The sequence below is a fragment of the Zosterops lateralis genome, assembly GCF_965231275.1.
Source record: "Zosterops lateralis genome assembly, chromosome: 13".
Taxonomy (NCBI): domain Eukaryota; kingdom Metazoa; phylum Chordata; class Aves; order Passeriformes; family Zosteropidae; genus Zosterops; species Zosterops lateralis.
Genome location: NC_139773.1, coordinates 1272103 through 1344191, shown reverse-complemented (window position 1 = coordinate 1344191; position 72089 = coordinate 1272103). Strand labels below are relative to the sequence as shown.

The 72089-nt window shown below is 41.9% G+C and overlaps 1 protein-coding gene across 4 annotated transcripts; it reads right to left on the bottom strand.

Moving 5' to 3' along the window:
- Nucleotides 1-26272: 26272 nt before the first annotated feature.
- On the bottom strand, nt 26273-65583 carry HMG20A (high mobility group 20A). 4 transcript variants are annotated; one of them, XM_083870735.1, is made up of 11 exons: nt 65513-65583; nt 46408-46548; nt 44042-44134; nt 41801-41948; nt 40132-40347; nt 37961-38093; nt 37548-37579; nt 33312-33387; nt 32277-32492; nt 31520-31663; nt 26273-29236 (listed from the first exon to the last, which is right to left on the bottom strand). In XM_083870735.1, exons 3-10 carry the CDS (start codon nt 44128-44130, stop codon nt 31527-31529), a joined length of 1047 nt encoding a protein of 348 aa, XP_083726861.1. In that variant the 5' UTR covers nt 44131-44134; nt 46408-46548; nt 65513-65583; the 3' UTR covers nt 26273-29236; nt 31520-31526. The 4 variants fall into 4 exon arrangements, with proteins under 4 accessions (XP_083726861.1, XP_083726860.1, XP_083726859.1 ...); XM_083870734.1 differs by lacking the exon at nt 46408-46548 and having other exon boundaries at nt 65513-65579; XM_083870733.1 differs by lacking the exons at nt 46408-46548; nt 65513-65583 and adding an exon at nt 55115-55165.
- Between the last annotated feature and the right edge of the window lie 6506 nt (nt 65584-72089).

Here is a 72089-nt window from a genome sequence, read left to right as displayed (position 1 = left end):
AAATTTGGCTCTCTCAGCACCAACTCAGACCATTTGTGTCTGGGCAGGGACTGATGATAGAGCCTGGCACAAAGTCTTTGGCTCTAATATACTCATTGCTGTGTCTGGCCATCAGGATGCTTTGGGGAGCTGTGTCTGCCTTGCTGGGAAACATGAACATCTCTTCCAGAGCTCTGCTAGAAACTGCTTCCCTTTTGTGCTCACTACAGTCTAATGCAGAACAGAAAGCCATCATCTTCCCTCTAGTCTGAGGTCCTATTTTTTTCCCAGTCATAGAATTGTATAGGTTGAAAAAGACGCCTTCAATCATCACATCCATCCATTTGCCCAGCACAGCCAAGGCCACCACTAACCCGTGTCCCCAAGTGCCACACCCACACAGCTTTTAAATCCTTCCAGGGATGGTGACCTCACCCTGGGCAGCTTGTGCTGGGTCTGGACAACCCTTTTGATGAAAAGATTTCCCTAATATCCAATTTAAACCTCCCTCAGTGCATCCTGAAGCTGTTTCCTCTTGTCTTTTAGCTTGTCACCTGAGAGAAGAGACCGATCCCACCTGGCTATAACCTCCTCTCAGGTTCTATCTGATGCAGGGATACTTTTCCCTGCTTCCTGAAACTGAAGTTTTGCAAGGAAAGCATGATATTGTGGCCAGCAAACAGTACCTGTGCCTCATGGCACTTGTCTCAACTCTGTGTTATGCAAGCTGATGGTCTCTGGACAGTGTCTATAACAGCCTTTCCAAAGCTGAGACACCCAACCTTTTTCTGGAATCCAAACTGCAAGGAAATGAAAGCACAGGAGTTGACATGACTACAAACAGCAGCGGGCTTTAAAGGTTCTTCTACTTATTTTTGCACAAATATAAGAGCAGAGGAGCTGTCTGTGCTGCTGCTGGTGGTACATCCCTGATTATGTTCCTAAAACTGCCATTCTTTTGTCAGTTTGAGAGTCCCACAGTTTGCCAGGCACTCCTGAGCTGGGAAAGAGTGCTGGAGCACACAAGCCTGGCTGCAGCAGCTCCTTGGGGAGGCACTGGGGTCTCTGTCCCAGGGCAGGGAACAGAGCAGGCACCTCTGTGAGCCAGCCTGCAGCCCTCACACTGCTCTGCCATGGGGCACAAATCTATTAAGAGCAGCCAGGGCTACAGTTAAAGTGTCCTTTGTCCGGGGGGGGGAGGGGGGGCGTGTATGTACTGGCAGACCGAGAACATGGGAAAATTGGCTGTGAGTTGAAGCTAATGGGAGGAAACAGGATTGTTTTAACAGCGGCAGCCACTGGGTGGTAGAGTCTGCTACCGAGAGAGGTGGCCAAGGAGGTGCTGCTGCCAGGGGCCACGGTGGCCCATGTAGAGTAGGAACCACTAACTTAAGGATGCCCTAAAAGTCCTGGGGTCAGCTACAGCCTCAACGGTCCAGCCAGCCCCCCTCCCACAGGTCACATCAAATCAAAGCAGAAGGAGCGTGTCCTTGGTCAAAAGGAGGGCACAAAATTACACCGAACCCCCCCAACTAAACTGAGGCAAGATGGATAACACAAAAATCAGCTCCAAGATCAATATTTCTATTCATTTACAAGCATAACAAGGTTAGAGAGGTGAGCAGAGTAAATAATTAACTCATTTACAGGATTTTGCCTTTTTTTTTTTTCAAACACAGTCATTTTATTCTCCTGGGTGATTAGCTATGCAGTTGACATTAATCACAACTGCAGCAATTATTTGAAGTATTTGATTAATCAATCCAGAGGAAAAGGAGAGCTAGGCCAAACTACCCTTGCTGCACAGCCCTGCTGGTCAATCAGTCAATACACAGGTGCTGGCTTTCAGAAAGGTGACATGTTTCCTGCAGGCTATAACGAGTCCTCTGGCTGGCTGGATACAGCAGGAAGATGGATAGAACACTTCAGATAAGGAGGATGCAGACCATGATGTTTTCCAGCTGAATTAAAGAGTATTTATGAATGCTAGACTTGCTGAATTGGGAATCTCAACTTGTGGCCCTCCAGCTACTGAAACACAAATACAATCAAATGCTTGCCCAGCCCTGATGATACATGTGAAAAAATACCATTACAGAGCAGTGTGTGTCAGCCAACACTGTCAGGGTGCTGAGACTCCTACCTCTTTCCTTCTCATCTATATTCTGAGAAGTTATTTCAATTAAGGAAGAACAAGAAGCACAGAAGGTGGTCTGAGCATTATTATTATTATTATTAAAAGATCAGGTGTATACTTTCTTTTTCTTGCAATTTTTCCTTCTAATAATAATTCCTGAAATTTCTGTTTACAGCTCCTACTCCTGGTAGCAGTGATCTTCAAACTGAATTGGCAGAAACTCCAGACTTGGAAAACCACTGAAATCAAGTTTCAGCACCTTTTTGACAATTCTTGCACCTACCGACAGACAGCTGGTAATGTGCTATATTATAATACATTCTCATCTGGTTTTGCTCTGGATTAGGCTGCTGCTTTCAAAAATGCAAATGTTAACTCCCAGAACAAACTTTGCTTGATGATGTTAAGCTTATGTGTAAACTGAAATGCAGCAGACTTTCATTACAAGAGCTCAACCATTTAAAAAGATGAAAATTACAAGATGGGGCACAGTTTTAAAACAAATATTAGAACACTCAACCTGTATTTTATTGATTATGTTTCCCCATCTAACACTTCTACTGCTGCATATAAATGAAACTAGTGTTTCTTTAACACAAAAACTGTAAAAGATAATAATCTTTTGGACTGCTGCAACTCCTGCAGGGAATTTGCCTCATGATTGTGACAATGCAAAGTTCTGCTGCATGGCTGCTGATTGCACTCTCTTCTGGGCACAGCTCAGGGGGAAAATAAGCTCTCCCATGTGCAAACAGGACACCAGACTGCCACACTCCCAAAACTTCTGCACACAGATCCTTCATGCACAAAGCCAGGAGGTTCCCACTCCAGTAGAGGACATGCTACAGGAAGAGAGGCAGGGTCTAGGATAAGGCACTACATACACGCTTTTGGTAAGATCAACCACTCCAAGTTTTTTGTCTGCTCCTCAAGCAGCGTATTTCTTACATCTGGCATGCAAAATACTGTAATAGTGAAGAACATCCCATTTTGATTTAAATGAATGCATTTATTTCCAAAAGGGAGACCGTAACTTAAACAAACACATTTCTCTCTTTGCACATGAAAGCATTGTTTTGTCACAGATGTACAGTATAATACATTTATTTTCTCAATTGTTTTGTATTTGTAAGGCACTGCCAGTTATTTGGATGGGTTTGTAAGGATGAAGCAAATTGCTCTGTGGGGCTCTATTCAGGGAACATAATATTCCCACAAAAGCACCATAATTCTGCATGCAGCAACACAAACTGCCACAACACTGCAGCAGCTGGCAGGGTGGATAGAGTTAGCATTATCAAAACCAGCATGACAACTCCACTCCAAAAGCCCCTTCTATGCATCAATTAATGATGAATGTACATTGATTAGCCCCCACCCAGATTCCGAGGAACCCTGCCTTCCTGCAATGTAATTTGGAACCTCACCACAGTTGCTCTGTCCATTCATGAGGCCTGGGGAGCACTTCAGCTGGTCCTTGGATGGCACTGGCCTTGCCCAAAGCTCTGGAGCCGTGCTCACAGGTGTGCCCTGGGCAGATCAGGCACTGTGCTATAGCCCTGAGCCACGGGGAACAGCCACCAACACAGAACAGCATCAGCAGTGTGTCAGGAGGGGCATTTTGGGAGGTCTGGCACACAGAAAGCTGAGAGGAAGAACATCCTGCCAGGGATCACCTCTATGTTCTAGAACCTGGCTATAAATTCAGCTGCACCTATCCTTCTGACTGTCTCCCTTCTCCAGGCATCCAGAATGGCAAAACAAACTGTCACAGAAACATTTTATGAGACTGTTCTTCATCACAACAAGCTGGAAATGTGCACAGGTCCAGTGGACATTGCTGCCCCCAAACTATTTGCCATCTTCTTCGACAGCTTTAACCAGTTCCCACTTGGCATACTCTGCCTTCCTGAAATTTGACCACAGAGGCCTTCTTATGCATCTCTAAGTCCTTCTGGTTACACAAAAATGGGTTTTAAAAACCAAAAAAATATGTATTCTGAATACAAGCTGACTAACCCACATTACTTAACTCAGGTTAAGTCCTTGTCAGGACTAAGACAAGGCAGGTTGACCTGGAGGCTCAAGTAAAACGTAATGTGGGAATTCACATTTCAAGTCAACTGGTCTGGTTTGATATTGAATCTGAGTTCAAAGCTTTTAGCATGCCTAGGTAAACAGGTTTGTACTGAGTATATAAGACAATAGTAATGATATATAGGCAGAGTGAATACCTTGCTCCAGTAGGGAAGCCTCCTGTTCTACTGCTACCTCTCTAAAATATGAGAGGCAGCATATTCACCTGCTTTTTCCTATGTCAGGTGACTTGACCTTTAACTAAAGGCACTTCCTTCCTGACTGCTTTCTGTGGGTCATCTCTGGGGCTGCTGAAGCCAGGCTTCTCATTGCATACTAATGACTCCTCTCAGCCTAGGAATGTGCTTTTGGGTGCTGCCTCTGTTACCATACACAAGCTCAGCTTGAGAGAACCCAGCGCAGACTAGTTTATATGAGCAGGTGCACTGAAATTGAGCAAGAGAGGAAAATCTGTGTCAGCAGGAAAATTAAGAGAGGAGCAGCGCAGGGGGGCCTTAAAGAAACAAACACCCCTTGCTTTATATTTATTGTCTCCTACAGACATGAGAGCTGAAGTTTCATCAAGAGGTCCAGTGGTAATTGAGGCATTAATGTCAACGTCCAGTCTCTACTGGAATCCTTTATCCAGAAGTTGTCTGGGATCCCATGGTTCTTCTAAGCCAATCTTTCCACCAGCTCTTTGTATACAACATCATTAGCAGCTTGTAACAGCTCATGACTTCAGAAAATTTACTACTTAAAGCACTGACAGATAATAATAACAATGCAGAAGGAAATCTGGGCAGAAAAGAAACCTCAGCTTTCTAGATTTTTTGCAGGATAGTGTTAGTTTTGATCAGTCAGCTCTAATGTGGAAGCCGGGAAAAGAGCTGACTCAGCAAACACACTAAGTGGTGATTTCACACAGCAACCTAATGATGACAACGATGATGTTGTGGTAACTTGTGTACAGCTACTGAGCATCACTGAGAGAGAAGGAAGAGCCCTGCTGTGTTGCTGTGATTCCTAATAGACCAGTAGAATTCCTGTTGCCAGAGTCCTAAGGGGAGTCTTGAACCATTGCTGGAGCTGGGAGGTGGCAGAAAAAGGCAGTGTCAGTGAGTTCTCTGAGCTCTCTGCAAAGGTGAGTCAGACCATTATCTCTGTTTTGCACACCTCTGTGATTAGCCCCAAATGACTTAACCCAAATGAGCACCCCTCCAGATGTCCAGCCCAGCTTTTCCAATTCCCAGCCCATCACTCATCAAGCCACAACAGATCCCTGGAAGGCTACAGTCCCTGACCTCTGAAGTGGCAGTGACTAAACCCCATAAGGAGCATGAGAGCTGAGATGATTTTCCTGCTGCTGGTTGTTACCTAAGAAAATTCTAGGGAACACTGTTCTCACAAAAAGGACAGGAAGGCAGTGCTGCTGCAGAGCCAGGATGTATCCATTGCATGGGTGGGTTGGTCCCTCTGCCAGCCACAGCAAAGAGAACAATCACACAGAAATAACTCTAATGGGAGCAAGCAGATCATCTGTGCATTTTCTAGCAAGTTGGATAAGGGTATTGCAATATCACAGAAGGGTTTGGGTTGGAAGACACCTCAAACACCAACTTGTTGCAAGCCCCTGCCATGGGCAAAGACACCTTCCACTAGAGCAGGACAGTCCATGGCCTCGAACACACTCAGGAATGGGACATCCACAGCTTCACAGGGCCTGGAAGAGCCCAGTGCCAGAGTCTCACCACCCCCATAGGGAAGAATCACACCAATTAATGGCATTCACCCAATTCAACTACACTGGGCTGGTGGGGGGAAAGGGAGAAAAGCCAGCCACTGTGGCTGCATGGAAGCACAAGGACAGGTCAAACAGATTTACAAGGAGTTTGAAGTAGGAATTTCTCAGCATAAGGCAGCAGATGCAACAAAATATACTAATATCACACGGCAATCAATACAGATTGAAAATTGTGTCAGCTTTACAAAGCACCTCCCTATTTCCAAGAGGATCATTACGAGAAAAAAAAAAAAAAAAAAAAAAGTGCAACTATTCACTGCAGTTAACACAGCTGAAACAGTGTTTTATGTCTAGAGCTGAAGTCACCGCATGACTTCATGTCTGAAATGAGCAAACGGAAAAGAACACATGGAAAAGATGTCTCGGCTCGGGGCTGAGCGCGGCGCTCCCCCGGTGCCCAGCAGAGGTCCCCCGCGCTCAAGCCCGCCGCGGGGAGTTGTCCCTGCACGGTGCTTGTCACCCCAGCCACCCACCCCTGGCCCCGCCCGTGCTGCCCAACCATCCCACGGCTCCCTGGACACCACTGATACCTCACAGCTCCTCACCAGGCTGAAACCCATGGTTAATGACAGCTCTGAGGTTTTGCACACGTAACCCCACATCAACCATGCCTGGGCAGGCAGAACTAATGCAGCCACAGCAATGAATCCATGATTTGTCTGCATGGTCACAATATCTGTACATGCCTGAGACGTGTTCACATGAGCCAAACACACCTTGGCGAGGCAAACATATCCTTGCTTCTCAGAGGCTGCAAGCACTGGTGTGATATCAGATTTCCCGGGATGGATTTGAGCCTTACAAATCTACACAGGAGAATGCCAGTGGTTACAAAGCATGGACTGTAAGTAACTGGTGGGTAATTATGGAGGGATGTGTCTGTATGGCTCAGCTCCAACATCAACAGAGGGAAGAGCTCTGCCTATTGAGTCACCAGCAGCATTTCCTTCCAGCCCTTGGGTTTCCTGACAGGTCCCCTCTGAGTTACTGCCCAGACCCACAGTGGCTGAGCTCATAAAAGCTGCTGAGCTCACAGTCCGAGAACAGGGCTCCAGGCCCCCACAGCCAGGAGAGCTTTCCTGGCCACCACTGTGTTTCAAGGGCATGGTGCCTCACCAGCCTCTTTATTACAACTAAATACCAACAACATCCCAAGCCCAGCCACCAGAGAAGCTTCAGGGATCTGCCCTGCCATCACCAAACAAGGGCTGCAGGAATCACACACAAGTTTTAGTGCCCCATCCCTTTGGTTATCCATGAGTCCCAAACTGTCCACAGTCCAATCCCCCATGTAGGAATGAAGTCAGCATTTCCTCTGCAGGAAAGTAATATGGCTAAAGAGAGATTCTTAAATGAGAGGAAGATGTTTCTTAACCAGAGACCAGATCCCATCAAAGATGGCAGAGGTGTGCCAGACCTTCACATGATCACAAGGGCAATGAATACACAGCATTTTTATTTTGCCTTCGCAGTGTGCAAGGTTACCTGAATTCTTCTACACTTAGTTATTTTCTGCTATTTGACATAGACTTTTCATTCACTTTCTAGTTGGTCCTACTGCTTCCTTCTGGTTTTCTTCTTTTTCTATTCCTTTCCAAGTTCCACATTTTGGGTTCTGTTTCTTCTATTGTCTCCATCCCTTCCAACAGAGCTGAACAGAGAACATGTGCTGATCTGTATGCTCCATGTAATTCCCCACTATAATTTTCACTCAACAGATTTGTTAGCCCCATAAAATAGGCACTGAAAAGTTTCCAACAATAAGGACTTAGGACTCTAAAAATCTCATCTCACTGGATCAGGTGCCAGACCACATGCATAAGCTAAAGTGACTGGTTTGATGGAGACCAGAGAGTGTCTGCCTGGGTTCTGCAGTAAAGCATCTGCTCCACTGCCTGTGGACTTTCCTGTGCTACTGCAGCAGCACCTTCACATCTCTACCAGAGCAGAGTCATTCCCCAGGTCTGCAGGACATCTGAAGATATTTCTGAAGACCAGATAAGAGGAAGCTGAAAAATTCAGCTTCAGAACTGCATGTAGCTCTGAAACAATAAATGTTTTGAGTGATCAGCATTTCCAGGCAATGAAACAAATGAACGTTTCCATTCCCGGGGGAAGTGGGAAGCAAGCAAACTCCATTCCTCTGCTCTGTAGTGTACAGGAAATCTGAGTGATTGATGGCAGCAGTAGGGGAATGCACATTCAGCTTATATTTCTAATGTAAATAACTTGCCACCTCACCTTTCTGCTTCCTTTTCCTTCACATAGCCCCCCCACACTCCGGCTGGTAGTTGTAGTATGTGTGAATCAGGGAGGAAAAAGGAAACAGGACTTGTCAGACTGCTTCCCTTCACCCCAGTTTAAATGAGAAAGACAACATGCTAAATCAAAGGGCAAAACAGCTGTTCAGGCCTGAGCTCTTTTTTCCCACAAACCCAGGCTGGTGACATAGGGATGGATTAAGGAATCCTGCGGCATTGTTGCCAGACCCCGTCTTGTGCCAGGTGCAGAAGGCCCCTGTTCACAGAACAAGCGCTTGAATTACAAAGGTCTTTGCAGAAGGCAAAGAGGTTTTTTAGGATGGTGCACACGATGTGTGGGATCTGCCCAGTTCGCAGGGATGCTGAGATACAGCGAAGGCCGGGGCAGGAGAAGGAACGGGAGGAACGCGGGAGCATCCGCTGCGGGAGGCGTGGCCCGGCTCTTTCCCAGGCAGCTCACTAAGAGGTGCTTATTTTTACAAAGCAGGCTCGGGGATCTTAAAGAACCAATGTTGTCGTGGTGCCCTAAACCAATGAGTATGTGACCTGCTCGTTCCCACTCTGGCCCTTGACCTTTTCCCATAGCATTCTCCAAAAGCATCACATGAAAAATAGCCCTTCTCAGCTCTCTGGAGGCTTTGGAGACAGCATCAAAGCTCTGCATTTATAAACAATTCCAACTAAGCCAAAAAGCCATTCCAGCATCAGGGGTCCCAGGATTTCTAAGCCTGTCACAAGGAACTGAAGGGAATGGAGGCAGGGGAGAGGCAGCATGTGTTGCCAAGGGAAGGGAGAAGCAAGAGCCAGGCAGCTGGAGTGTGAGCTGAGCTCCAGGAAAGCCTCGTGGGCTGAGACAGGATTTGCACACACACCTGAGGCTGCACAGGATCGTTCTGCCTCCTTGCTTATTACAAATAGCTCTTAGCACAGGCTGAAGGATTATTTACCTCATTGATCCTTCAACCCAATCTTCTTTTCCCCCTTCTCTCACCTTGCTCATCCACAAACACTCCAGCATCCATTCTGGAGAGGAATTTACAGCCCAGGTGAAGACAAAGAACTCAACAGACTGCAGAGGGGCAGTCCTTGAGCATCAAGACTAATTATTAGTTAACTGCAGGTTTTGAATAGCAGCTGTCCTACAAATGCTTACAGGAATCCCTGTCAGCTCCCACCGGTCTCTCGCACCATCCTTGGCACATTCCTACCTTTTGCTGAGGAAACTTCAGCTGTTCTCAGTTTTTGTGTTTTCTGATAGCTCCAGATGTAATTTCCCTTGGCAATAGCTGCACACACTCCTTGAACACCTTCTAAAAGCAAATGCCACAGAAGATGCCCCATAATTGAGAGAGATTTTTTCTCAACCATCATCCTATTCCTGTGACTTCCATTTTGCCTGTATTTGTTCCTCCACAGAATTATTAGGAGCTGCAAAGGACCCACAAGGATCTTCAAATCAAACTCTTCAGCGAATGGCCCATACAGGGTGCAAACGCACAACCTTGGTGCTATTAGCACCATGTTCTAACCAACTGAGCTGATGATCCCAGAGATTTTGTCCTTCTGTTCCTGCCACAGACTATAGGCAAGGCCTTCAGCTGGGCAATCCCCAGCAAAAGTTGTTTGAGGACTAATTACATCTGATTGTCCCTTGTTTCAGTGCTTTTTGCTATGAAAAGGGATATTAAAAAGGAGCAAGTTTTTGTAAGCATCTACCAGCACATCAGCACATCACCTGACTGTGCTTGGAGCTTCACCAGCTGAGTCTGGGGCACACAGTCCTCTCCCCAGCAGCCAAAGAAAACCATTTCTGCGTCTGGATACGTGGACTGGCACTGGTGGCAGCCAAGCAGGTTTGCGTTTGGGCAGCTCTTACGTGGCAATAGGGCCACTGCCCTTTTGCAGGGCAATAATTTCAGTCCCAACAAGGAAACTGGATAATTACAGAGAAAAGCAGCAGGCGCTTCAATCATTCCTACTGTGTCAGGTCTTCTAAAATGTCATTGAAAATAAATGGTGGGATAATGAATACCTTGACTCATTTTCAAAGCACCTAGCAGGACAGACAGGAGGAAGTAACAAGGTTGGGAGGGCTCCATCATGCTTCCTGGTTCCTGGGGACTGACCCTAGAGAGTAAGAGATGTGGGACAGGATGGTGTGATCTTAGGATGGCATAAAAATAGCAATACAGTCATGTAAGTTCTATTGCTGTAGATGTCTCCCGTTTAAGAGCAAACTGCCTGACTTTATTCTGGTTGATCTTGTTCATTCTGTATTTTAGTTGTGGCCCTTCTTCACCATTTTGCCTTTTATACAGCATCAGAAAAGCATTAACTCATGACTTGGTTTCATTCCACCGACATAACTGCTTAAATATCCTTCCTGATGTTTTGGCATGTATCACTTGGACAGACATTTAGAAATTTAAACCAAGGAAGCTGTAGGACATTAAAAAAATTAGAAAATATGTGGACATTTTTGTTATTTTAACAATATGAACACTCAACACTTGTGTAAGTCTGCCAGCAAATGCAGGGAAATATGTGCTTACCTGGCACAAATATGAAACTGAGCACATAGATTTTTAGAGCCACACATTTACTACACACCCTGCACACATACTGTAACCCCCACATTCACAAAAGCACACTTACAGTGCGTAAGGCAGGCACAGATTATTTTCAGTGCAAAACACCTTTCTCTATAGGCAACAGGAGCATGTGTACCAAGGGAGCACACATACACTGAGCATGCAGACAAAACATCCATTCATTCCATGTAACAAAGATTTATGTCTACCAAATGAAGAATTGCACCTGTGTATCCATTTAGAATAAATTTGACATTAGCAAATGTACAGTTGCTGTGAAAGGAAATAATACATCTGATGCACTCAAAAAACCACCCTTAATTGTTCAGCCCAGAAAACAGGAAAACAGAACAATCAAATGAAATGCCACACACAGGCACTGTATGTGCACAGAATGTACACCGGAGAAAGCACAGCACCATAAACAAACACAGTATTCCCAGAAGACTTCTCTATAACTTATGTTGTGCTCAAATGCACACAGGCAGATGCTTAACCATACACTCACCTGCACAAATATGTATCAGAAGAACAAAAGCCCATTACACATAATAAGGAGTCAAAAAGGCTCACTTTAGAAATGAGAAACACACTACACAAATACCCAACTCATGCATATAAGTGTTAGATATGTGCTCCACAGAAAATAATTCCCAAGTCTCAAATGCAGGCTGCAGTTAACAAACTTAATGCACTGGGGGCTGCATTTCACCCCGCAGTTCAGAGCACAGCACACACAGCAGTGGGGCTGAGGTCACAGCTGGCCCCACACAGGTTCAATGGCTACAGTTCACGTGCAGAATTTAATCTTCTCCCAGAGTAAGCACCTGCACTGCTGCTGTAATTCCCCAGAGCCATCTTAGAACTATATAAACTACTGTGTTTGGACTGCCCTGTTGCAGCCAAAATCCATTCAGAGATTCGTTGCCAATTCTCCCATCTTCCCCCTGTCTAGGGGACCCAAGAATTCATTTTATGGAGGGTAAACTACTGCAACCCTCACATGGGCATCTCAGTTAGCCCTGTGCCCTCTTACCTTATTACTGCTACACCTGCAGTGGAGGGCAGCCACTGGTTCCACTGCAGTGCCAGCCACAACCTGGGCAACAAAGCAACTGCTGGAGCTGGAGGATAAAGGCATTTTACTCCATTTTATTGTCCAGATAAGACCTCTGATAATTTTACAGTCAGACTATCGAGTACCTAAAGAGAAACAAATGCACCTAATCAAACGCCTCAGTGGGCAATGCCAGAGCAGGCAGCCAGGCATGGCTCCAGCATAAATCAAAAGCAGGAGGCAGAACACTCTGCTGCTGTCTGAGGCCTGCAGACACTTCCCCTTCAGACAGGTTTGCATACAGACAAACACTCCTCTTCCAGTTTCTGTCCACTACAGGCTAAATGGGAAATCCCAGTGACCCACCGCAAGACAGATTCTGGCTTGCAGCTTCAAAACCAGACTCAGCTTCAGCTGCTCCACATTCCAAACCTACTCCAGCTATGGACACACAAAGAAATCCTGTGGCAGGTGACTCATTTAATCTATTGCATACCAGTTAAAAGTACCCGACCTAACCCCATTCATAAAGGCTTGGAAGCAGTAAGGCACACTCGCAGCATGTTTGCTTCTGCTTCCAGAAATGCACATTTCTCTCTGCTGTGATGAAATCTAGACTTGCTTAGATACAGCTGTCCATGTTAAGTGAAACAAAATGCCTTCCACATCTCTCCTTTGGTCCTTTGTCAGGGAAATGGGACTCAGCACTGCTCCCTTAGCTCAGCCAGAAGTTGCAGTCTCTCTAAATGCTATAAACTTGCAGAGTACCCCACATGGAGATGGATCTGGTCCTGCCATTGCAGCCTAGCCTGATGGCACAGCCACAGAGAATCAGACACATTCTGGGGTCTGCCTTGGCCCTCCCAAAGAACTCTGACCAAGCAAAGGTTGTGGAAACCCAGAAAAATGGGGAGTATCTTTTTCTCCAGGTGCTCTATGCAGTAAGCAGAACAAACCAAAAGAAAAACAAAACAAATCAGGAGAGACTAATGAATAAAAATAACAGACTCTCTGCTTTTCTCCTTGTAATTTCCCCACCCCAGACAGCTGTAATGTGGAAAGTATTGAAATTTAAATCACACCTCAGCCTAACCTCAGCTGACAGGCTGCCAATGCAATAATCTCAGCCTGGCTATCTTCTCTCAGGGAGAACGACAAACCAACTAAAGCAAAGTGATAAATTTTCAATTTTATTTTAAAATATACCAGATGGGAGATTTTATTGGAGTCATAAATATGTCAAAAGCAATGTTGGCATATGATTGGAGATTGCCCCCACCAAGGGAGCAGCTCTCCTTGTTTAGAAGTGCCATCAGATTCTTAATAAGAGGATCCAGTTACACTGCAGCAGAAGAGTCCCTATATTAAGGCAATTGGATATCTATTTGCCACCAGATGTCTTTTTTCTCTTCTATGCCAGCTCCAGCTTCTTGAACAGGAGAAATGAGGGTGCTGAGGTCAGACCTAAGCATCACCAGTTTGAGTTCTCATTTTGTTGTTGGAAATTGGCTTGAAAAGTATTTGATTTCTCACCAGTATTTGAAAACAGAATTTCATGTCAGTCAATGAAGCTTCCTTTGATTTCTTAGAATCCCAACCAGCAGGTGTCAACCAAGTTCAGCCTCAGATTTAAAGCAAATCGAATTCAAGCCCTTAATCCCAGCCACGGGTCAACCTCAAATTACGGAAATAGCACTTGGCCTCAGTCCCGAAATTTCATGTGAGCTAAAACCAGTTCTAAATCCCACCAGTCACTTCCAGAAATATGAGCTGCCTTTTGTAGCCTCTGCACCTCTCCTCTTTCTGCCACTGGTGCTGTGACAGATCACAGTAGTCTAACAGGAAGATGTGTGATATTTATGCCTTTTCATCATTTCAAAGGTTTTACAGACTGGCTCTACCAGCTATGTCTCTGAGCATGATTCCCACCTTGCAGCTTACTCAGGAAATCCTCATATTCTTATACCAATAAATTCAAATCAATCAACTCTACCACCACTGATTCCCATCACCACAGAATTTGGCTCACTGAAACTTTGACACTGAAAACTTAATGCAAAGTAAATGAAAAGTAACAATAGTCCGTTATTTTATGGGTTTTTTCATATAAATGCTTTGCAGATTTAATCTTTTAGCCACAAAACTGTAAAAAGGGGATAGAGAATCAGTAAGAGAGCCAATATATAAAATATTACAAAATAATATCCTGCAGTTATAGCCAACCTAACAGTAACAGCACCACAGAGGGCAAGGCGAGAAGGAAACATAAGCACGTAACTTTGCATAGGTTAGAGGTCTGTGGTCTTTTTAGACATTACTTATTCCTCACAGTGAAAGGAGTGCTAGATGGTCTCTCAGTATTCTCTCTAACAGATTGATCATTTGCTGTGGAAGGCTTTTTAAAAACTTTGTGAACATAAAACACCATTAGGTACATTTATCACAAAATATCATCCTCCTACCCACAGCCTCCACTCCTGGACATGCCATTCATTGGTCTTGAAGCAGCAGATGCATCAAGACAAGCTGAAGCTTTTAGCAGCTTTTTAATCTGAAGGAGCAGATTGAAATAGAAGAATCATACCCATCAGTCTTAGGCTTAAAATATTTTGACTTAATGTACTACACAGTGAGGCTAGCATTCCTTTGTCTTCTCTGCAGTGTTTTCAATGGGGACTTGTACAATTCATCATTGATTGGCACAAGGTCAGGGAAATCTGGTGAAGTACAAAACAGCTGGGAAACAATTCAGCTCATGTTGTAATGCTTTTGACAAACAGAAAACCATGTTGGGGACATGAAAGAGGATGGCCTGGGTCTACTCTTCCACCCTCAGGAGGACTCACTGAGAAAGCAGAATTGGCCAGTTCCAACCACATGTGAAACTATCATTTCCCAAAATTCTGTCTAACAAGCACTGATAATGATGGAAGAGCACGGACAAAGCTGAATTCAGGAACACTGCTGCCTTCACAGGTGAAAAGGTCTACGAGGCCATTTCTATTACAGAACCTATGGAACTATTTGGGGCACTAATGCCTCTCAGGGTGCTCTAATGGGCTGATGCACAATAGTACAGCCAAGCTGTAAGTCCTCCAGGACAGAGACTGCAGCTGGCTGTACGTCTGTGCAATATTTAGTACAATTGAGCTTCAGCTCTAATAGCAGCCTCCAAGTGCTACCCTGCTACAACAATGGGCAGTGATAACTTATATAATAAAAATAACATAATGCATCAGGAGTATCTGTGGCATAATTACAAGGTTTATTCAAAGCACCTAATCAAATTGTTCAGCAACTTAGCATAAACACGGACATAGAGGCAGATACTCCTAGATTAAGGAGCAAATTATGATTAGCACAGGTATAATTGCCTTGGAACTCCTCACACTTTCAGTCAGGCCAAGGACTGACGAACAGCATGTTCAGGCAAGCACATATTTCTCCTTGTGGAAGATAAGCCCCAAACACTTGTTTAAGAGCAGTCTGAAAATGCAGGGATCTGTGAGTACGGCACCTCTGAGCCCAGGAGGAACTGACCTCAGGCAGCTTGGTTAGCTTCAGACTTACTTAAGATGTCTTTAGGGCATTCTCTAGTTAAGATTGTGCACTAGTAAAGTCTACTTAATTATTTGAATAAACTTTACTATTTAATAAATCACTTCACAAAGGAGTGAACTCATGTATATATTGACTGGTTAACCTACCTGGCAAACAAGTAATATCCAGGCAAGTAGGAATGTTACTTCACCAAGTTTCTCAGTTCCCAGCCCTTCAGGTAATGGGCAAACCTGCTGTCTCACTAGAAAGCTGTCCTATTAAATCATTGCAGCACACAGCAACTACAAAGAAGATTTTACTGCGCTCTCACATTTGGCAGCCACACGACGTCAGTCCATAGAGAAGACTCTAATATAATCCCAAAAACATAACATGCTGACATCCAACATCCCAGGATCCCATCTGGCATAGGACACCCTCCTTTTCAACACACCACTGAACACCCCTCCAGTGCTGTCAGATGTCACACAAACTCACTTGTGCTCCTCCTATGTGTCTGTCCACCTTCAGGAAAAATCCAAGCATCAATTCACGTGTAGAGCTGGAGGCCTGAAAACACACAGCCACCTTTAAATGAAGCAGCAGCACCAGGAACGACCCACAGGGGTGGGGAATCAGCAAAAAAAAAAAAAACAACTGTCTGCAAGCAGGTCAGCTCCCATGGTCCTGCCAAGACTCCTCTTTTTGTTTCCCTGCTCCTCTTCTGATCCTAGCAGCACACCAGAACCGGACACATAAGCAGATACAGGCTTCCCTCTGATGCAGCAGCTACTGTATAAATTATATAACAAATTAAAATTACTTTATGACAGTGATAACACCATCATGTAGCGTTCATGGGTTAATAAATAGTGCCCATGAATGAATATGTGCTGACTCACTAACTAAGGTGCAAACGAGAGCTGTTCATTTCCTCTGTAGTACCCTGAAAACCAGTGTCCCTCCTCTGCGAGGGAATTCATTTTCCCTGCTTTGGAGAGGGGAGAAGGAAGGAATTACTTCCTCTTGCTGGCTTCCCGCATTAGTAAAGCCCTGGAGGTTATTTAAATGAGAACTTCAAAGGAGGTGTATGATCGGCTGTTTACTGCTGGAGGAGGCTCATTTTACACTCAGATTTAAAAGCCTCTCTGACTCAGAGGCAAACAGCATCACTTACAGGCTTCGAGCCTCTCAGACACAGCTAGCTCAGGTGCAGGGGGCCAGCAGGAATGGGACACAGAGAGAAAGGGTTTGATTTTTTAAAATGTTGGACAGGAAAGATTTTCAGGCTCAGTAGGGAGTGGCTAATCCCTAGATAGGGAATGGCTCTCCATGAATAGAGAGCCGAAATGCTCCAAATGGGGAGTAGGAGACTTTGGTCTTTAGGACAGTAACGGAAGGGAATTATGAAAAGCGGCTCTGAAGCACACAGACAGTTATAGAGAGAAGAAAATCAGAGAGATACTCTCATGTACTGAGTCTCCTGCACACTTACCCACCATGTCTTTTCATCTGATCTTAAGGCTACTGTGTATGAGCTGCAATTCCTTCTTTCTATCACTCTCTTCCTGGAGATAGCTGAGGATCAGGATGACTTACCTTAGGAAGCCTTATTAAGCAGATTCACTAATACAGAAGGAAGATAAAAAAAAAAAAAAAAAAAAAAAAAAAAAAAAAGCCCTGCTCCTGGCACTGGGAGTGGAAGCTGCATTTGTGATGTGTCTTTGTTCTCCTAAGCACTGATTTCTCGGTCTGACACTAGGGTGGATTTGGAAGGGAGATGATGTTTAGAGATAAGGTAATTCCCCCACCACCAGATTAGATCCAGGCAGCACAATGAGCAGTCCATGTCATATCAAGGCAGCTTTCACAGTTCCACTTAGCTTTGGCCACTGAGAACCTACCACACACGGGAAATTTAATTGGTTAATTTTAATCATGTTTGTAAGTGTGGAGTTTGGGGTTTTATTCTTGGAAGCAGAGAAAATCTCCTCACCTCCATTTGTTTAAGCAACCAAATACATGAAAGCAGTAGGCAAGATTAAAGAAACCATCTCCCTGGAGAACCTGTAAGTAGAATCTGTAAATACAGGAGCTTCTGCAGTTGGGCATATGGACTTGCCCCTAAAGCTCATGCTGGTCAAACCACAGAACTATGAATTTTCAACTAAATCTATGCGCTTTTTTTGCCTTTTTTTTTTCCTGTGGGCATAACTAAAATGCAATCTTCTGAGAAAAAGCCATTTAGACAAATTTTCTGACACATTCTCCCTAATACTGCCTACAGCAGGAAGCAGCAAGATTAGCATGGTAGAAATATCACCCTTTGGGAGAAATAAGCTCCAGGTAACGCCAGCACATACATATATACGTATTGTTGAGTATTACTGCTCCAAGTATATTTCAACTTCTGTCTCCATCAGGCTGGGAAATTATTGCATATACATTCATCTGATACAAAGAAAGTAGATCTTTGGAAGGATTTTTTTTCTCCTCTGAAGAATAAAAAAGGGTTGCTTTAATTAGAATCTACTAGCTAAAAGCCTGTTTTTGGAGCAATTGCATCAATTTTGTTCCATTAGCCACCATGTGAAGCCAGATCAGGAAATAACTTGATATGTAGTTGAAAAAAGAAAGTAAATGAGAACAGAACAACGAAACCCACAGCCTAGAATCAATCAAGCACCCAAGAGAATTGGAGGGGTTGAAGAATGCATCCCCTTATTTATATATTTCCCTCCTTTTCCCATGACTGCAATGCACAGGAGTGACAGCCATAGACAATGGGCTCAGAAGGTCACGAAACACAGGTGTATCTCTGCAAGCACTGGTGAAAGCCTTCCATCCCAGCTGATCCCTGCAGCTCCCAAGCAGCCTCTCCAAATGCCCCACAGGTATGTGACAGATGTGTTTGCTCTCTCCCAACTTCACTAAGAACTTTCTGTACAAAGAGCACTGCCGGGACTGCTTTAGTCTCTTGAGGCAAAACTGTATTATTGGTTCCACCTGCACCTCCACCAATTACAGTCAATGTATTCAAGGGTGCACAGATCAAACTTCTGCTCAAGTTTTAGATTATTCAGGCTTGCATGTGACAATGGCTGTGTCTTCAAAGTGTTCTGAAAAAAACTAGCTGGAGGGCACAGACATGTTAAACAAGGGATTGTTTTTTGCAAAAACTTTATGTCAGTTTATTCAGACAGATGGGAAGGCTGTCCTCTGTGAAAGGCCCTGTTCTAGCTCAGACATGAAAAACAAAATGTAAATTCAACAAGTGAATATTCATAAGATGAAGACTTCACAAGACTATTTTATATTTAGAAGCATTTGCTTGAGAACCTACCTCCCAACACTAGACATTTAAACTAATGAACCATCCAGACTGACACTACTCTGAACCTTCTCATCACACCAGCCCAGCAAATGATGTCTCTTGGGAGATCTGGAGCTGACAGGAACCTTTCCCTCTAGGGCAGCAACCTAGCCAGCTCTAGATCTACCAGTGAAGCCCAAATCCAATCTGTTCTCTTCTTCAAACGTCAGACTACATTAATAAAACAAGATTTCTTTAGCTGAAGCAGTGCTCAGTGTTTTTCCCTCCCCAGTCAAACCCCTTGGGTCAGCCTGTCATTTGTTCTAAACCTTAAAAAAACCCAGTAGAAACACATTTCACACTGACTCAAGTGAGGAACAAGACTAAAATTCAGGAGAAATTAAGTAGCCTATGAAGAGAAAATATAGCTTGTGGAGATGGTGAATTTAGGACCCTGAGAAACAAATTTTTTGCATTGGTTATTTTTTACTATGCACACTGTTGTGGGTAGACATCAAAGCCAGACAGGGCTCATTAGTATGCTGAATAAACAGCTTTTAAACTGATACAGTTAAATTATGTAAGACTATATGGCCACTGATTTTTATATTAGATCATTTTATTAATGTATTTGCACCAAAATTAAGAATTCTGTCCTGAATGTATGTCTAGGCAGACCACACCCTTATGATTAAAGATGGTGTAAAATCACATTTCCATTCTATTGATAATTTCTGGAGAGGTGAACAAGCCCAGGTAGGAGGTTATTTCTGGTTACTGCACTCAAGTCATGTCATTCACTTTCTCTTATCCACTGTTCTTTCCTGATACACTTTCTGACTACTCTGTCATGCAAACAGAACAGGACTGTTTTCAGAAGGCTACACAAGACCTTTGCTACCTCCTTGTATAGATACCAGTTCCACTTGTGCTCTTAAAGGTCAGAGCTCAAGAAAGAATAATGAAAATAAGATTCAGCTGCAAGATTTGCACTATTTCAGGCAGTAACAGCTCAAGCAGAAAAAAGATACTACATGTCTACTTTAAATAATAATTATAAACCCAACAAGAGATTACTATTTCCAAGCCCAAATCCTCTTAATCATATCCAAAACTATCAGTGACGGTAGATGAACAAAACCTATAGATTCCTATTCAGGTCACAGAGGTAGCTCCTGAACACACAGGCTAAGACACAGCCCCTTTTTTCAGGCAGCTCTGTCTAAATGGATGATGTTTACTCTTTTCATCTGCACAATGAAGAACTGAAGCAGACCAAAACCAGCCCACTGCCCAAGAACTCTTTCCCCATCAGTTCTCTTAACACCATCATCATTGCTGAACTGAGTATCTTTCATGTATCAAGTATCTAATTTCTTGACTGGACCATGAAGCAGAAATAGAATCTGTCACATAGAGAGAGCCTGGAAAACAAACCCAGATCCTCTCAGTCCTTCCACCCCACCCTGAGAACACCTTCACTGCTTTTGCCCATAGTAGTGAAATACTGGATTCAGAGAAACTGCTAGTGGAGAACTTGGGAATCCAACTGAAATTTCCCATCATAAAGAAAAAGTAGCAGCAGTGACAGAAAGTAACAGAAGTGTTTCTTTAAGTGACAGGACTGACATTTTGGTGATGTGAAGCCCTCTCACTGCTAGGATTTTGAAGTGCTGATATTTTATCATCAAATTGGAACCCAGCTAGTAAGTATCAATAACATGAGAAACTCAGCAGAGAAACAGTGACCCCATTATATGTGAAAGAGCACTGCTATTTTAGCTGAAGAAATATATGCTTTGTCAGCCTGGTAATACATTGCAGGAGTTCCTCTTGGATTTTCCTTAGTGAGAACCCCCACGCAGATTCCTCTGTGAAGCTGCGAGATTACAGACACTGGATGAGTCTAGGAAAAGCTGGAGACACAGTTTCAGCTTCCATATGGACTGGTAATCCATAACCACATATGTAACTGCTGAAGACTGCAGATAAAATCCTGGCTCCAGCAAAGCAAAAAATTAAATTTTCATTAATTTCATCAGGCCAAAAACTTTTCACTGAAGCTTTGGCTTTAGAAAACAGTTGATCTAATTGTGAAGTGTTTCCTACTAGATAAATATGTCAAAACCACATGACAACAAATTGAGACAAACCAACCTGATATTTCATATTAGTTTAAGCCCAAGTTGTGCTTCAGAAGACTCTGATGAAGTTACTGCAGTCTGTTCTCCAAAACACCAGGCACAAGTGAGATGGTGTTTCTATTCACACTAAAGACATACTGCCCAGTAATTTAACATCCCAAGGCTTTACAATGTTCACAAAACTGTTGTCTGTGCTTTTACCACATAGGAGTTGTAAGACCACCTGTGTAAGAGGACTGAACAATTGAGCTTTGTGTCCTAAGGCATCAGTGCTGATCTACACCATCCTCCCTAAAAGAACAGCCACATCTGACAGAAGTCTTTACAGAAGTCTGTCATGCTGCACATTTTGTCCACTTCAAGATGATTTTTTATCTTTGTCTTTGATTTTTTCCTCTTTTGTTCTGTTAGTGCTTCAGCATTAGAAGAACCTATTTCTTTAACATTATAAATGTCTTGGACCGTAATTCACTTTAGGTTCTGCTGCAGTATCACTGAACTCAACTACCAAACAGCCTCATTCGTAAAATCTGACTTCAGAATCCATTATTCTTATGCCTCCCTGTACTGCCAAGAACATTTGACACAGACTTGGGTACAGACCAAATGCAGTGCCTGTGGATCTATTTTCTCAAAGAAGGGAGGAAATAACCCTCCAGCTCAAAGCAGGACTACCAGGAAAATACATGCAAGAGATGTGATGAAGAAAACAGAAACACCAGAGTAAGGTAAGTGTGTCCAGGCATCATTGCCAAGCTCAGCAGGTATGGTACAGAGCATACCTTCACTTCATCTGGCTTCAAATTGCTCCTTTTGCAGGCAATAAAATTACTGCAGAAATCCCAGGGAATAAACTGAGTTAACACCCCATTAAATACAACAGACTTCCAACCCAAGGTAAGGACGTGCCCAGATTAAGCTACCCCTGTACAAACTGGCCGATGGGTAACATACATCACTTCCACTGACTTATGGTCTGAAAGAAGAAAGAAAAGAAAAAAGCTGAGATGAATTTCTACAAGGTAAGAAAGGATTTGTTCTTTGAAGCATGCTTAAACAGCACAATGTATTCTTCCATAAACATTCTTTCTACAGTTGAACACACAGCCCAAGGGAGAAAGCCTGGAATTTATTTTACATATTTTCTTTTATCAGTAATGTGATCTTGCCCCTCATCCCCTTCCCCCAGATTAAAAAGCCTTGATTTTATCCCTTCAGTTTGTTTTGTCAGTATCTGGCTTGGAAACTGGAAACCAGAGAGAAGAGCACTGTTGCTGGGTTGATTTGCTATCCTGTTTCTCAAAAGACAAGATAATTTAAAACACTTATTTCCATAATTTTGCCTTTTCTAAATACTTCAATTGCAGTATTGTGAGCCCCTTCTAAATCCACTGGATGGTGACATTCATAAAAAAGACTTTATAAGAAAAATCTTTCTCGGTGGAACCACCAAAGTCAATTTTAGCTGGTTTTAAGCTGAAACAGCTCAGCGCAAAGGAAGAGGGCAAGAGAGGGAAAGGCAGGACAGGAAAACATACAGATAAGGGCAACAGCATGAAGCCAGGAGTTATATTTTGATTGTCATGTATTTACTGACAGCCCTAGGTGCTGAAAAGGAGATAATTCTCTACAGTCTGTGCTCCCACATCAATTCAGTGTGCAGTTTATGAAACTGAGAGCCAAAATGCAAGCAGGATACCTCCAGAAAGGAGCTCCTGCTTCTCTTCCCCTCCTCTCTGATCCTCTTGCTCATTCACAAAAACCCTGGTGCTTGCCAGATTCTACAGGAGCTCAGCCAGTTCACAAACTACAGCAAACTTTCTACAACAACCAAAAGCTGTGTAGTTTTTTAGTATTTTGAAGCGAAGTGAAGCTCAGGGTTGGCCAGGGCTGCTCCTGGCTGGAGTAAGACCATAGAGAAGCAGCTCCCACCTTGCTGTACACCTGAGAGCTGGTGGGGCTGATGAAGTGTGAAGCTGCAGCAGGCTTCCAGAACAAAAACCAGGTCTGCAAAGACATGGTATTGTGTAAATACCAACAGCTGCAAAGCTTCCATTCCATGGATTTATGTATTCACAGCTTCTGCTAGCTCCAAGTCAGCCGTGATGATTTTGCCAACACACAGAGACAGCTTTAGCCAACCAGAAATCTTTATCACAGCCACTCCTTGCTGTCAGAATGATGACCTCAAAGACAAGCTAACTCAGGTCATGTTTTCTACGCTGCTCTCCTTGTAACGCAGGACACTTGCTGAACCACTTCCCCCCTGACCAGCTCTCAAAGAGTGGTAGGAAAAGAATAATCCAGCTGCATGAAACAAAGATATGAATCTATTTAAAAAATCAGATACCAAAACCCTAAGAAACTGCCATGTTCCTTGAACAAAACCAGGGAACTGACTTAAATTTTCACATGCAGAAGCTCTGGCTCTGGCCTTCACTGCCAGGCTTTCTCACTCTCTGAGATACCAAGATGGATCATCAGAGGGCACTACTCCCCCCAGGAAGAAATAGGTTAAGTGGATAGAGATTTCAGATATCTGGAAATGCACATTTACTACATAACTGAAGTCCTGAAACTAGGGTGCAGCTGGAATTTCATTTTCACATTGTGCTACTTTTCCTCCTCAAAAGCACTTCAAGAATGTATGAAATTTGCAGGTCTGAATTCAAACTTACTGAGGCTGAAAACTCAACCATTTCTGTACTGGCAGTAAGTGAACATTAACCTCAAGAATAAAGGCAAATTCTATTCTTGTATCATCTTCTTCTGTCCTTATCCTACAAAGTCCCTTCACAGATTTTTAATGGGGTGAAGACAGAAGGCAATTCTTCCCACCTTCATCACAAAGAAAAAAAAAAAAAAAAAAGGATTGTCAAGAGAATTTGTCTCTGTGCATTTACATATGCCTGAGCCACTCACCATTAACGCCAGTAAGCAAAAGGAAATGTAAACCCTTCCTCGTGCACCTTGTGTTCATACATGTGCCTGAAAGCCACACAGCACTCACTATATAGCAATTCCTCCTTTTATAGGAGCAGATGCTTTGCTTGGGTAAAGGCAATTCAAGAGAACTGAAATCTTTGGATGACAATGTCAACACTCTCCATATCCAGTTGTTAAACACAAGGAATGCAGCCTGTGTTCTGCTGCATGTACAACATTCATCTCAAAAGCACCACAGTCCCTTCTGGGAAATGCATTAGATTAATCTTCCAGAGGTTTTCACTTTCCTGGACTCAGCCATCCTGCTGGCCTACACTTTTGATAAACTTACTGCTAATCTGCCCCCAGCCCAAACAGTTTACTTCTCTTCCTCCAATATTCAAGACACAAAACCAGCATAGGCAGGAATTTGAAACATTACTGAGGAAAAGAAACTTCCTCTGAGAAGAATTAAAATACTGATACAGTTGTTAACACCCATTTTGAAGGGTGAGGGGTTGAAACAACACATTTATAGGCCTCAAATTTCAGCTGGAGATTTCTTTGCAAGTGTCTTGGGCTTAAGCAGTATTTCAAATAAATTAGATGAGGGAATTCTTTCTTGATTAACACTAGAACAGATTTAATAAAACTAGAACTGCTGATATGAGATAGAAAGTGAAACCCCACAGGGCTATTGCTTCAAAACAAAAGCTAGAACTCTCTCTCTGATTTCCAGCCAGTCAGGTATTCAGTGGATGTAACATTGTTCCACTCAATTCAAGGAAACCAGATGGTATCTAGCAGCCAAGGATTTGGACAAGCAGAACTCTTTTTCATTAAGTTTTTAGAATCCAAATTTATAAACAAAAAGATCACATGGATTTCAAGGCACAGACATATTTCTAGGGAAAAGTGAAAATGCCTTTTGCCTTGGCAGAGCATGCATGACCATTCAGTAAACAGAATGTTTTACAACTTCAGGAGAGGAGCCATTTCATCAACACGAAGAGACAACAGAGACCCTTACGATTACCTTACATCTTAGAATAACTTGCATTTTTACATCTTCAGACGCATAAACCATTAGTGTTTGCACAGTAAATAGCAAAATCCCCAGACTGCCACAGCATAAGAATTATAGTTCAATTAATAAAACCCATTAGTCAGTTTGTATAAATGCTATGCCTTGTATTACATAATGGATGTGGATACTTCACCACACACCAAAATGGTAAAGTTCATACAAAATCCAGAGACTTCGCAATTAATACAGCAAATCATGAATTAAGACAGCAAATCATGAATATATGGGGAAAAAAAAGTTTAAAAAACTTCAATGGTATCAGCAATGAAGGAGAAAGAAGCAGCAAAACTCTTCATGGTTCAGAAGCAGAAAGATTCTATGGTAAAAGCAAAGGAGAGGCATCAATGTACTCCTGACTCTGAAGGATTCAACTGAAATGAAGCAGAAGGTTAAAAAGACCCAATTTCCAAATGAATCCACATTCCACATTATCAACAGGAACCTGCCTGAACAAAGAGGAAGTGATCTCTTCCTCTTAAGACCCCGAAGGCCTCAGATGCCCCCAGCTTCCCTTAGATGATAATTAATCATCAGTGCGATTGCCCAGCCGAGGAGTAAACAGGGGGAACAAACAGGAACAAACAGTGGAAGTATTACACTACATTGTCTCAAATTGAGCATGATTTACCACCATCTGCTCCTGCTGCCACAAACAGGAGCACAGGTTAGGAAGGAATTAGCTTTTCCTCTTGTTATGAACTCACTGCTGTTTTGCTTGTACTCTTTCCTCCGGGTGTGCATCTGTCTTGCTGTTCCCGTCTCCAGCTCCAAACTAGCCAGGGTCACATGGCAGCTCATTCTCCTCTGCTGGTTTTCCACATTCCTGCTACTATTGGTATCTTTACCATTACACAGCTAGTGTTTTTAAAAAAAATCTCCAAAGCATTCTAAATCTCAATATAGTCTGTCCCAGGAAGAAGACAGTACCAAGCCTGTTGGCATAGACAGACCAGGCATTAATCTGGCAACCACAATAATGAGGTGTGACCACGAAAGCAACATAAAAACATGACTGCTCACAGCACTGTGACCTCAGAAAGAGCATTAGTAGAGGCAGAAAGTCATTCAAACTCCTCCATAGAGCACCTAAACCAAGTACAAATGTCATGAGGCTACAGTTTGCTCCATTCTCAGCCAGTAGGTGGGTAAAGAGAGGAGAAAAATCTAGTATGGGAGAAGAAAATCACGTGGGGAGCAATAGTTACAATAGGTTCTTAAAGAAAGTCACTATGATGGTGAGGAATTAGGGAGGGTTAAGGAAGAGAAGGATGCAAAAAAAGGGCCGAGTGAGAGATATGAAATTTTTCAAGTCAGTTAAGTTGAGGAACGGCCCTGACAACCATTAGCTATAACCAAAACCTCTGATACTTTCACCACTCTAAGTAACAACCTAAACTCCTTTAGCTTTTTCAGAGGAAGACACTTAGGATGGAGAGGTGGAAGGGGCACATTTCCATTCAAAGGTTAACGTGGAGTTGCCAAAATCTGATGAGAGATCAATGTAGTAGTAGTTCTTTCATGAAAATACAGTTAAAATTGAATCAGAATGGATTCAACGTTGAACAATTTTAATGAAGCAGTGTCAAACAAGCGTATCAACTTCTTAAAAACCAAGGAGCTCCAAAGTTTAATTACAAAAACATTTACAGAAAACTTGGCATTTAAACAATTCCAAACACATTAATCCAGCAAATGGATTCTGCTTTCATATACTTCTCTTAACACTTCTTTAAGTGACAAAAGCATTTTATTCCACTCTTCTCCTTGACACCCACTTCATTTTGTTTTAATCAGTCAACACTGAAAACTGTAAACTGAAGTGACACTCTGAAAACACTGGAAAGACAAAATCCATTTTTATAGGGTTAATCAACATAAATAAGAAGCTTCTTAATGAGACAAAACATCATCTGTCACATCATCAGTGAGCAAGAACTCAGTCTTCCCCCAGATGATTCAAGATGGATAATCCACCCTGCCTCCTTCCTTGTGGGAAAATGCAAGATTTATCAGCCCCCATCTAATAACATCACCTTAAATTTCCTATCCCACAACACTTGCATGCTTCTCAGCAGAGATGGAGGAGCAGAATCCACTAGCAGGTTTCTGTAAGCAGGGCAGCCTCAAGCCATCTGACCTTACTGACAGATTGGATATGCTACAGCCTGGAACTGCATCCTACACCACATGGAATTTCTGTAGTTTTTATGGTATATAACCCCAGGCATCAGGTAGGATGTCATAGACAGAACTTTAGGATTTTGTACATCAGTTTTGGCTATACAGAGTATTTTGGCCACTTCAACAGTGAGTCAAACATCACCAGTTCTAAAAAACCAAGATATATACAGGAGATGAAGGTGTAGGTGCTTCTTCTGGAGGCATTAACAACCTCTAGGATTTACAACATTCATTACAGAACCCACTAAAAAAATTCATGGCAGCATCAGCTAGTCTGATCCATGCTAAGGAGAATGGCAGTCAATGCAGCGAACTGAGGTTCCTTTTTGTGAAGTCTTGAAAGCAAAACAGGTAACAGGAGAAAGGAGTTTCCTCCCTGAAGGAAGACTTGATTTACATGGAAATCCTTGCTACTTGGCTACAGAAATCACCCCAGGAGTAAGCTGAGACTTGGCATACAAGGTGCTGGCCTGAAGATGGCTCCAGGCCAGCATGAAGTCCATGTGTACAGTGCAGGAAAAGAAGAAACTGCTTTTTAATCTTAAAAATATTTGTGTCACGGGTACATTAAAGTGATGCTGACACCAACACACTCCTGTAATGAAAGCAACCTCCAATTCATAACAGGGAATCTGAACAGTTGTCTTAAGCAGGAGCAAAGAGATTGTCATGTGGGAGCAAGAGCATTTCAACCACCCCCCACAAAGCCCAGAGATCTCCCACAGGTGCTGAGCCAAAGACAGAATCAACAATTAGACAGGAACCAAAGGGCAGTGAAAGTTTTGCATATGCCAGTGCAGACAGTGGGTGTCTTAGCTCTGCCAGGAGTGGTGTAGCTCAGCAAGATCAGATTCAAACATGCAGAGCCCTATTCAATTTCAAGGGAAAGGCCATTTAGGTCAGCTGGAACATAAAATGCTGAATGCTATGGGCTCCATGGGCAGTACTTGAACTGTACAAAAGGCGAGAGCAAAAACAAGCTGTAATGCTGAGTTCTGTGGGCTGCTACGTGGACCTAGTTGCTAATAACCTTCTCTGCTCTAATAATTCATGCAAAAACGTATGTGCTGCTTCCAGACACACTGCTTCCCAGCACAGCAATTGCAGAAGGGTGGGGAGGAAAAAAAAATGCAATCCCTGTGCCCATTTCTCTTTTTATAGAAAACTGCTTTCCCCGTGAGATTATTCTCTCAAAAACAAGGCAATAACATTAAATTAGACTGAACAATGTATCAGAGGAAGGGCAAGCTTTAGTCTAAAGCTTGATCTGGTCTAAACCAAAAAATCTCATTTTCCCTGCTGAGAAGAACTAATGTTTCACTTTCTATCTTTATTTGTAAAATGCTCCAGCAAACATTTTACAAAGAGGTAACAGGAGACCTTCACAGAAGAGCAGGATGCAATGTGCAAGAGAGATGCTTGGAGAGAGGGAAGAGAGGAAGTCTGTCTCATAGTAGAACCAAGTAATAAAGCATCAACCACAGCCAGTCTCTAGCAGGGAGCAAACTCACATTGTAGGAATTGCAGGCTAACACAAAAACCCCCAGGGTTCTGCTTAAGAAAAGCTCCTAAAATCACAGCAGGAGGTGTAGGACAGGACAGTGCACCAAGGAAAACTCCCTGTTACAGCAGAGAACACAAGCGCTGCTACCCAGTACTGCAAGAATCAGGGAACAAGATCAAAAGAAGAGAACTAAAGTGAAGGAAGGTAACCCCACTGGATAAACATGAAAACAAAATAAAAGACACTAGAAGACATTAGGCAATATAACACATCAAAGTTATTACTACAACATATATGCTGACTCCATTTCACAAGCTGAGATTTCATCTCCACAGTCAGCCAGTCCACAGAATGCAGGCACCCTCACACCCAGCAAAATCCATAAAAAAATGTAGATTGCACAAAAGTTGCATGCTCTTAAATGTTCACACAGAGGACAGTTCCAAATGTTTAGTGGGTGGTGTCCGTGGCTCCTTAAGATTTCTTAATGCATTGATCTGTTTGTCTCCCTGACAAAACACACAGGCAGGGCCCAGGACAAACCTGCCATCCTGCCTCCCACCCTAGGCTTTGCCTCATGGCTTCTTATTCCACACTGGCCAAAAAAATTTTGTAAAGCTTCCCCGGGTCATGAGACCTGCAGACAAAACAGAAAAATAAAGGTTAGAAGACTACAATCTGCCAGGACTAAACAGGCACCATGACCTGGGGTTTGGATGTTTGATCTGAAAACACAATGCTTCAGTATAGTAAAGTAGCCTCTAGAGACATAATCAGAGTTGCTGTTTCCATCCAGTGCTAAACAACAAACCCCTTCCTCTTCTTCCCATATAATGTTTGCAAAAAGACCTTTTTTACCAGGCAGTACAGAAAAGCCAAAATGTTCACCAGTATAGTCAAATAGTCCCTAAACAATATACAAAGCCACCAAAACCCACCTCAGATCTGTGAAGGAATTGTTTCCAGGAGCATCACAGCACAGTTTGCTGTGGTATTGATCTGTGATGTGTCTCAACCTCCAACAGACCACTTGGTTGACAGAGTTTACATTCAGAATTAATATACCTCATATGCACATTAATAAAGGGACACTGAAGATGACAGTTTGTTGATACAGTTTATCATGTGTCAGCTGAACCTTTTATCCAAAACTTCCTTGTTTTCTAAGGAATCTTCACCGTTTTCTAGGCTTGCATCCAACAAAATCCAACCTTCTTCCTTCCAAAATTTTGTCTCAAAATATAACCATTGCTATGTGAAAGTCAGTGTAACTAACAGTCCCATTAATTATTTGATCATTTTATTCAGTTACATGCATGTCATTATCCAGTGAAACTATGTGATTATTAATCACATTTTTAATTGCCTCACACTGTTTTGCTGCTGAAAAGAGGGAAGGCATTGGTACAAAAAGGAAAGAAGGGAAAGGAGTACTGTTTTTCAAAGAGAGGTTAGAAGGAAGAATTTTAAAGCAAGAATTACTTTTTCTAAATCAATTACAGCCAAATCCAGCTTATTCAAGAAAATTGTATCTGCATGTTTAGGAACACAGAAATCATCCATCCTTTAGGAAAGATGAAGCCACCAGGCAAGAGAATGAAAGTCTAGATTTTAGTAGCTTTGCGATATGATTTTTCTAGCAAGGTGCTTAAAGGACAAATATCCATTTCTGGGCCTGGCATACCCCTCTAATAACGGATGGATGAGAAACTGCTTTCCCTCTTAGCCGCTCTGTAAAACCTCCCCTCCCAATTCTATGAGCCTGAGAACTAATTGAAAACAGTATACAAAAAGGAAGAGGCTGATGAGCTGCTGAAAAATCCCAGACCTGGATCGACAAGCTGTTCCCTTCACAAATAGCAGCAGTAAAGGCACTTCTTTATTCTGCTGGGAGCTCAGTCATCTCTCAGAACTACAGTCCGTTCCATCTGGCTACCCTCCGGAAGGACAATGATCTCCCAGCTAAAGCCACACCATAATGGGAACTGTGTAATTAACTGTTCTACACAGCACCACAAAAGGTCACAATCAGAAAGGATGAAAAGCCCTGTCTTCATATTTGCAGATGGCACAAGGCAGCTTTATTTGCATTTCTAAACACTATTCAAGACATGTACAGTAGATCTCTACATAATAAATGCCTAAAGAATGAGGGTATGTACTTTGTTAAAATAGTAATAGGCAAACTCCTCATGGCTGCCTCGTGCTGTGCATCATGGGGAAGTGGGAGAGTGAGAGGTGTGGGAAATGCAAAGCAGGCACAGTAATGCAGAAAGACTGGTATTTACTTCTTTTTAAGTTTGTTTTTCTACCCTGTTCTCTATTACAGTTTTCTAAGTTATTAAAGAGTAGCAAAAATACAGAATCATGAGCTCAATAACAATCAATGCACAAGCCACATAAACATTAGTCTCAGTAAATGCTATGTACAGCTTAAACCATACTTCAGTGTTCCATTTGCACCTAAACCTTCCTAATTAGAACAGCTTGACTATAGGTGCTACAGGGCCAGTTAGGGTATTTTCAGTTTATAACAGAATTGAGTTCACCTGTAACCTCTAGAAACAAACAGAATTTCCCCATGGCCATCAGTTTCTACAATTACTGCTGAAATCTTCAGATTTACTTCACTCAAGAAAGGAACCTTCTTCTAAATTAGTCACCCTGTTACCATTCTGTCAGAACTCTTCCCTTATACAAATACATAAAGATCTTGGAGCTAAAGGGACTTTCAGAACCCTTTAATACTGTGGAATACTTTCAACTCAATTTGACTTTCATTAAGACAACCTGCTCCTGCAGCTTTGAGGAAGAAACCATTTTGATTGTCCAATATGGTGATCAACACAGGAATGAGCACCAGAACAGGTGCCAGAGGCCCTGAGCAGACACCAGGAACAGCCTGGGTGAGAACACTTACCCCGTCACTAACGCTCCAGCCTGTTCACCACGTCCCGCACCGTGGCGATGAGGTTCTCGTTCTCCTGTGGGTTGGCCAGGATAATACTGTGCAGTCTGTTCATGTAGGAATCAATAGTTTCCATCGTGGGGGTTTCCCCACTGCCTACAGTCAACACAGTGAAATGAGCCACAAGGTATTTTGATGACTACAGCAATTCAAAAAAGTTAACACTACGCTAAGGGTAATTTGTGCCAACACACTAACTGCTACGGGAGATGATTTTGTTATGCACCACCTCTTCTGACAGATTCTTCTAAACAATGTCCTCCTAACTCCACCAAGTGAGTAGTTCCAAGGATATCAGGACTAATGAAGCATGGTTCTCTTTGATTTGGGTCTCATAGTTGATTGTAACAAACTCTTTCAGCTGGGCATTCATAGAACCTAAGTGGGTTCCCTGGAAGCTGACAATACAGACACAGCTTTTATTTTAATCAAGGAACTTGCAAGTCCTGTCTATTCTATTTAGTAACATTTTCATAAAACAAGTGAAGGAGAGCCAGGACTGAATAGGTGTCTCACTTTATTAGGAGGAATAAGAGCACTAAGAAAATAAATGTCACATTGAAATAAAGCACCGACTCTACACCTTCCCCGCGTGCATTTTAGTATTTCCTTATCCTGTGCAACAAAAGCTCAGGAACAGCCAAGATCACAGAAGTACAAGAGTAGACCCGTGTTCTCAGCTCACAACAGTTCAGGTTCCCAGTCTCACCTGGCAGCGGGACTCCAGAGAAGCTGCTGGTGAGTGCCTGGCGCAGGGTCTCCAGGTGCTGCTGCAGCACCGTGTTGCGGCTGCGCTCCTGGATCACGTCCACCTCCAGCTTCTCCACGGCCGTGCGCATGCTCTCCACGTGCTTCTGCAGCGCCGCGTTCCGCTCCTCAAACTCCATGTTGGATTTGCGCAGCTGCCGCAGCTCCGCCTCGCGGGCTGTGAACACCAATCCCTTCCAGAGTCACAAAACTGCTAAAAACATCTCCAGGACATGAGGCAGAATGTTCTGGAGTGCTCAACTGACAATTACAAATTGTGGTCTATAGATAAAAAGCATCACGTCATGGAGTGACAATAGCACCTACAGTAGCACTTTATAACTAGAAATAATTCCTAGAGAGAGAGACAAATCAGAAAACATTCAAAGCATCAGAATGGAAGTAAATGGGGGAATTGATTTGGGAGGAAGACTGCAAGACTGACTTCAATCAGAATGACAAAGTTTAGCAGCAGTGCTTAGAATCCTGCAAACAAGACACCAGTTACAAAAATAATTTTCTACTGACCATGTGGATCTAAATTCTGTTCAGTCAAGAAAGTCTTCAAAAAATCTGCCAAAATATACTCAACTCTGAGACACACAGATCTGAAATCCAAACCGTGTAATAGAAAATATACCAGTGTAATCTTCCACATATGGGGGGAAATAAAAAACTGCTAACCAGCCTGAATCACCATCAGGATAGATCACTCTAAAATATCATCTTAGATATTTCTTAGTCCTATAGAATAGCAGACACAGCTTGGACTGGATGGAATAAACATCAGAAACAGTCTCAAAAAAGGCTAATTTGGGAAGATAATGCCAGGAAAAACTGCTTTTCAGTCATTGTGTACATACAGAGGTAAGGTAATAGCAGAAACTATACCCAAGTCTTTACTTCAGTTGAGATGGGAGACTGCAAGGACTCTTCAGCATTTGCCAAGAACTTTGGAAAAGCAAGGAGGAAAGGGTCCTGCAAAAGTTAAACTTACCTTTACTGTGATTCAGGAACTCTTCTGTGAAGATTGGAATATCAAAGACAGATCTCTCCTTTGTATCTGCTTCTTTCTACAACGAGAAGAGTAACACCATAGCTAAATAGTTTGTTTTCAAGAATTCATTTAACTCTTTTAATCATGAAAATAAAAGGCCAAGGAGACCAAAACCTGAGGCAACTAAAAGTTGTATGGATTAAAGACACTTCCAGCTCCTACCAATAAAGGCCAAAGGATGTGTCTTAGATTTTCAAAGATACAGGTTTAATCAAACATCATCATTACGAAATAACATACAACATACTAAAATACACTTTCACCCTGATAGCATTATACATGAGGGCTATTCAATTTTAAAAACTACCTGAATGCAGTTTCCATCATTAACCAACTGACACAGTCTGAAACAGTCTTTACAGGAGTATCAAAAAACAGGAGAGAGAGTGAGCAAAATGCTCAGTAAGTTTCATGGTTCTTGGCCTTTCACCACCAAAGCAAAAAAGCAAAAACCACTTTTATATCAGGAAATACTCTACAACTTAGTCAAAAAAACTGTACAAAATATGATTTGACTCATGGCAAAAAAACCCTACTATAAAATACTACATACTATAATAGTGTATAGTAATACTAATATTAATACTATAAAATACTTCAGTCAGTATTTCTAAATCAACAGGAATTAATGCTTGTTTTAGCACCTGAATCATTATGGACAAAGCCAATGCAAATTTGGTTTGATAAGTTACAGGTTGATTGTAGTTGCTGCAGTTTAACACAGAAACAAAGTTGAGCAGGAAAGAGTGTCTGTGGAGAACAAAAGCTTTTCATAACTCTCAAACACCTTGGCTGATAATGAGCCACAAGCTCATTATCCAGAATTGCAGTGTTACACAGGACTGGTGTCCTCCAGCAGACCACCTCAGTGTTTGACAGCTGACAGGGGAATTGTGGCCCTGAGTTCAGAGAATCACCTGGTGTCTGCCACACCTGAATGCCTGACAGTCAGGCAAGACAGACAAGGCTAGATGGAGCTACAGCTACTCTGTCTTTCCCTAAGGACACAGACTGTCCATTGATTGCTTTTAAAAAGATAAGCTGGTTTTTATTGTCTGGTACAATTACAGTTAAGGAGCTCTGCATTTACTGAGTGAGAACTCAAACCTCACTTGGCCTGAAGCAGCTGGAGACACACGAGAAACAGGCAAGACTGGAGGGAAGGGCAACTCTTCCAGCTCTGTGAGGCACAGGAGGCTTTATTTGGGCTTCATGATCATATGTGCTTTTCACTGAAGTTTTTGTACGCACTGCTACAGGGCAAATGTCTCAAGACTATATTCAGAAAGAAGTCATACACAGAAGTGTGAACAATGCATTCATTTTGTCTGAACGCTGCCTAGATGGCTAAGAATTAATTCAATCCCAAAATCTAGAATCTCAACATTAATGTGGATTAAGAAATGTTGGCAGTTATGAAGCTTGGTTAGAACACTTATAGAATATCCATTTTAAACATTCTAATTCATGCTCACTATTACTACCTGTGTGCAAAAAGCCACTGGCTCCTAGAGAATAGATGGAGTACAGTGTACTGCAAAAAGAATACCTTCTTCCCTAGGATACAGGTTCTTCAGGTAAAAAACAAAAAAATATTAAGGCTTTAGATGTAACTGTCCAGCTTCCAAAAGGCAAGAAATTCTACTAAGCAGAAGAGTGATCATTAAAACCATCAGCACTCTCCCATCACAAAATACATTACCCAGAACATAAAAAATCCTCTTGAGAGCCTTGAAGTACTTAAGCCACTCTGAGGTTCACTGAAGATTAAAATCCTAAGGCTTTGATTACCTCCAACTGAAAAGGACACAGTCTGTTCAGTTCCTGTATCATTTAATCATCCCTTAAACCAAAAGAGAATCAAAACTGTTTCTATCATTTGCCTTAAATAAGATTGAGATGCTTCAAGAGTCAACAATCTCATCTGGTGATTAAAGCCAAGGTTGAACTTTGAAGATTCTGCAACGAATCAGACTTGAAGTTCCTAGAGACTTGGTGAAGTATGGTAATGAGATAGTTGAGATTTTGGGGGGTTGAAGCTCACCTTTCCTGCCATGGTCAGGCTGCAGACAGTGGAAGGAACAGATAAAATAAATTTACTGCTCCATTAAATGTTCTCAGAGTAGGTACCACAAGGCAACCACTGCTCTCCTCCACCTGTCTGCACAAACCATTGAAAGCTTTCCAGTAACAAGTGTAACTGAGTGCACAATGCCAGATCTACTTGGAATCAAGCAGCTTGAGGAAATGAACAGTAACAGAACAATGGAGAACAATTATCCAGGGGTTTAGTCACTGCTGATGACCATAGTTTCAGTGTATATTGGTATATGTCATATTTATGAAACTAAAATTTGAAGGAAGAAAAATGTTCTATTTCATGCCCATAGATGAGCTCAGGGGACAGTGTGTGCATGTTTTTTTCAAGGCAATATCTACTAAAAGTTCTCTCTCATTCTTTAGTTATATTTTATTATAACTAGTATTTGAATTGCCCATCACAAAACTCTTTAGAGGTCAACTCTATGTACAATGTTTAACTTCAACACCAATTCACAGAAACTACATCATAAACACTTAAGTGCAGCAAGGGAAAGAAAAAAAGCTTTCTTTGACCTTATTTACTTATATTCTCTCAAAAAATAATTTCATCAGCTTGTACCTGCTAATCACAAACACAGCAACACAAATCAGTGTGGACAAGAGAAAGCACCAAGATGACAAAAAGCTTTAGCCTCACTTCCAGTAACAACTTGAGCAGACACTTCTAAAAGCAGTTGAAGTTCTTTCTGTTATTCCCCACGTACACAGGAATATAATACATGACTTGCCTGCACAAAAGATGCAAAAGCACATCAGGTGAGAAGCATGTAGGATTTTATAAATACAAAGGTGAAAAACACCAAGTAGTCAAAGGCACAGTTCAGAGTAGGATGTCTGACTGACAGGTTGATGTTCAGCTGTATCTAATGAAGTTTAAACGTCCCACAGGGTGAGGAGAACTCATTTTTAATTGCATTTATGATGTGAAAGACCAGCAATGATAGCTTGAATTAGAAGGGTAAGAGAGAAGACTCCAAATTTGTAGTTTGCCACCCGTATAATTTAAATGTTATGTAACAGTCACACTCAATCTAGAACTTGAAGCCTTCAGTTTTTGTACAATTAAAGACAAACTGGGATCCAGTGACTACAGAATCAGAAAACTTGGGGACCATGTACTTCTAAAGAATAATCTCACTGTAAGCACTTCCTTTAGGAGTTAATAAAAGGCATATAAAAAACATGCTACCAAAATTTTTCCCAGAAAGTGAAACTTACTTTCCTTCAAGACCAGTAGTTGCCTCTCAGCAGTGCTCAGCCTTGTCACTATTGTAATGAACACATTAGAAGCCAACTGGATTGCTTTCCCAAGGCAAAAAATCTCACAAAGAAAAACAGATCTTTCAGAAAGCCCTACTGCTTACAAGTGAAGAGGCTGTGTATAAGCAGGGTTTTTTTCATTGCTCTTTGTTTGCAATTTATTGGTAACCATGAAAGAAGCTCTGTGGCCCCAGGTAATACAACTGGAGAAAGCTGCAGCATTTCAAGGAGAGAGAAACCACAGTTAGATAGGACACACAAGAATTGTGGTAAGATGCCTGTGCTGCAGTTGATGAGCTCTGTCTCTGGACATTATCACTCTTTTCCAATATTTATGTATGCAAATGGGCAAGGGAGAGCAGGAAGAGGTTTAAGCCAGAGATACTACAATTATTGCATTCTTTTATCCATTTTCTTCTTAAGGAAGCCACAAGCATTTGTGTTACTGCAAAAAATCAGTACCTGAAAACAGCCACCTAAAGGTGCTAACTTGGCAGGTTTATTGAGGTCTCACACTATTTTTAAATTCTTAACATTACATTACAAAACAGACCTATGTCTTAAGTGTACCCTACGCTCCATTTCATCTATCATTGGTACCTGCCCAAGACTTACCAAATTAATTTCGTCATACCAATGAGTGTAAGAATACTCAGCCATTTCTACCTTTTCAAAACCTGCAGTAGGAAGAGGAAGAATTCACATCCAACTTCTGATAAACTGCGTTTTGACTTCACTAAAAGATTTTTTTTCACCTGAAAGTGTGAATTACATTTCACATCACTGTTGTAGATGTAAAATTAAGAGGCTTACCTCATGATCATGAGCCGGCTGTCTTGCTCCATCTGAAAAAGAAAACAAACAAGACAAGAAGTCTTTTAAAATAAACAAAATTTAAGAAAACAAGAACCAAAGAATTAAGGCAGTTACACAACCCTAATTACACAGTAATTCTAGACAGACTTCTGCAACTCTCCTACAAAGTCACAGAGAAACTATGTCTAACTGATGCTCTTAAAGCATATCCTCCAACACAATCCAGATACAGTTAAATTCACTTAAGTCTAATTCCCTTTACACACAGCTGAGGTAAATGCCATAGAAAGAACACATTCACTTTTTAACCAGCCTTTAAATCCAAGGCTTTAAAGGAGTGTCAGGCTACATGACTGGCTGGGAATCTTCTATTGTTCTAGCTAGGCACATACTTTTGTCCCATTCAATACCTTGTCTGTGTGATTTGCCTTTTTGTCTGTCCTGTGCTTTCCTGCTGAAGACTTTGTAGGCTTCAGTCTTCTGATACTGCTCCAGCTCCCTCATGTAACGCTCCTTATCTCTGTCTGCTTCATCAAGGTATCGCTGAAACAAAAAAAGTCCAAGAGTTTCAGTGAGTTTCCTCCCTTCCAGGAGGAAGGGAAGAAAAACAACTTGTCAGATGAAATGCTGATCCATTTCCCCTATGCAAACAGAAGAGGAGTGAAGCAACGATGAAGTGCAAAGACATAAGATCTGGATAAAATTACTGTACTCTAGTGTCCTATTTTCTCTCTCTTTTTTATAATAACTATTTTGTTATTTTTTTTTGCCCGGCCTAGGAGTTGCTACTAAGCAACTTTACTCAATGTTTCCTACACATCACAGACCAAACACTTCAGAATTCCTGTTCTGTGGCCAGGATGAAGTGCTGCCAAACAACAGCATCTTATTAGATGATGCTATACGGTGCAGACCTGTAACAGTGGAGTTCCAAATACACTTGTTTTCATTCCCCACAGACAAAAAGCACCACCACAAACCTGGCACATCTGAGAGGTGAACAAAACATCATGGCTATTGCAAAGAGCAGCATTAAGATAAAAGAACCTGGTTTTAATTGATATAATCTATCTGTATTTTGGTTAACAGAAACCTTTTTTTTTTTTTTTTAGCCTGAAGGTATTTCACACATCTGCATGACAGAATGAGCTTAGCTGGAGAATTCTTCAGGGGAACTGATGAACTGAAAAACATTTAATGAAAGGTCACAATCTTTACTAATGAGTACCTTTCAAGAAAAAAGTTGCCTTCTCAATTTTTTTCTCCAAATGAGTTTAAAATTCAATGAATGTAAGAACTAAATCAGTGAACTTTAGTCACCTGGTATTTTCTTTAAGTCATCATGACAATACATATAAGTTATGACTTCCATTTGCAACACAGTTTTGACCCTGCTGATGACAGTGATAACAGTCTGGACTGGGGTGCAAATTTGGTGATGCTGAGCTGGCATTGCTTTTGGACATGTTATTTGTCCGTAAGATACTAATTCTTTTTTTCCATCTCCAGCAATGTGCTGCTGAAAGTAGAGTTCTCTTGACGTGCTCTGAGTTAGAAATTTACAGCTTTACTCAACGACAAATTCCGTGGAAATCTAAAAAGCAGTATACAGAATAGAGATTTGAACTCAATTTCCTTTTTTCTAGGTTAAAAATCTGCCTGAGACATGATAAGAATATGTTGAAGCGCAGGGGCAGGGGGGCAGATGTCTTCTTCCTTTCTCTCCCAGTAGAGTTTTCATCACTGCAAGATATCCTCTCCATGGATGTGAATTTCCAACCTTACATAGGAGCAATCCTGACTTTTCTCTAAGCAACATCATTCTCGTTATCCCTGATACCAAATCAAGTGCTTTGCCTTGCCACATATTTCCCATTATGGTTAAATCACAGTGCCTATGCACCATTTTATATCATCTCTGTAAGTTGTATTCTACAAGCTTAGTAAAAAGCAACAAAAGGAAATCTTGTTTTTTTTGTCTCATCTCATTTTTCATTACACCCTTGAAGTATTTTTTTAAGTTCAATTATGAAGATTAAATTCACTTGAGAGCATTCAGTTGCACTGGGATTTAAAAATTGCTTTGCAGTCATCTCCAACTGGCAATCAGGTGTGGACAGTAAGACACCCATTAGCAATTAACCCATTAACAAGGTCCACTCCAGAAAGCCCTAAAAAACAGCCCAAATATGGCCTTGAGCTTCATTCACTTATCAGATAGTGCAGAAGGCAACAGGACTCCCCATTAGGAGACATCACATCCCAAGACTTCGGCCTTTCAAGTCTCAGATGTATCTGAGCTGGTGCAGCAGAGTTACATCTAGATGGGTCACACGAACTGTGGGATGTCTCATCAGAGCAATCTCCCCATCCTGGATGTATTCTTGCATTACCCAGAGGATACAGGTCTCCTGGAGGAGATGCTGTGGCCCTGAGGGTTCATCATATGAACCTGTGCCCTTCATTCTGAAATATCCTCCTAAACACAATTTCAACCACAAGCCTGTGTCACCTTCCTCCCTAAACAACATTCCCAGTAGCAGCAATGACATCCAGCAAGGAGAAGGAAATGCAGTGGTACCCGTTTCTCCTCAGGAGGCAGCTTGCTCCACTCATTGCCCAGCATTCTGGTGATCTCTGGGAAAGGCACCTCGGGCCTCTTGGCTCGCAGCTGCTCCCTGCGCTCGTTCATGAAGCGCACGTACCCGGTCAGGGGGGATTTGGGGGCATTGCTGTCCCTGAGGGGCTTCTTCCTCTTTCTCCCTTTGGCCCAGCCTCCTCGTTTGGTTCTTTGCTGCTGCAGAATGAGAACAGAAGACAATTCAGACTGAGTGAAAATAACCACCTCCAGAAGGAATAAACAACTTCATCAGGAGTATATGGCTGCAATCCTCTCCATGGATGCAGGTTTCAAACCCTACTTAGGGCTATCCTGATTTCTGTCTAAACAAAGTCAAACAAGTCTCATTGTGAAAAGTACCTTACAGTTTCTCCTAGTCCACAGGGACAACAAAGTAACACTGGCATCAACTTCTGATTGTAAAATCACAGGCATTGATAAGCACAACATGATCATCTCAGCTAATTCAACTGCAAGTATTTTTTTATTACTTGTTTGCTTGCTCTTAGTTCTTCTCACCCTCACATACCCTCCCTGCAAGTCATTTATTCAATAGGTTCTTTTTTATTCAATAGGTTCTTTGGAGAGATTTTGTGTATTAGTTAATAATTGATAACTAGTTATTTTGACCCTTCCAGATTTTTGTCCTTCATGCACAATGTGCCCAAAATGTGAGTGTAAAGGCAGTATACAGGCTTTTCTACCCTCATCTGTTCAATAGATTGTCTTCCCCACTAATCACCTCCAATGGAGCAACAAACAAACTCCAAAGAGGGAATATTCTAAGATGTGTCTGGGGCACACTGTGTGTTCACAGGAATAACATCATTATCACTCATGCTCTTGGCTTCAAACTATTTCTACAGCAATCTCTGGACAACACTATTTTCTAATGCTATGTACATACAACTATTTTCAGCACTTCTAATCTTTCCCCAGATCAACATGTTCCTGCCATCGTTACTTTTTATTTCCCTCCTGGAATTTTATTACTTAATTTAAAAAAGACCTCACAGCTGAAAAAAAACAAAAACAAAAACAAACAAACAAACAACAACAACAACAAAAAAAAAAAAAAAAAAAAAAAAAAAAAAAAAAAAAAAAACAAAAAAAAAAAAAAACCCCAACCCTGCAAGGAGAAATATCAAATACATCTAGCAGAAAAAAAAGCAAACCAAAAAAACCCCAAACCACTTCCTAGTCCAACTTCAGGTCTTCATGATTTAGTCACCAAAAATCAGTGTTGGATGGTACACAAGGTATAGTCTAAAGCAGTAAAAACAACTGTTTTGAAGAAATCAGTTACTACCAGAACAGTACAATGGTCTCACTTTGCTGGCTCACAAGAGAGAAAATAAGTCGTGGCAGTTAAACATTCAGTCTTGAATGGAGCACCAGCTTGTGGGCCCCTCTGGCTGAGCTGAGACCCATGTGCTGTTCTCTGCACATTGCAACTGCGAACTATCTGTGTGCAGCTGTGCAAGGAGAAAATTGGGGAATCAGAAGATGAAAGTGGCAAATGGATAAAAATTTGTGATCCTATTAAAAAAAAATATGAGCAGGTAAGACGATATAATGACAAAATTCCATGCCTTTGCTTTATTGAAAAGTTACTATTATTTCATCTCACCTCCTCCTCAGGCTTCTGCTCAGTGGTTTCAGCAGCATTAGAAGACTCATTTTGCTGCTGCTGACCCTGGGACAAGTCCTCCACCAAATCTGGGTTATTCACAGGCTGTGACGTTCCACCACTGAATGAACTCTCCGAATTAGCTAATCTGAAAAAGCACAGAAGTGGAGAACAAAAAATTTAATCAGCATTCCTAAATCAGTTCCTCCCTAATCTTCTAAAACATGCAAAAATGTTGCAAATATATTCATTCTCACACTAGCAAGAAAAAAAGGGATTTAAAAGTGATTTTTGAAGAACTGGCTGTTCCATCCAAGCAACCACTATAACTACCACAGTTCCTGTGGACTCTCAGACTCAGTTTGATTTTTAAAGAGTATTTTGTTTCATTTTTAGTGGAGCATTTGATTATATAAACAACTTGCAGGCAAGTGTACAGTTGGATCAGAAATGTGTGAATCCAGCCTTCTTCAGAAGTACATAAGGAATTTGAAATTAAAAGTTTCATCAGCAACCAAGATATGCATTTCTAGATGTGTTTAATATATTTCTCCACAAATACATTTAGAGGTCTGTGATTGGGTATGATCTTGGACTGAACTTCACCCCACACAATCTCCTGTTCATACCCGTGGGTATTTGAACACAAGCAGGACTAGCTCCCAACAAGCTCCATTACTTAATTTTACTGTAAGAGTTGTATCAATCTACCTTCCTCCAAAAAAGGGCAAGATGTCTGCAGGCAAAAAAGAAGAGCAAGCATGCAGAAATACTTCTGAAGATAGTCTAGACTGACAGTGATGAACACACATTTTGGGGCAACAACCCTCTGGACATTCTCAGTACTGTGGTCAGTAGGCAAATTAATACAAGATTTTTGGACTCATCTCAGATTCTAAATCCTTCTTGAGGCTAAAGAATACTTGGCCTTATCCAGTTATATTCATGAAAATTCCTTTAACAGCAGGGTATGCTTCAAGTGTCCTTTGCTCATTTATTCCAGTCTAAAGCTACTCATGTCTATGGCAAATTTTAAATACTCAAAATAACTGTTCCTATTGATGTAGAATACAGCTATATAAATTTGATATATTTAAACAAAATTGTTATTTGAATGCCCATGGGAATACCTGTCTTCAGAGAGAACAGCATATTTTCATTACTCACTACAAACAGCAATTGTGAGACAATTACTGGTAAAGACACAAGGGCTGGAGAGATCCACGGCTGACGTTGAGACACCAGATTGAGCTCTCATTACTGACAATTAGAGAGAGAGCAAGGGAACAAAGCAGACACCCTCCCATAAGTTAATTATATTTGGTATGTGTCAAAAAGAATAGGAACAACACAGCTCTGGATGCATTGTTAGGGTTTGAAGGGTCATCTTTCAGTTTTCCTCTCCATTGCCCCTTAGCAGAGGAGCTCCTGAAACTACACCTATGAGAAAAACTTCATGTGATGCAGCTATTTGCAGCAAACACTGACGAAAGCTCAGCCAAAACATTAATACCTATTAAACACAAGGCTAATTTGAACATGGACCTAATTTGGCACCAACAAGTTTGAAATCCCATATAAGTAAATCCAAATTCAGACCCATTTGAAGTGAAAGTGTTCACATTCATTTTTACAAGGCTTTACCTGACTGCAAAGTCTAAATTTTACTGTTTGGTGCTTAGCAAAACAGAAAAAAAAAGCTTCAATTATCAAAACACAGCAAAAATTCCATGTATTCTTAAAAGAAGACTTCTCTTGGCATTGTGACTTTAAGAGGCCATTGTCACAGTTTGTAAAAGCAGAGTCAGACTGACAAATGAGATACCAGACTCATTTTTGAGACATCATTGATAAATAGTATATCTTTAATTGAAATCATTTACTGAGCAGGGACCACTATGGCAAACAGATACTTCCTCCCTCTCTGTCCCCATAATGTCACTAGTCTTAAGACTGGAATCCTAAGGATTTACCTTTTAAAGCTAAGAGACACTAAAGAACAGTTTGTGACCACTTCCATCAGTTCAGAAGAGTTCTGGTTTCTCCTAAACAGAGTCCTATGATCTTCTATCAAAGCCAAGGGAATGTTGCAAGATTGAATTGTTGGGTTTATTTCTGTTTTTAAAAATTACTTAGAACGCCCTCCTCCCACTGAAATAATTTCCCTGACAATATCTATCAGAGATAATATCTATGCAGAGATAGTATCTATCAGCTGAAGGTGAAAAAGGAGTTGCTTACCCAGTTACATTAATTTCGCTACCTTCCTTAGATCCATCCTCATCTGTAAAAAGTGGAGGAAGATTGGAGCCAGCTACCAAGTTCTCCATACCTCTGGGGAAAAAAAAAAATAAAGGCAAAAAAGGTTAACTATGTCATTATTTCCCTTCAGGAGCACTTTAATTCAAACATCATAACACACCTGGAATTTTTTACCCCATGAACCAATTGGCCAGTCACAGCTGATTGGCTTCAGGACAGACCCTGTGGGCAGATGAGCTTAGGGACTGAGAACAAAGACCATAAATGACACTTCAATTCCCAGTTTTCACTTTGACTGAGCCCTGTGCCAGTGCCACAGTGCTGTTGGAAATCCCAGCAATTCTATTTTATCCCTCAAGACAAACCTTCATCGACCATACTCAGCACACAGGCAGGTAGATCCTGCTCTTCCAGTCCACCTGCCTCGTTATTCCTCACAGTGCACCCTTCACCAGAGGTTTGTGCTGACCCCAGAAGAAAACTGAAACCAAGTCCCCCATTAAGTTTCAAATTAAGTCTGTACTAATAATTCCTTGTCCAGATTTTCACAATTAATCTCTGTGTGCAGTTGGGCAATAAGTCAGAGAACACAGCTATTTAGAGTATTTTACCTTCAATCCCACACAACACTTGCTTCAGCAAGTGGTTTAAGGACGGTCTCTATCTCATTGAATACAAACTGCCCCCAAATTAGTAGTTCCATTTGTAACCTTATGGCATGTCATGGGAATTCAATGTGAGAGATGAAATCCAAAGCTTAATTAATTTATCCTCTTCCTTATCAAAATATGAAACTGTTGTATTTTAGTGAAAAAAGCCCAAATAAAACCAAAAAGGCATAACAAACTCACTCTACAATTATGAGTTGCCAGTTTAGGCCATTTTGAAGGGCCATACTACTTAAATTCCTGTTCCTTCAATTTCAGAGTCACCTTTGATGAGCAGCAGGCACTCAGTTATTGCCACCCCTTTCATCCAGTACACTTGAGCTTTGGGCCTGAGGAGAGCTATCACCTTGTACTGCTTTCTCCTGGGTTGGTGTGCTTTCCACTCAGCATTGAAATCCAAGTGATCTGAGAATAAAATCCTGCTCCATATTCTGAATATTAGATATGTTTCCCACATCCCACCCTGTGGAGGCCCCTGCCTCTGAAGAGGACATTGAAAGAGCCATGCACCCTGCACTCCCTTGGAGAGCAGACAGTGCATGAGCACCCCCCAGCTATGGATTGGCTACCCCAGTTCTGTTCCCTGGTTGGTCAGTTCTGTATCCTTCCCCTGATTGGTCCAAATTTCAATCCCCTAATTTGTTTATTAATGTTCTCCCTGATTGGTCCATTTCCTCAGTTTGTAACCTCACTGGTTGTTGGTAAAACCCCACCCCCTTGGTAGGTGCATAAAACCCTGACAGCCGAGCCCTTCGGGGTCTTCGGCTTGTTGGCGAAGATGAAGTAAAGAAGCCTCCCGAAGACCACCCCTGGCTCCTGTGTTTCCTTCTGCGCCGCTTGGGATCACCCCCTCAGGAAGAGCAGCCTCCAACAGCTAGAGCCTTGTCCGGACTGATAGTCTTGGACTTCACAAAAGAGCTGAAATCTGCTGAGGCGCCCTGCACTACCTGGGCTGAGGCTGCCTTACTCAAGGCAACTCGCTAGGGAAGGTCGCTGCCCTCAGAAGAGCTAGCCGGAGGCAGAGGTGGGTGGCAATACCACCCCAGTTCCAAAGGTAGATGTTTTCCATGAACAAAGGTCACTGCTCCTTGTATCTTAGAGATTTTGCAGATCTCTATCACAAGTACAACATGGATAACATTCACACTTTTCTCTTCTGCTTTTCCAACTGCTGAGATCCTTAGATCACCTTTAGGGATCCCATCATCCTGACTCCTTATCTAGAAAATAATTAAAGCTAAGCAAACTGCTCCTGTAATAGTAGTAGTACACACACTGATCTCTAGCAGAGGAATACTTTTACTTGTGTATAGGGAAGGTTCATCCAGGAGTGAAGACTCTGAATTCCTGCTCTGCCATTACAAAGCAGGGACTGAGGACAGTTGGGGCTCAGCCTTAGAGCTGTGGCACAGCTGGAGACTGACCAGCAAAGGGCTTCCAAGATGCTCAGGGATCTAAAGCACCTGGCCTGATATGGACTGGTGAGGGCAATGGGCAGAGGGGGCCAAGGGCCAGTCTCACAGAGCCTAAAGGTACTGGATGGAAGAAGCAGAGTGGACAGAACCAAGTTCACCCCAGGTACATTGGCTTTGCAGGTTCAGGCTGGACACCAGGAAATGTTCCCAGAGAGGTGGAGTCTATCCTGGCAGATTTTAAATGCTAAAAGCTGTAACTGACCTAAACTAGTGTTGGCAATAGTCTTGTTCTGAGTGGGAGGCTGGACTAAGATGACCTCTCTCCAGATGTCTCCTCCAAGCAACATCTGCAGTTCTATGAATCACAACTCCACATCATGGGTTTTTTCAAGTACCAGCATCTCTGACAGGAAAAGAAAGACAACTCACATAATATAATGCTGTTAGGAAAAGTAGTGAGATACTCTGGTGAAACTAATAGGACTGTAATCCTTAAAGAAGGCAGAGCAAACAATACTTCCTCATTCATGTTAAGAATCTACACACATAGAAAAGAAACCACATAAAGGCTGGGACTTCACGTATTACAAGCAATCCAAAAATTCAACTAATTTGAGAACTATGCTCTTCACTGCCCTGGAAGTTGTTTAAGCACAGCTTCTAGACACACAACATAAATCGCTTCATGCAGTTATCTAAGAGGGAAATTGAGTTCTGCTTCATGTTCCACAATATTCATCAGTCAAAAACCCTAAATTATAATTTTCAAAAAAGGAAGCCTAAGCAATTACACCCATTGTGATGTTCTCACCGGGTCCTGATCTGTCTGCTCACATCTGGCCCAAGCTCACTTTCAAACTGCACAGAGGCAGCTGGATACCAACCTTAACAACACATAAACAGAACACAAACACAGGAAGCCAGGAGGACATACACTTTTTTATTTAACCCATACGTTTTAGATAGTAACTCTTTCAGATGATGCTGACCCACATCCTAAAGAAAAAGTAACATCAGTGAATTTGCAATGGCTTCTAATCAGTTCCAGAGAGCAAGAAAACAAAACAATTCCGCTAAAACTCACAGAGAGCAGATGGGAACCTACACAAGTCTTTCAGTCCCATTTCTCAGAGATAACCCTCCCATAGCCCTGCTCCAAAATCACTACCCACTTAGTTTTAACCCCACTGCAGAGGTCCATGTTTATTGAAACACACTGAACTATATTCAAGGCAACAGAAACAATGTACACTTAGTTTTCTAACAACTCACACATACGCCCCATTTTCATTTTTTAACTGTGTCTACCCAAATTCAAACAGAAAACAAACTGCTGTTAAACTCTAAACCCTACCAGCCCTACAGTTCAATGCAGGGAAGCATCTCCTCCGAATAAAACTAATTCAAACTGGAGTAGCTCTGAGTTCACTGTACTGCTACACTACTGGCTGTGTTGGCTCAAGAAAGCAACCAGCTAAGCAGGAATAGAGAGATTGATTTATTCATTAACAGCAGTGTTTGACAAGATTTCAAAGGTTCAACTAACACATACACTAGCACTAGTTGAACTTCTAACTAATGAGCATAACTAATATGAGCCTAGAAAAAAAATCCTACATTATCAAAAATGTGGCATAATTTATCTTTCCCTCTCTTCCCTGACCAATCATGACTTCATGACACAGAAAGTGGACAACAGTATTTTGTAACTTTCAGTTGAAATTTTTCAGCTGGTCACTTTGGTTACATGCCACAGAGATCATACTTCAATGAATTCTACAGTGTACCAACATGGTCTGACAGAATTACTCAGGAAATGAAAGCAAAACATTTACAGCATAATGATCTAAGTGCTACTACACACATCAAGGATCAAACAGTAGTAATTAAACACCATTCAAAACCAGAATATGGTTAAAATAAACTTTCTTAGTTTCTTCTCACATTACCTTTTGTGGGCCACAGTATGTAATTATTATTATTCTAGTAGTAAAGATAAAGTAGCTGAGTTATATAAGCTACCATATGACCAAATTTCTAATCACATTTGTACAGCAGAGAGGAAAACACTCAAAAGCAGGTAGCTTTAAAACCAGGGTGAGAACAAAAATCCATGGGTGGAGCTAGACAGAGTAACTCACTTTTCCACATTACTGTGTCTGCACTGTTCACAGCACTACTACAGGGCAGCACATGTAAGGACATGACAAAGTTCAATGGCCTTTTATACATACTACAAATGAAAGGTAAAAATTGCCACAGTCAACCTTTTCATCAAAGCATCAGAAAGAGCAAAAATGCCATTTAAAAATTGCAAACAGTTTTATCTAGCAAACCACCTCAGCACAGCAGCCCTGCATTTTCATTTGTCAGGAGGCAGTTGGAGGCAGAGCCCCATGGCCACACTGTCCCCACACAAGCCACAGCAGCCCTGCTTCTCCCCTGGGCTTTCCTGGCCCGGGGCTCCCGCCCACTGTAATCTCCTCCAGAGCCCAAGCACAGCCACCACTGCACATCCCAAATGTTGAGCACTTCCCAAACCCCGGCCTGCTGTGCCTGGCACAGTCACTCACTACAGGAGTGACACAGGCCAGGCCCTGCAGGGCCTGCCCAGCTCTGGGCACTCAGAAGTCACTGTCCCATGAAGACCGACTCCTTCCTCACCCCAAGGCCAGGACGAGTCCTAAGACGCCCCTGGACACCGGGAAAAGGGTAAACAGCCCTTAACAATGTTGCCTTTTCAATGGCTTCATTACAATAGTTAATCATACGAAAAATCAAAAAATAAATTACTAAACTCTTCAGCCATCCAACTACAAGGTAAGATTATAAATACATATGATTTATTATGGTTAAGCGTATTTAAATATAAAGTCAGCATCAGAAATCCAACTTACAGGCTGATTATGAAACACTGCAGGAGTTCCAATTACCTCATCACCAGATCTAGTTTTAGAAACGTTACTGCTGAGTGGAGAATTTTTCTCCTCAAGTCTCTCATCCCCCTTTGCCAGAGTAAATAAGTGTAAATTTTACCATTCAGAGGCTGAGATTACAAAAAAAATAATCATCTGCTACATCACAGAAGAGTCACAGTATTCCTTATCTCAGCACCAGAATCCAAGCACTTCGGAATGCAAACAATCTAAATTCAGATTATTTACTAAGAGAAAAACCCACAGGACCATCACTTCCTCTGCCTTCCCACATGTAGCCAGAACATCAGAAACAAAACTGAAGTAAGTCCATCTCCTATTAAAACCACAATGCTTTTGGAGCTGTCAGAGGAAGTTCAGATTCCCTCTGACAGAGCCTTTTCTTTCATCGAGCTGGAGCAGAAGCATCTTATCCAACATACATCACTGCAAAAAAACAGATTTGACTTTTTCCCAACAGGCAACTCATTAGACAAAGGTTTTTGTGACTAGGAAAATTGCAAGCTCAACCTAATGGAACAAAGGTTTTTCTGTCAAACCAGAAATTATATACCAGAGAATAGCCAACTGCTTTTATTTTTATTTCTTGCCAGTAAAAACAAAGAAACACTACAGACCAAAACAGAGATTTGTAGGAAAAAATTCCAGAGTTCCACTGCATTTCCAAGCAGCTTAAGGAAAGAAGGGAAAGATGTGAAGCTTAGGTTTATACTTAGTTTAATTGGGCCTTTGCATTAACAAACATTAACAAAGCTATTCATTACTCTGCTCTTAGAAACAGCTGTCAAACATCTGCAAACATGTATTTTAAAAAGCACAAGTGTTCAATCCTGCATTCTACTCTTATTTAGAGATAAGTTTTAGGATGAGGCACATACAACACATCTCTTACAGTATTTATATATATATATAAACCCTTGTTGTTCTCTGGAATGAAAGCCACAGGAAAGGTATATACTCAACTCTCCAGACAAAGGCCAAGAGCAGCCCCACATTGATTCTCTCCCTTCAAATACATGAGTGAAATTCTGCATTAGCAATAAACCAGCTTTTTAGATCACTTCAGGGAAAACAAAAGCCCACAATGAGATGAAAAATAATCGTGCTAGAGATCCCTGGATAGCTAAAACCAGTAACTGTGGTTACCTCTGGTATCCAGAGGGAAGGCTTTGCTATTTAGCCCTTCACTGCAGGTATTATGTACCTATGGATTAGGATAGTTCATTTTATTCTGAATTAACTTTGTTCATGATAGCATCAATTGCCATTTAAACCAATACCATTAAAAAATACAATTCTGCAAAACTTATTTAATTCTCGTGTTACAGCAAATAAGTCCCAAAATAAATCTTGAGAATATTTTATTTTTCATTAATCATTCTACCTCAAGTAAGTCCAACAGATGACTACCAGGGATGGGACTGCGTTTTGTAATCAGCTCATAAAAATGTCTTCTGAATTTCCAGTTCCTAAAGGCAATTTAGTCTACTTCTTCACCTGCTCTGCCATTTGAAAATTTCCCTGGGATTTGAGGGCCTTGTATTTCACAAAGTCTTCCAAGAGCTCCTTTCCCATTAAGATGGTAAAAGGGGTGCCCCACAGGACCCCACCAGCAGCACTACAGTGTCACAAACAGCGCCTGGAGCACAGACACTTCTCAAACCACGGCACCCATAAATCACCAGAGCTCAGCAGACCCCGGTAACTTCCCCAGCAGGGAGCAGATGGTTACTTCCCTCCAAAACTGACGTTCCATTCCTCTGATCATTTATGTCTGCAAGACTCAATCACTCACTGTTTGTGCAATGCAAACATAAAATGCCATGAGCAAAGCAGTTTATTAAAAAATGTAAATGAACAGACTGAAGTTTTTCATGCTGTTTACCCAGTTCAAACATTTACCAGCATCACACAAGTGAAACAAGAAACAGTATTAATTAATGCTTGAGGAGTACTTTGATTTAAAATGCCAAACAAGTATTCTGAACTAGAGATAACTGAATGTCAAGGAATCCTGATTGTGACTGGCCAGTGAAATGCAAAGTCATATATTTGAAATTAAAATAATTGAAGACTGCATACACCTGATGAGATTGGAAAGTTGTTTTTGAAGACTGCATACACCTGATGAGATTGGAAAGTTGTTTTAAAGCTATTTTAGCACATTTGCTCTTCCTCAAAGCTTTATTCATCACAGAAGTTGTAAAGGAGTAGAACATACTCCAAGGTCACTTATATTCTGCAAAAGGAAGCTCTGGCTGCTGCCACAGAGGAATACAGACTGGAATTTTTCATGCACATACCCACCAAAACAAGTCATTATGGCCATTTGACAGAATATGGGGTCAAATACTTTGGATGTGAGAATATACTGAGAAAAAGATTGAGTATATACTTAAAAGAATGACTCACCACAGGCATCATGACCCAACACAAAAGCATCTACTCTGACCTCAAAAGCCACAAAGACAGCATGGAACTGGATATTTTAAATGCACTGATATGGGTACAGGGACAAAGGTCAGAGGAAATGAAGTGAGGGAAGAGCCAGTGATTCTCACACAAAACAAGCAACTCATTCTGCCAGTTTTCAGAGAACATCCATCTTAGGAAAACATGATATGTTAGCTTCCATACATTTTTATTCTTATTTTCTTGCTGTTGCTGTGCATTATTCCAACATAAAACGAGTAACTTTGAACACTCAAACCTGTCATGTAGAAGAAATCACAATTTTTAGATACCCTTAGTTGTGCAAAACAACAGGCATATAAACCTGAATAAGAGAACTGCTATTAGCAAATCCTTTCTAATAGCAAGAATAGTGAGGAACTGGGTTGGGCTGTTTGTTTCTGATCTGGCCTTAAAACTCTCTGGTAATAGTCTCATATCTATCAGAAATTAAAGTTTGGAGTGTACCAAAATCCCTTTTCAGCCAAAGTTCTCCTTGCAGTGCTACATGGTACCATTGGCATCACAGGATAAAAACCGTAAAGGCGTTGGAAACACACTGATGGAAAAACTAATGACGAAAGTGAGCACAAAAGAACAGACAAGAAGTTCATGTAAGCATCAATACATCAGTGGACACTGTTTACAAAACCTTGTCTGAATTCCTGAGAAGAAAAGAAGCAGAAAAGACAGCCCAGTCCTGCCAAAGCATCCTCTCCAGGAACAGCAGACAGCTCCCTGGACCACTGTTAACAAGATTTGAAAGCTGTCTGAGTTCACAGACAAAATGTGTTAAAATTGATATGAGAGGAAAAGACTACACAAATTTAAAAAAAGGATCAGAAAAATTAAAAAAGACAAACTTGATGCTCCAAACTAGGCACACACCAGGATATCCCTCTCAGAACCAAAGGGAGAGCTCACAGAAATTTTAAAATCGTACAAAACCCAGGTATTTCCATGGCTCCACAACAGAATTAACTTAAATCAACAGCAGAACGTAGACAAGTGAGAATAAAGCTTTCCCTATATACTCACCTTCATGCAAAAGCAGGAGAAAATTACAATATTTAGCATCATGAGTGGAAAACAAGGGGAAAAAACAACAAAAGCATAAACCTCCTGGAGTGGTCTGACTGCTCTCCAGTATTAAGCAGTACATAAGAGCTCCAGGGGTGCATGTGAGGGATGGGAATATGCAGGCAGAGGGCACATTTTTGGACCACCTGTACCATATGTAATGAAAATAGCTCATTCTGGAGCTGAAGTAGGATTGAGGAAAAAGCATCCATGCCAGCAGTGTGCCTAAATATCCTAGCCTGAGCGCTTTGAACAACATTTCCAATATTGCATCTGATGCTCAAACCATTTCCAGTAGCCCACAGAAACTGCTCTGAGGGCAGTGGTGAACTTCCTCCTGCAACCTCTTCTCTGTGCACCTCCTGTCCTCTCACAGGAGACACATCCTTGCCTCTCACAGGAGAGAGATCTTTTGCAAGAAGGCAAAAGTGGTGAGGGACAAACCCTAAGAGCAGAGTCACTGCCTAGAGCTTGGAGCAAAGGAGCACCTGGGAAAGCACATGCAAGACTTTTTCTGCTCTTCCAACTCCCCTCTTCCACAGCTCCTCCTCATATGCTGGAAACAACAAACTGCAGGTGGGAAACATGCACGAACTTTGAAAAATAGAGTTGATCCACGCACTCAATAAAATTAGCCCTAAAAGAGAATGTAAATCTTTTAAAACAGGTTGATGATTGAACAGACATGAGGATGGAGGTCTCATACAACACAATGTCTTCAAGCACTTGCACTTGGAAAGATTCCTAATTTATGTTTAGTTACAAATGTTCTGAAAGATGTCTGGCATTCAGGTCTGCGTATTTACCATATTTAGCAAACAGCAGATTTATGCTGCTTTTACACTTCTTTTGCATGATTTCATTTCTATATATATTTAAGTAAATATGGTTCCTCTGAGCTAAAGCAGAAATACTACCCTAATACCCCTATATATGGGTAAAGCACAGCTGGTTTAAAGGTCATAAAGGAGGTATCTTAAAGCCAAGAATACAACCAAACTTCAGAAACAAACTTCGAAGCACTACCAATCTTAACCTTTATTTTGGACATCTCAACTAACTGTTAGTCTTTGCTTGGTTTCTGAGATCTCAAGTCACTCTGAGACTCTGACCTGAATATATATCATGCAATTCTTACTTAGAGAAATAAGAACTAAAGTCTTTGTGATCCTTGCAAAAGGTCAGCAACACTGTGGTTTACACAGCATTAAACACTAGGAAAGTAGAAAACCATTTCTGTTTTCAAAAGGGCTACAACATAGACTTCACCTCAGTATGATATCATAACCTGAAGTTCATTGCCTTGAGCAGAAACAGACAAAGCCAACTGGTGGAAAACAAGAGTTCAGGCACCTCTGTCTTTTTTTGATTTGTGGAGCCTAAACATTTTACAACAGAAGTGCAAGCACAGAAAAGTTACTTTCTTTGATTACCTTTTGCACTCTGTTAGAAGTAAGCACACAGATTAGCTGAGGATCAAATACCACATTTAATCCCCAAAGTTAGCTCAAGAGCTTTCTGAGTTAAACAACTGCCTTCTTAGTCACCAACACTCCCTTTTCATTTAAAAAGACTCCTCTGAAAAAGCACTCATTTATTTTGCTCCTCCCTACATCTTCCAAAACAAAGGCAAAAAGCATGATATTGCTTTTTAAACATTACAATTTTAAAAGTAAAAAGTCTTCAGATTTTATGAAAAATTCGATCATAATTGAGCTTAAGATAAAACACTTATTACAGTAATGGAAGCTTGTTTTTCGTGGTGTTTAGCAGTCTTCCAAAACAGCTAATTCCCACCCTGGAACTGTTTCCTGACCTCTAGAAAGGGTCATCTATGTATAACTCCAGACAAAATATGGCCATAGCATTCCAAAGCTCCATGGTAAGATCAGCAAAAAGAATTCAGAAGGCTGAGTTCACATCTCAACTGAGCTTTGTTTTCCATGCTAGAACAGACACTCAGAAGAAAGCGTTGGGTCTTGAGTGAAGCCTCACCCAGCTGCTGTGAGCAGCACACTCTGACCCTTCAGCAGTGAGGATATCCGCAAAACACAAGACATCAGCCCCACTGCTGCCAGACCAGGAACAGCAAGGAGTAAACCTCAGAGCAGGTTGCACTGTGTAAATAAAAAATCCTGGAAGAAGATACTGTACCAATCTCTACTTAACACCTCCCATCCACAGCACAGCAAGCCCAGGTCTTGGAGTTTAGCATGTAAGAAACAAGCAGCTTATTATTTGAAACTGTGCCAAGCAACCAAGCTGTTTGAAATTTCAGTTGGTAAAAATTATGGCTTTTGACAATTGAAGTGCATTTCATTTACAGCTAACAGTTCAATTAAAAAGAAGCAAAAACATTCATACACTTCACAATGAAATTTTCTTCTACTCAAGTATCCATGTCTTAATCAGCATGAACTCATTTGTATTCCTATTTAAAATGCCTTTCTCAATAACACTTGCTGACATCACCCAACAGTTACACATTTTATACATAAATACCTCCTAAGCATACAAAGAAAATCTGAAGATTCCAACTGGTTTTGCTGATTAAGATCCACCCAGCCAAGCACATGTCTAGTCACCACAGCTCCTTTGTTGGCTGCCCCTGCCCGGCTGTAGGAGGAAAAGAGGAAACAATGTGAGAAAGGTCCACTTTCTCTGCTTCACTGAATTAAATCCACTCCCAGGAATCAAAAAAACTACACTGCTTCCATCATTCACATTTAACAATTCCAAGTTTAGACCAGAAGTGGCTTCTAGAGGTCGTTTGATCCCAACACCTTCTCAAAAGCAAGTGAATGTCATCTTTATGGTAGACACCATGTTACACTGACTGTCTGGCTCAAATCCTGATCAACACTGACTTAAATCATCAAATGCCCTCAAGCGCTTTGGATTTTTGTTAGGAAGGTTACCAAGAGCTGAAGAAATAAGTACTGCTTGTTCTCAGGATACAGACAGTGATGGATGGAAGACAGGACAAAAACAGTGGACAAAGCCCTTACAGTGGCCATAGGAACAGAGGTGTATCAGACAACACCTCCCCCAGTGCTGACGAAGCTGGAGGGACAGGAGAATAAAAGGACACCAGAACAAAGAGAAAGTTTTAACTTTACTCATCTATTAACCAGAAAATCCATCAAGAACAACCTTAGCAAGGAATCCAGGATCTTCTCCCCTATTAGTGAAGCTACAACTGGACTCTCAGTACTGCCTCTAATCAGAGTCCCTCACCCTTTGAATTAAACTCAGATTTACTCTCAACTCTGAGTACAATAAGGAGTATTTACCCCAACTCAAAGCATTTCAACAAACTGTAAAAACGATGATGAGCTGCCATTTCCAAGAGAAGTCTTGTGTTAGGCTCACTTCACAGAACCCAACACCCAGTGATTTCAAGTAGGTTTAATTCAGTAGCAGCTTTAAGCAGGTTCTTTTTCTTGTCTTCAAGTGGAGAGCTTAGCTCAGTGTCTGCCCCTCCACTAACTAGTCCACGTGTTCCATCTGTCCTTCAAGTGGAGGGCACAGCAAAATTAACTGCACACACTTTCACAAGATTATAGGGACAGATGACTGAGAGACCAAGAAGATATTCTAACATCAAGCCCTTCATCGCATATGAGCAAAGGAAATTCTCATTTCTAGCCTGACAGAGGATATATTGTTATCTGCATGACAAAAGGGCTTTAAATCTTAAAAGAAATAGTCAGCACTATATGAAAAATTGAAGAGACATTCTGTGCCAAAGCTGGATTATGAATCACCAACTAACACTCCTGCCACCAGCAGCATGAAACCATCTTTGCAATGATACTCAAGCCCTACCTGAATAACCACTGCAGTAGTCAACACATTTGCAATCCCTCTCTGAGTTCAACACCCAAAAAGCAACTGATTTGTCAACTATTTCACTGATTTGAAACTTCTCTATTCTTTCAATAAATTGCCATTTGAATTCTTGTCTGGTTTTGTCGATGCTGTTTTGCTTCTTTGCATTTCATTTACCTTTTAAATGCTAAATTATTGAGTAGTCACAAGTCACAACAAATGCCAGGAAAAATCTGATCTGCAAAACCTCCAATTGTCCAAATTTCTGTATTCTTAATTACAATTTTTAATTACAATGAATTCATTTCAGCATAGAAAACTGAAATGCTAGCAAGCAGTTCAGAAGCAGAGACATTCAAGTCTCAAAATTACAAATATGACAGACACAATTCCTATTACAGACTGACAACTCATTTGAATAAAATTTATCTACAGGACAGACTTTTTCTAGGTTAACTTTCAGGGACTATATTGCTCCATTACCACAGTCCTGACTCATCACTTGCCCAGAGTCTTCTGCTGATCAGTCCCTGATCCACATTCACACACGCTGGAAGGAAAACACCCATGATCAGAGTTAGAGACCAGTAGGTCCCTACATTTATACACCATTACTCAAATGTCTCCATAAAAACTCAATTATGGACACTGAGCTGACAAACAGTACTGATCTCAGACTTGAGAATAAGGAATTGTGTATCAATAAAGAAAAAACACTTCTCTAATGTAATTCCCAGAAATCTATCCTATAAAGACATTAAGATAAAAGCCGAAGGTTATCTTTTTTTAAAGTATCCAGCCTTTAGTATGCATTTGAAATCTGTCTTCCCACTCTTCCTCACTATAAAAATGTAAACCCTTTGTATGTGGTTATTTGAATATCAGTACTTTTCCATGTAACAGCAATGTGAGAACAAAAACTCGAGGAACGTGCTGAAAAGTTCCTTGTGCTCAGTTATTTTTTGCATGCCTTGCAAACCCCTCCTGATAAATGTCTGTTCTGTTCTGTAATTCCCTTGAGAAATACTCTGTTGAAATGACTTTGGGACAGATGTTTGTACAAGTGGCAATAAAATTATATAAATTATATAAATAACTTGCCTAAAAAAATCCAAACATGTAAAGTGTATTTCTGTAGAGAAAAAGCAAGTAAGCCATCTATAACAGATTTCACAGTTTTTCATACTTGCAATGAACTTTAAGTTTTTTAAGGTTAGAATAATATTAACAGAAAAGATTTCTCAAGTAAGGAAAGTATCTTTGATATTTAGAAAACTTTCACATCACTACAGATTCAAAACAATTCACATGAAGTCTCAGTCTAAGTTTAATATGCAGTTAATAATTCTATAGCTTTTTATATCCAAATGTAAACAGAAAAGCAATCAAACCTTATGTCAAGACAAAGACAACTTTAGTTAGCTTAAGAGAAATACCTGCAAAGTTTTTGTACTTTCCAAAAATTTCCTGGGCTAGAACTAAATAAGTTTATTTCCTTATAAAAAAAAGCTGCAGTACAGCCACAGGCACAGGCCAGAGGAGATGACTGTGATCACTGTGACCCATTTAATACCAGGCACTATCCTCTGCTAAAAAACAGAAACAGAGGAATTCACACCTTCATCATGGTTATCCAGTCTTGTTTTAAAGTAAGAAGCATCCCTACAGCAGCTGTCCCAAGTGGCACTTATACACACAGTAAATTTGTACAACTTCTTACTGTAGCAGTCACGTAGATTTTGGTATGATTTCACAGGTTAGACACTATAAGCTAGGAGCCTGTATCAATAAACTCTGATTAAGTTGTTATTTGATAAATATATCATTTCGAGAAGTTAAACAAAGCTGCACCTGCATATATTTTTAGGAGTTAAAATATGCCTTAAACTCATGTTCAAACTGATCTTTGTGGAGTGTGCTAGCAACCCTTTCTGAATTCCAAAGCAGCTGTAGCAGTGCCAGTGCCAGCTGCAGGGGACACATGTTTACCTTGCCTGTTAGGATTCTTCTGTGCTCTTTACACCTAAGGCTCAGCTGCTCAAGCTCCACTAAATGCTAAGGTTCCCAAGCTGGAAAATCCAGTCACCTCCAACACCTCTTCATGTCAGTGCTTCCAAGGAGGCTTTCCCAGCCTACACCCAATGCAGGGCTACACTCGTTTTAATGTGACCAAAAATCAAGTCTGGTTTGCTTGAGTACATTCTTTAAAAACAGAAAGCTGAACCAGGTTAGTAAACCACAACTACTGAAAAAGCACTTGTCACATTACCTCTCCACAAATAACCAAGAAGTTTTAAATTGATGGCATTTTGTTCATAACCATCAAATTTCAGCAAGCAGAATGAATCATGCACTATTTGTTACTTGAAATTGACATTTAGAAAGCAGGGATCAAACTAATATGATTCAGAAGCTTTTCTCTCACTTTCTTTTTCCTATATTTGAAGCTTAAAGAAAAAAATACTTGTGCTCCTACATTTCAAGTAAATGTTTGGTGTTAGTGAACAATTTACAGAAGTCTGATGATGTCACATGATTTATACACTGCTCTCAACTGACATAGAATGGAAAACTGGCAAAGTACTGGTGGCATAAGTTGGTAGAGGCCTGAAAATTGTATTTCTCTAAAGCTCAAGTTTTGCATATTTTGATACAACCTAGATTTAAGGGCAGCTTTCAAAGCAGTAACTTTTTCCTGCACAGAGAGGAAGGTCTTGCCCTCTCCCCGTTTCTCAGCTGGTTACAGCAATCTCCAGAGCTTATTGGACATTTCACAGAGCCACTTAACTCTCCAGCTCTTCCCTTTGGGAAAATCCTAGGAAGGCAAGGAGGCTCAGTATTTTCAACTAGACACAGTTGAAAGGAAGGGCTCAAAGAAATACCAGAGCTTATTAAAAAGGAATGTGTATGGGAACTCCCACTGCCATGCGTGGGAAAGTCGTACTAAACTTTAAGAGCCACCTCCAATCACCCAGGATAACTTTTTGGATTCATTCTGGCAGCAGTGGGCTGCAGTTTTCATAAGATATCAACAGAAGCATCCAGAAGGGTCGTCTGCCTGCATGAGGACAAGCCAGGTGCTGGAAGGTGCAGACACCAGCTGTCCCTTGCCTAAGGCTACAGTTTCACTGTAGCCTAAGCCTGTTGAGCTACCAACTACTCCTAGAGCATCATCTTTCAGCCTGGCACCTGCTCCCTGGACAAATCACATGGTTCAGCACGCTGAAGAAACAGAAAACCATTTAGTTCATTTACCAAATTGGTTTATGCCAAATGAAAGGGTGAAATGGCTCAGCAAAGGATCCAACAAGCAGCTAGCAGAAGAAAAAGGGATGTGAGTAACACAGCCAGGAGTTAGTGATGTACATTGCTACAACTCCACAGGCTGCGATTCAACTCCCCCTAAAATTCCACTGCTGCCAGAAACAAAGAACATTTGAAGCTATTCCAGTAACAGAGGGCCCCAAAATAGTCTTAAGTGGGACAAAATATGATTACCAGAAAAAATTAGGATTATATCATAAACAGACATGACTTTTCCCCCTTTCCAATCTAAAGCAAAACATTTGTTCTCCTGATGAAAGATGAGATTCTTCCCCATAAGTTTGGAAAAAGAACTTCAATTCTACAATTCTGATTAATTTCTTATTATTTATTATACTGGCTTGTCATATCTTACACAAATTGCAGCAATTTCTTATCTTAAGCTCAGCAAAGAGTAGCTAGAGTCCATTCTGTCATGTTTCCCACATATTGAAACAGTGAGGATTTAGTCAAATATTGGTTATCTCAATTTCATTTCAGTAGCAGCATGACTCATGTGCAATAGCAGCTAAAACATACTGCAGTAAATGCACCCCAAGCCAGCACTCTGCTCCAAAAGATTTTAGTAGGTTACCTATGATAGTTACTGACTAGATGTCAAGGCTGGAAAAAAATGCATTCCAATATGCCTATATTTCAGGACTTCTGGAGATTTGCTCCTCTGCTCTAGAAATGCCACAGAATTTGTGATTATTAAGATATTCCAGCAAAATGCTTGTATATTTGAAGAGATGGTAGCTTCAAATGGAATATCCTACTTCAGTAAGTCTTATTTTTTATCCTTTAGGCATCAGAAGCTGTTTTTGTCAATGTCCTGGATAAGTGAAAATTCAAACAAGGCAGACTATTCTTAAAGTAAGATGGGGAAAAACTGGGGCACAAGAGCAGTACCCAGGGAAAATGTTTAGAATACAAGTAAGGAAACAGCACCTGTAAAACTACACTGTACTCCAAGCTTTCTTCTCTCACCTCCATGTGCCATTATCCTGCACTGGGAACACCCTCCTGGCACCCCAGTTTTCCTGTCAGAAATGCAATGTTAGCAAACTCCAGATTTCGAAGCGTGAGAGAAGATTCACAGTTTACTGTTTCCAGTACTTTGCTCAGTGTTGATCTGTTTTCTCTCCTGTGTAGTCTCCTACTACTACCAGAACTTGTTTTGCCACAGCTCTCTCTCCACTGCTTTTCCAACATGGAGACTGACACTTTCCATATATTGTTAGGCACATCCTCAATAGTGGTATGAGACCCTAATTGTGTTACATGAGAAATTCAGCCTTTGATGAACATTAAAATTATGGCCTGAACATCAGCCAGAGATACTTAGCCTATTCTTACACAAAGTCCATTCTCCCAAAATCTCTTTCATTTCCACTACTAAGTGTTTTGTCAATTACTAGATTTCAGCAAACACTGAAAATACTCCAAAGTTAAGAAGAAACACACCACTTTATGTCCAAGGCTTCAAAACAGCAACCAAGGGAATTCCAAGAGAAACAAATAGTTTATTTCTTACGTAACAAACACAAAAATTCACGAAAACCCCACTAATTCATGCCATATCACTTACCGGAAATAAAAGGAGCTACAGAACAGACACAGCCAAGTCAGACCTGCTTTAACCACCACTTGGTTAAGATTGTCTGAGAACCCCTCCAAACAAAGCCTGGCACATTTTACAGATGACATTTTGAAGGGCAGCTGAAAACTGTTGAATTTCTTTTGGCTGCAACAATCCCTCAGACACCATCGTGTAATTAAAGCTATGAATTTATCATCTTTTTGTATTTGAACACAGTAATAAAACAAAAGTAGACATTTCCCCTGTTAATTCACTAAATTGCCAAAAAATCCTCTGTGTTTTGCACTTGTTAGGGGAAGAAAAAAAACAGAAAAAAGGATCCAGAAATAAATCCTGTCAGTCTTAAGCCTCTTGAAGTCAACTAATAACCAACACTTTGACTACCCTCATTCTCTGATGCACTTGACACATTTTTATTGCCAAATAAAGCAACAAAGCCTTCTGCCACTCAATCTTGTGACTAAAGCACCCTTTGCCATTTTCATGCTATCACAGCATCCTGAACTGCAGGCTGAGGTTGTCCACTGCTCACCTCATTACTCATCCCAGCCATGATGCACACAAGACACGCTCCAATATCTTAGAGTTACATTGCCTTTTACATGAAGAAACAGTATAAACAATCCTGGTCATAAGAATTTCAGGCACAGTGAAATATAGAGTTTATTTTGCAATTCACTGCATGCCAGGTAAGATATACGGTCCAAAAGACTGAAATGAGTTAGTCAAAGCCAGCTCTTGCCATAGCCTCCTGCAAAACAGTGCAGGATTATTTGTTTCTAGGATTAAACTCATTAATAAGCCTTCTTGGAAGACAACACAGCGCAGCCTCTTTTTAACATATTTACTATTAAAATATTCTAGCCAATAATGTTCCTCATGTTTCTGAAAGACAGGGTTTTTTCCAAGTACATCAGAACTTGCAAAAGTAAGGTCAAGGAACAAGAAGATTTCCTAATAAATTTAGAACTTGGAAGAAATTCAGGCATTCCACAGTTAAGTGGTTTTGTTTCCCTGTAACACAGAATGAAGATTTCTCCCAAATAAACACAGTCACTCAAAAGTAGCCATAGCTGCAATTCACCGCAAGCTGTCCTTGTTGAACTGGTATCAAGTAAACCTTCAGAAATCAAATGACAGTCTCAGCTTTTCCCCTAACAACTATGAATAATGCAAGTTATTTCTTTAATAAGAATTAATATTCTGCGGGATTAATGTGCATGCAAATAGCTTTACCATATACATTCCAACAACCCCTTTATGCAAGAGGTTAAAACAGACTAGTCTGGTAATAAAATGCTTATCACCAGACCTGTCCTACTGGCAGTAACACTGAGTGCATGCACAAACTCAGATCTGCCTCTTTTGCCCTCAGAATTCAAGGTGCAGTATCAGACCACAGGTTTGCACCACAGAATCACAGAATGTGCTGATTTGGAAGGCACCCACAAGAACCATTGAGTGCAGCTCCCAGTAACAACTAAGAGCTGCCACCAGAGCCAACAGCTGTGCTTCTGATGCCACTGCCCAGGAAAAAGCCACTCCTGGAGTCACACACCACAATGTGGCCAACACTGCACACCCTGCCAATGGAGCCTGACCTACATCAATAAAGCTTTAGCTACTACTGGACTGTGTATTTCAAATAACCATCAACTAGCCTTACCTGCTTTCATAAACCAATTCCCTGAAAAAAACAGGTTTCTGAAAACAAGCTACACTCAGTAATTCATACCTTGTGAACAGTTAGTGTTGAGGTGTATTTATTGATCACTCCTCTTGTCTTAAAAATAGCCGAAGTTTAACAGCTCCCATGAACATAAGAAACATTTCCCCTCTCTTTCTAAGGGAAATCATGGAAGTAAAAAAACCAAAAAAGCTAGAAGGAATGCAGAAAGCAACTTCATTTTGGGACTCCCAAGCCAATCACATATAGATTGAAACAGCATTTTATTAAAGGTACATGAACAAATGGAAAAAAAAAAAGACAACCTTCCTGTATTCACCTACTGTCCTCAAAATTGTAAAGGCATGTTCCCTTGAGTCACCCATCTCTCTCACAGATGACTATCAAGAATGTTTCCACTATTTTAAGTGCAGCCTCTTTACCTGTGCTCCAACAATTCCTCACAGACAGGCTACAACACTCAAAGAACCAAGCACAGCCCTCTATGCACTGCAGCAATGGTGAACAGGAATACTTACATTTTTCACCCATAGCCTGGAAAGGGCAAGGAAGTACAGCAAGAATTCAGAAACTTGTATGAGCCTGCAAGCTTGAGGAAAATCTCATTGAAGAACTGGTCCTCAAACACTTCCTATTTAGTTAAGGAGAAGCAATTAGCCTGGAAAGCTGAGGCGCTGTGGCAGGTGAGGGGATACACCTCGGTAATGGGGCACCCTTTATGTAACTGCACTGGGAACAGACACACTAACAAAGGTTACAAAGGTAACCCCAACACAGCAGAGCACAATTCTCTCCATTCCTGTGCTCTGACACTTTAAGAGTAACATGGTGATGCCATAGGAGCAAACCCACAGCTCACAGTGGGCGCTGGAATTTAGCGGCACAGGGAAATCAGCGCCTCAACTCAGCTCGGGGCAGTCCTGGCCATCAGCGCACAGGAAGCCTCAGCCGGGCCAGGGAAGACGCGCTGCAAGAGCAGCAGGGGGAGAACAGTGAGAATCTCTCTCCTTGTTGTTGCCTCACTGCAAAGCACCAGAAAATGTTATAGTCACCTTCCAACAGGCAGGTACACACAGGAGCTGGGCCCGAGCCTCAGGGACTAAAGGAATACGATTCTCTTGCCCCTTTTCTGAGCCATGAAAGTTATCACCACGTGTCCTCTGTGTGCCCCACCATGGACAACCAAAGGAACAAAAAATCCATTTATAACCAAGACGGTGTGGTCAGATCACACAATCTAATTTTTCTGCTTTGAAAACTGCTGGGATGCTATTTAAATGTTAATTTAGGATTTTAAAGACTAATCTTAATACTCTGTTTTAGATACTACTTCTAAACCAAACTTCTCAACTTCTATTTCAAGACACGCCAGATTTCTAAGGACAGGGAAAAAATATTATCACTTTCCCTCAATTTCCTGAACTCTGAAGTTACAGTATTTGCCACCAAGAGATACAGTTCTAGGAATACTAATATTTCATCCCTTCTAAGAGGCATATGATACAGGTGTGAAAAAAGCCAAGAGAAGGTAAAACAGTGTTTCACTATCATTAAAGAGGTTGTGCCTACACATGCGACCAGAATTTAAAAAGAAAACCTAGGAAAAATAAATTGTTTTCATCAGCAGTTTATGTTTGCATTCTTAAGAAATTAAGAATGATCACCTCAGAATAACATACATGTGCTACAAAAGCGGTCAAGGGGGTCACACACAAGGCAAATCAAAAGGCTACACTTTTTGCAGCTTTAAGAAATAATGTTTTAAACTACTATTTAATTTTCGTCTTATCTTTTCTCAATTTCTATGTCTGAGTATGTTTTATAATGTAGCTACCAGTACAGTACTACCTGTATATAACTGATAAAACAATACATTTAAATACATGAGAGAGGCATGATAAAAAGTGTTCTTTATTGACAGGAATGGGCAGCCAAAGAAGTTGGAGGCCACCACTCTGGCGAGCAGGAGCTCTTTTATTTACATTTGCTCTGCCCTTCCTCCTTTTCACTCCAGCGCTGGTTTTCCAGAGGAGTGGAATGAATGGCGGCTCGCAACGCACGTGGCCCTGCTGTCTTCAGCCCAGGTCGGGGCTTCTTTTTGCCACCACGAAATAATAGACTTGGCTCCCCAGGAACGGGGAACTGAATGTGGAAACCTGGACAGAAGTACCAGAAAACCACACTATGATAAATTAGCTGCTTGACAAGGGAACATTAGGTGGACCTACAGAAAGGACAAATAAATAGAACTAAGGAGGCATGAAAAAACCGGGGGAACTGTGAAAAGATATATAATGGAGAACACAGAAAGCCAAGCACTTAGACCCTCATCCAGTTCTTCCCCCTCACCCCCCATTGGCTCCGGCGGCTCCCCCAACCCCCCTCACGGGCGGGCTACAGCACCCAGAGCCGCCCGCCGACTCCTCGCCCGCCGCGGCCGAGGAGGGGCGGAGGGCCCACGGCCGTCCCTACTGACCTGCCGGCGGCGGCTCCCGCGCAGGGCCGGGGTCGCCGGGGGTGGCCGCGTCCCCTCACCGGGTCCCCTCAGCCCGCGCAGCCGCCGCGCCTCCCGCACGCGCAGTGCGCACGACAGCCCCGCCTGCTCGGATCTCTCCGCTCCCGCCTCAGCGCGGCCCTCTCGCCTCCCCCAGAGCAGCTCCTCGGGAGAGGACCCAGCCGATCCGGGAATACTCCTGGCTCAGCACCCGCCATCCCGCTGCCCTCAGCGGCCCAGTATGGGGCTGGAGCTCAAAATACGCAGCGGGACTACTTCACCACCGCAGGCGGAAGCACACACTTGGCCCACACGCGAGATCGAACTGCCGGAAGGTTTTTAAATGTCCGCGCGCGATGCACGCCGGGAATTGTAGTCATCTCGCGGCGGCTCCCCCGGTCGCCCAAGGGCCTCGCACCGCTCCGCGGAGTCACCACGCCCCGTCGCCTCCCGCAGCCAATGGGCAAACGAGGGGCGGGGCTTCGCGCCGCGGTGCGCGCGCGGGGGCGGTGCCCGGAGTTGGTTGTTGCGCGCGGGCGCGGCGGTGGTAGTCCCGTCCCGGGAGCCGCGTCCTCACCGGGGCCCGGCGGGAACGGGAGCCCGAGCCCGCACGGAGCCTCCTGGGCGCAGCCGCCGCCTCCCCGCGGGAGGCGCCGCGGGGCTGGGCAGCCCCTGCCAGGTGAGGGGCGGGAGGGGGTGACGGCCCCTCACGCCGTGCGGAGAGGCCGGGGGGCGGCGGCAGTCAGCTTTCCTCGGCGGGGCCGCGGGCGGGGGCAGCGGGCAGGGCTCCGGCGGGGCGCAGCCGCTGCCTGCCCGTCACTCCCTCCCCTGGAGTCCCCCCGGCTCCCCTCGCCCCGCCGCGGTCCCGGGCGCAGCGGCGCCCGCAGAGCCCGTCTGGCGCCGGCAGCCGCGCCAGGCTCCCCGCGGGGCCGTGCGGCGCCCTCGCCCCCGGTGGCGGCGCGGGGCCCGGGGGTGCTCGGTGGGTGCCCCGGGCGCTACCCGAGCCCGCAGCGCGACCCGGAGCGGGCGGCGCGACCCCGCGCCCTGCTGGGGACCGCCTGCCGCCGCGCTGACACCTTCGAGGAATTTCCCGGGATAAAGCCCGTGTGGGTGCCAGGTGGATGCTGTTCCTGCCGGGGCTCCGTCCCTGCTCTGTTATTATTGCGAATTACTGGATTGAAAGGCTTTACGTGTTGAGTGTGCGTGTGTAGCTGCATTGCATCCTCTCGGTTCTTTCTCTCGAAGGTTATTTTGGACTTTTAGGTGGGTCGGTCTGTTTGCCAGTTTTTATTGCGGGTGAAGTTGAGGCTGGGCTGGGCAAGGTGGGATTTGCGCTGGGACAGCAAGTGAAATGATGTGAATACTTTGCAGTGGTCTGTTACTTGTGGAGAGCTGATACCTGATGCGGAATGGCCAGGCTGCTCTGAAGTGAGCACAGGGGCAAGGGGGAACGTAGTATGGTGGATGTCTGACCTCGAATTTAATAGGAGTTCTTTCTCAGAGAACATAATTTCTGTTTACTTTAGGTCTTTGCTATTTACTTTTGTAGAGTTTATTCTTCTTTAATCGCTTTGTAAGTAAGTGCCTCCGAAGTTTTCCCCCTTACTCGCTGTGGCTTAAAGGCTGTCTAATGTCTGCTAAATCACTTTATTCCCGGATATTTACGTAAAAAATAATATATGGAGATATATGGTCAGGAAGGAAAGAACACACAGTTGTTTTAGGAACCAAGACTTTATGGAATTCCAATAATTAGGTTCTATAGTTAGAAAGCTTACTTCAACTTGTTTGAAATTCCCAGCTGAACAACTACCTTTGTGACAAACTGGATGCACTTCCTTCTGTGTGACTTCTGTTGGACTTACAACCTCCTCTAGACTGTCTGAATCCAGAGTTGTAGCAAGAGCAGCAAATGCTTGTGGAGATTTTATTTAGTTGTTTGGACTTGTTAGAGCTCTTAGTCTAGTTCCATACAGGTTTTAAAAGATTGTGTCTATAAAGCAGCTAAGATGTTTTATCCAGATGAGGCATCTTCCTGGAGGAGTTACTGCTCAGTGTTTTCAGGGAAGTGTTGTTCTGTTCGCTAAAATACAGAGCTATGCAAGAAGGAATTAACAATTTTTCCATGAGTAACTTTCCATGATTAAGTTTATGTATTCATTTCTTGATGACTTTACCTTATTGCTAGGATATCCCATGTAGATAACTTAATTCACAGACTTCCTAAATTATCTTTTTGGACAGATCTCTTTGGCTCAATTACACCTTCCTCACCTGAGGGTGAGGACTGGCAGGTAGGGTGTGATTCCTGAGCCTGGGCAGGAGGTACCAGCTGCAGAACGAGGAGCCAGCAGACTTTGCTGCCTGGCCTGGCTGCAGGTAGGCAGCTTCACCCAGCTGCAGTTCATAATGGATGCAATGTTTGCATTTCCTCCTACTTTAGAGCATACAGTTAGTTTGAAGGAACAGGATTTCCTATGTATCTCCAAGTGTTATGGTTGTTTCAGTTTCATTGAAAGAGAGAGCAAAGAGACAAAATGCCTTTTGAACTTCTTGGGTAATTTATGTTTCTGACTTTTCAGCTCTTTAGAAAATCCATTTCCAGGCATGTTTACTAACATATGTAGTCTTTCCTGTTTGCTTTCCAAGTAAAGGAATTAATCGAAATCAGTAATTTAAAGAAAAATAAAGGGGGGATGTTATTTGGCCAAATGACTCTTAAATGTTGATTTTTTTTTTCCTAAACAGGGTAGTAAAATATTAGAATAACTATCGTAATCTATTGATTAGGGTTACAGACATTGACAATTACTGTTAGCCTTCTGTGTTGTACTAGGAAAAATAATGTATGTGAAAAGCTTACACTAAGTTAACAAGTTGTAACATGTTTTCTCTACCTTGTTTCTGAATTTACACTCCTGTGTGTCTCCTTTCCTTTTCCCTTTCCTGTTTAGTCTTTGCTCTTAGGCTCCCTTTTCCCTCCAGCTGTCCCTCATCCCATTCTAGACTCAAACTCTCCCATCGCTGCTAGTGGCCCATGTTTTCTTTGCCCTTTTCTCTGAAGGGATCTATAGCTTTCCTCTTTGTCACTGCTTCTCTTGTTCTGATTGCTCTCTGATGAGATTGGGTTTCAGGTGGTGTTAACAGTGCTTTCTATTTTTTGTTATTTTTTTTTTGTATGCGAGGTTGCTGGAGCCTCTCTTGCCCAGCCCTGCACAGAGAACCCCAAAGGTCCCTCTGGGATTGCCAGGCGGGGCTCCGAGGTGAGGCTGTGCCAGCTCCACACTGCTGCACTTCCTGTGCTGCTGCAGCTCCCGAGGAATCCTGCCGAGGAATCCTGCCGAGGAATCCTGCCGAGGAATCCTGCCGAGGAATCCTGCCGAGGAATCCTGCCGAGGAATCCTGCCGAGGAATCCTGCCGAGGAATCCTGCCGAGCTGCTCCCTCCCGTGCAGTCGGTGTGTCAGAGCTGACATTTGGGTCCGGGCAGGGCATTGAAATGCAAATGCCTCGGCTGGGATGAGGAGATGGTGCTGAGCTGGTGGAAAGCACTGAGAAGGAGATTGTAAAGAAAACACCTGACAGGGAAACTGAAAATGTAACTTTCTTATCTTTCTGCTATTAATACCTCCAGATGTTTTTAACCTACTTTGAGTACAAAAATAATAATCTGTAGAACATGTTTTGGTTTAGTAGTGGAAGCAAAGTTCAGAGAGGGAATGTCTAGTTATTTGCAGCCGTCTGTAGAATTTACTGGCTGTTAGTGGCAGCCAAAAATCACCAGTGAGGGAAATTACACTTTCTCTGTATGTAAAATACCATGGATTTTGGAGAAGGAGATGTGTAACCCCAGACTCACAGGAAAAGGGTTTGGATTCTCCGTGCTGATACCTGGAGGGATGGATGGAGCATGTTCTGTGAGTGTATTACCTGTGACAGGCTGGTGCAGGGACCTTGTCTGCAGAGCCTTTCTTGGCATTACCAGTCTTCCCACCTTCCTGTGCTCCCACACACAGCCACTGTGGAAGGACCAGGAGGTGCACTGGGGTTTAATTGGCCTAAGGCTGAAATACTTCCATTGTTTCATATGGATCAGCACAATAATGCAGAATTTCCATTACCATACAGTTTTAAATCTAGAGTGGAAAAATACAAGCTGCAAACTGGAGTAAGAGTTGCTGGTTGACTTTCACCCTTTTAAAGCAGGGTAAAGTGAAGCAAGTCAACAGTTTACACTGAGGAGAATGTGACAGCTTTAGAATTTCTGCAACATCAGTGACAAGGATAAATGATTTGTTTTTACTTGGTAACAGTTCTAACCAGTTGTCCAATATTTGAGCTCCAATTTCCATAAATTGTGGTTTAGCGCTGTGGGCTCTGTGTTTTCCAAATCATAAGCAGAAGTTATCAACTGTGTAAGAAATTTTCAGTTTTCCTTTTGCCTGAGATATATAAGTGGCTGAGTGACTCAAGCAATTTCTTTCCCCATATATCTTTAAGTAGACTAAGTTGATTTGAGATAGCCTGATAGTGCAAAATGTGGATAGAGGAAAGCTACGGAGTGGGTGTAACCCCTGAGGTCACCTTCTGTGAATTTAATTTCTTTTGGGACTCCATCAGCTATTACAAAAGTTACCATGTTAACTCACCAAGTTACAAGATGGTTTTACCACAAAATGTTTTTGGACTTGTCTGCTCAGATGACAACAAGAACAACAGGACTTCAGAACCCCTGGGATCCTCATTCATCATTTATCTTCTCCTAGTAATCACATATTGCTGTGCAGGATGAGGACAAACTCAGTTTTAAACCATACCACTTAGAGAAATGTTTTGTAATCATTCTGGAATGGATTTCCTTTTTTAAGTCTTTGATTCTGGGGAAATGGGGGGGGGGGGGGAAGTACTTTATCCACATAAAGTGAACAAAAAAATATAAATATTATCTGGGAAAGGCATTTAAAAATCTTTCCATTTGTAGACTTTATCCCATATTTTCCTTTAAGAGTAATATTTCAGTTAAAAAGCCTTATATGTGCTTAAACAAAAATGCTGAAAAATGCTCAACTGTTTTAATGCAGTCACTGTTGACTGTAGGAGACGTTTTTAGCAAAGTTTTTGAAATTGCAGTAAACAAACGGATAAAAATCATGCCAGGCTAAACATTGTAGGCTTCTAGCAATACTTGTTTTAGTAACATCTTGTCTGAGATGCCAGTTCAGTGTGGTGCTAAAAAGTAAGATCACTGACTTGATAAAGTTAGTGCTATTTCAGAAAATACTGCTACTAGCACAGAATTTGCCAGAGCAACATTATTGGTGTTCAAGCAGATTTGGGTTATTGTATTGTTGGCTAGAGGTTCTGTAGGAAGCTGTTTAGTGTTCACAGTTTGACCTTCCATGTTTTTGTAAAACTGATCTCAATCCTACAATGTTCCCTCTTGGATTCATGCCTGTGTTTACACAGGGCTCTCTACAAAGCTCCCCAGAGGAGGAAGACAGTCTGAAATACAGGAGATGTAAATTCTGCATGTATATATTTATATCCAGTCTTCCAGCTCCGAGGGTCTTACTGTCAGAAAAGCCTTCAAACACATTTAAAAGACATTTAAATCTTACACTATAATCATGAACAAATATAGACATCCTTCCACACTGACTTCATGTATATTCCCTCTCAGCATAAGTCTCTGTACATATCACAGAAGCTCTTATTGTTGTCTCAGCTGCCAAATTTCCTCTTAGTGAGTATCATTGTTCTGCTTTTATACTTGTTGGTGCCCTTTCTGGGAGCTTTTGTGATGGCAGCAAGAAGAAGGAAGAATAGTTTTAAAAATGTGTAATCTTCCCCCAAATTGGCCAGGAAATTCAGAAGCATGTGTGTCTGAAGGCAATGGAGACACTTCAGATTTCAGTGCCTTTGGAGCTGTCCTTGGGTAACTGTTAAGTCTTTTAGCACCTTTTTTTTCCCCCTCAGTAATGCCTTTCTCTCTGCCTTGTTTTTAGCCCTGAATAGTCTTCTGCAGAGTGCCCTTTTAGCCTGTTTGGCATCCTTTTAAAAATCCCTGATTCCCTCTGTAAAGGCTCAGAATTACATCAATATTGCTTTAATAAAGTTTGAAGTTTAATGCAAATATATACAAGCTCAGAAAAAATAAATATTAGTCCAAGAGTTTTCCACGGAGGAGTAAGTCATGTTGTGTAATTGTTTTTCCATTTGCTTTAAACCTTGCTAATTGTCCTTCTGGGCCTTCCTTGTCTAGATTGGGTAGTTTCCCTTAAAAACAGGTTGCACAATATTCACCAGTCTGAGACTTTTAAGTCTGTAACTATATGGTTAAGGACTGTGACTCCTGCCATTTGGAATGATCTTTGGAGGAGATAGTTTATTTAATGACTTTTGTTCTGTAAACTAGTCCTCTTCTCAGTTTCTAGAAGCAGGGAGACAGCTCCTAGTAAAGATGTAGAGAGTGGGGGGCACATGAAAGCTGCCGGTGGGATCATTTACACATGCTGTGATTGTGCAACAGCTTGTGGTGTGTTGTAGTCAGGGAAAGAATT

What these genes read in the sequence shown, in the direction of transcription:
- HMG20A (XM_083870733.1), bottom strand. An exon ending in AGGCAAATCACACAGACAAG is followed by an intron (nt 37,580 to 37,960) that starts GTATTGAATGGG and finishes TTTCTTTTTCAG; the next exon opens with ATGGAGCAAGACAGCCGGCT. An exon ending in AGCCGGCTCATGATCATGAG is followed by an intron (nt 33,388 to 37,547) that starts GTAAGCCTCTTA and finishes TTCTCGTTGTAG; the next exon opens with AAAGAAGCAGATACAAAGGA.